This window comes from Ictalurus furcatus, chromosome 7 (assembly GCF_023375685.1).
Source record: "Ictalurus furcatus strain D&B chromosome 7, Billie_1.0, whole genome shotgun sequence".
Classification (NCBI taxonomy): Eukaryota; Metazoa; Chordata; class Actinopteri; order Siluriformes; family Ictaluridae; genus Ictalurus; species Ictalurus furcatus.
In genome coordinates, this window is record NC_071261.1 from 5,452,775 (window position 1) to 5,524,863 (window position 72,089).

At 38.1% G+C, this 72,089-nt stretch overlaps 4 protein-coding genes across 4 annotated transcripts in view; 3 read left to right on the forward strand and 1 right to left on the reverse strand.

Annotated features, from left to right (window-relative positions):
• Positions 1-1,063: 1,063 nt before the first annotated feature.
• On the forward strand, positions 1,064-6,109 carry LOC128609504 (uncharacterized protein KIAA0040). The gene is made up of 2 exons (XM_053627985.1): positions 1,064-1,277; positions 3,353-6,109. The coding sequence occupies exon 2, from the start codon at positions 3,800-3,802 to the stop codon at positions 4,133-4,135; it is 336 nt and encodes a 111-aa protein (XP_053483960.1). The 5' UTR covers positions 1,064-1,277; positions 3,353-3,799; the 3' UTR covers positions 4,136-6,109.
• Positions 6,110-7,728: 1,619 nt separating this feature from the next.
• Positions 7,729-34,712, reverse strand: tnn (tenascin N). The gene is made up of 16 exons (XM_053627986.1): positions 34,457-34,712; positions 28,970-29,342; positions 28,253-28,627; positions 22,922-23,185; positions 21,432-21,614; positions 21,029-21,118; positions 16,256-16,519; positions 13,848-14,111; positions 13,261-13,524; positions 11,434-11,564; positions 11,152-11,290; positions 10,875-11,026; positions 10,569-10,665; positions 10,081-10,245; positions 9,819-9,982; positions 7,729-8,517 (listed from the first exon to the last, which is right to left on the reverse strand). The coding sequence occupies exons 2-16, from the start codon at positions 29,337-29,339 to the stop codon at positions 8,395-8,397; spliced, it is 3,045 nt and encodes a 1,014-aa protein (XP_053483961.1). The 5' UTR covers positions 29,340-29,342; positions 34,457-34,712; the 3' UTR covers positions 7,729-8,394.
• Positions 34,713-61,378: 26,666 nt separating this feature from the next.
• On the forward strand, positions 61,379-66,913 carry mrps14 (mitochondrial ribosomal protein S14). The gene is made up of 3 exons (XM_053627987.1): positions 61,379-61,609; positions 64,576-64,740; positions 66,520-66,913. Exons 1-3 carry the CDS (start codon positions 61,556-61,558, stop codon positions 66,700-66,702), a joined length of 402 nt encoding a protein of 133 aa, XP_053483962.1. The 5' UTR covers positions 61,379-61,555; the 3' UTR covers positions 66,703-66,913.
• A 1,505-nt stretch (positions 66,914-68,418) lies between these two features.
• Positions 68,419-72,089, forward strand: part of cacybp (calcyclin binding protein) — a 9,670-nt gene continuing 5,999 nt past the window's right edge. The window contains exons 1-3 of the mRNA XM_053627988.1: positions 68,419-68,597; positions 71,746-71,959; positions 72,063-72,089. The exon at positions 72,063-72,089 is cut by the window's right edge and continues 70 nt beyond it. Of these exons, the coding sequence (XP_053483963.1) occupies positions 68,580-68,597; positions 71,746-71,959; positions 72,063-72,089 (259 nt within the window). The 5' untranslated portion in view covers positions 68,419-68,579. The remainder of the gene's footprint in view (positions 68,598-71,745; positions 71,960-72,062) is intronic.

The window sequence follows — 72,089 nt, forward strand, 5'->3', positions numbered from 1 at the left end:
AGAACAGCTCAGGGCATGGTTCCTGGAGGTCTGCTCACTTCATTTTGCTGTAACAACGTAGTCTTTTGTATGTACCACATGGCTTTGTGAGATCTAACATCGGGTTGGTCTTAAATTCAGGGCTTTGAGAAATATTGGAGAAGTTGTCATCTGCATACATGTCTAACTTCCTCTGAAGTCAACAAATTTACTGTGGTGCACATTTAGTTCATCACAATATTTCTATTAGGATTTCACATCCCCTAGGCTGTGGTCAAGGGATTGAAAATATGAAGTATTTTATGTAATACATTTATAATCATTCACAATGATAGTTATTGGGGTGACGCTTCAACAGCAAAGAGAGGTTTTTTTGTTTTGTTTTGGGTTTTTTTGCAGCTCTTTGCTTCATTTGGCCAGAGACACACCCTAAAACATACTTTCAGTTCCGCATCCTGTACAGACATGCTGACGTCTTTATGATGAGTGTAGAAAATAGGTTTAGGGGTTTTTTTTTTGGTTTTATGGTGTTACGATTTTAGCACAAACAGACCACTGAGCAGTGTTTTAGAAAATATATTAAAACATCAGCTTTTCATCTACTAAAATATCATGTGAACTTTCTTCAGCTGTGATAGCTTTTATTTTTTATTTACGTAATCAAATTGAAAACTGACTAAAACAGAAACTGGCATGACAGAATTCATTTGTTCTTATTAAAGTCAAAGGTCATGTTTTTTGTAATCGTACTATAAGATTAAAATTATGTGTGGTCAAATGTATGTATCATGTCTGAAGCATACAAATGGTTTTAGCACATTACTAGAGTGGGTAAGAGTAGTAATTTGCCTATCAAAAATGTTTATCCTTAGGGGTTCATGGCAGTTATATGAAACATATATGAGATCAAACTCAAGAGCCTTTCTATTTCAGTATCTTTTTATCCCCTCTATTGTACAAACATGTACGCTGGCTATTGTACTTTCCCTAAAAGGTGCTTCATGTTAATGAGCATATACTGTGACGGTTTTACCCCTTCAGCCCTCCCTCTCTGCTTCAGTGACATCACAGAGTAGTTGAGTGTATAACCTACCCACAAGAATGCAAGCATGTGAGACACAGGAGTCTTTCTTCCACTCTAGGCCTCCTCATAGCAAAAGGGAGGCACAAGACTTAACTTATGCAGTGTTCAGGTGAACATGTGAATAAAGGATCAACCTTGCATGGTTTCAGCATCAGGATCTGAGAAGGGTTTTATGATGGAGAGAAAACATCTTGACCTTTTGTGAACAAAGACGGTAAGGTCAGAGCATTGATGGTGTTGTTGACTTCCTGAGAAATAGGATGTTTCTGTTGTGGTGTACAGCTTTTAGTCACATGCATAACACTTACATGGAGTCAAGAATAGCTTTCTCAGCATATGCTGTTTCCATTCAACTATCTCTACTACTGCACCGATGTAACAATGATTTTCTGTGTGTGAATGTGGTGAAAAACTTGTTTTCTAAATAATGTAGCAAATAACAGATGGTTAGCAAACATATGTATGTATCTAAGGACTATGATGTGTATGTAAAGCATATGCCTTGTTGTTAAATATTCATCTCTTCAGATTTATTTGTCAACATTTAAGAGGCTTAAGTTGTTTACAGAACGTTATACTCTATTTGTATAATTTACATCAATGTAAGTACCAAAGTAGGATATTAGGAGTAGAAAATGATCAGAATTGTAAACTGGCCACTTCTAAATTGAGGGCAGTTAGTGTTTTAATATAACTCAAAGGCCTTTTCCCTTTGTGTAAACATTGCCTTAATTGGTTTAAGAGCAGCAAATGATGTAATTGTTTCAGAATAAAGCTAGCCATTTATGTACATGGCTCCAAACAGCTGTGTGCAGATGGGGTTGAAGCTAAATGATGGTAAGGAGCACAGAGAGTTTCCTTAAGGAAACAATACCCTTTCTTCTACATTAATGATCATCCTTCTGCGAGTCAGTAAAAATAATTTGTAAATCTGTCAAAAGGCAAGAACACAACAGGTAAACAATTAACTGACGTTAATTTAATTGGGGGAAAACTCACATATTACATATGTGTATTTGTACACTCTGCTTTCAGAGCTGACCTGACGGAACTTGTGCGAAACAGTCTGTTTAACTACACTGAACTTTTGCCATCACTTCCATATATATATATATATATATATGTATGTATGTATGTATGTGTGTGTGTGTGTGTGTGTGTGTGTGTGTGTGTGTGTGTGTGACTAAGACATTTAGTTCAATTTGTAAGCCCCATCCTCGATTTATGTGTGGTTTAGACATGTTTCCTGTTTACAATACTGAAGAAGCTCGAATGATCGAGGTGTGAAATGGAACAATTATGAAGGTGTTGTGCTGTTGGGGTAAAATTATCACAGAGCTGGTTATTTTTCTTAGATCATTTCCTAGGAGAAGGTAAAGTACCCCTTGGTTGTCATATGAAAATAAGACTTGTATATGATGCAACTTATGACACAAATTACACAGCCAGACAAATGAATAATTTGTTGATAGGATGCGAAGGGTGAACTTTGACCTAGAAAATCTACCAACTGGGATTGGGGGAAAATAATTCATTACACCTTATTAAAATATCACTGACTTTTCCTATAAATATGACGACACAATCTCATCCTTTGAAACAAAAGCAAGAGAGTCCATCATCCCTTCTATCCCTTTAAGGGAATAAACTAGATCAGTACTTGTCCTTATTAATATTCATGGATCCTTTTTAATTTGTTATTTCCGAGGCGTCCAGAGTGGTTAACCTCCTTGAGCAGAGCTGTCAGACAGACACTTTCTTGTAAGTTTAGGCTAAATGTGAGATTTAACAGAGGGATGAAGACTTGGGGAAGTGTGGTTCACTGAGTGCACTGCTATCTGGTTGTGTGATGTGGTATAAATTTCCATGATTTCTCAATACTTCTGTTTTGAGTTTACAAAAATGTTTTACAACCTTACACAATCATAAGCTTGACTCAAATTATTTCATAGACAATAATGACCATCTTTAAACATCATATTCATAGTACAGGGATTTTACGATGTTGCATATGTATTATCATAGATGTGTATTGTTAGTATACATATTGAAATGAATTATATAATGCTCAAAAATAGTTATATATACAATATACTTATGTGCTGTTTCATGCTATAAAATCAAAAGAAAATAAATAGGATTGCTAAGTAGCTCCAACTGTAGCTTCCTGATTTGTGCACATTAGCCACTTTACACCATTCCCTTCTTTTTTGTTGTTTTTTGGTTGTTGTTTTTTTTCAACCATGGGCCCTAAATTTTAATCAACTACCCCTCTATCTCTCACTGCAGAAAAGTCAGCATTCTATCACTTCTTTGGAGAGTCAAAGTGGAAAGGACTAAGCTGCAGGTGGAAGCTTGATTCTGCATGTTTCTGAGCTGGACACAACGCAACCACTGTCTCTACTGGCCTTCCCATCAGAATCCTTTGTGATCTCAAAGGCAGACTTCATATAAAAATGCTCTGATATTCGAAACAGCCAGAGATAAATGTGCATTCGGTTTAGGACTGAGCAGCACTAATTCTACTGCTGGCTATTCCTCACTCAATAATGCTGAAATGAACTAAGTAGAAGAGCCTACAAGAAAGAAAAAAAGATTGCCGTTTCTATGGTGAACAAAGCTGAGATCTTATAGAAAGCTGGAAGAAGTGGTATAAACATCTGGCCGTTTACTACAAAGGATATTTCAGGTTTGAGCTGCATATGACCTCCTGAGAGCCAAGGCTCTTGTTGAACCATGAAGGAGCAGATTCCTGAATTCTTCAATGATTTGTGGACACTTTTGGTCACCAAACACAACGAGGGCATTTACAACACAGTGTGTATTGTTGTGCTCCTTATGCTGCCTCTACTTGTTTTCTGCACTTCTCTGGTTGTTTGCTGTCACTGCTGCTCATCCTTTTGCAGAGGACGTGATTGTTGCTGTTGTAGAGATTCTGCCACACTGACAGAGACACAGGTTGAAAAGAAAAAGAAAAAGAAGAAGAACGCTGGCCAGAATGAGGAGAACTTGTGGATTTCAGTCAAAATGGACCCCATGACTCCAGACAGACTGGCCCTTACCGTTGTGTAACTGGGCCATGATCTGTTTCAAAGTACAGGTTGGATATTCATATATGCCTAGCTCTTATATAAATTCCATTGCTTAATAGTAAGACAAGCCAACTGGATGTATTATAATATGGAAGACAGTTTTCCACTCATTCAAGGGATGAGTTCGAAATTATAAGATAAGATTAATCATCCTGACTAAGAACTACTAGATATTTAGAATGATTTTCCTAGATGAACTTAATTTTATGAAACTTTATATGAAATTAAGCAAGCATGAACTATGTAAATGGGGTCATAAAAGATACAAAGCTTATTCTTCCCCTAACCCTGAACTTTGCAACAAATTTAGTTAATTATTTTGTGCAATAGTGGTGAACATCCCTTTCTAAATACAACACTGCTGACAGAGCAGAGAGAAAAGAGCTTCCTGAACATTCAAAGCCCTCGTGTACAGCAATAGCAGCTCTGTAAGAAATAAATGAAAAGATGCCAAACCTTTTAAATAACTTTTGCTGAATTCATTTTCATGAATGAAAAATAAGAATACTGATTTTACCGCTCAAATATTTTTTGCTCTGCCATTCAGTGTAGCCTATAATCAAATCGACGTGTCTTCCAATGAGACAGACTGAGAGTTGAAAACATGACACATGTGAACACTGGCAGAGAAGGTACACTACCAGTCAAAAGTTTAGACACACTCGTTAGTTATTTTTATTTTTCTTCCCACACATTTTAGAATAATAATAAAGTCATCGAAACTCTGGAGTAACACAAATGGAACTATGGGAATTACGTCATGATAAAAAAATCCAAAATGAATCAAAATGATTTGATATACAATTTCTCAACCCTGAGATGCTTTTTAAACAGTATTAAAGGAGTTCCCACCTACGCTGGACTCTTATCGGCTGCTTTTCAGAATATTTCACTCCAAGTTATCCGTTTAAAAGAATTTTTTTTTTGGAAATACAATGTTAGTTTTCTAATGAAAGAAATGAACATTTTGGCACAGTTAACACAGATTTCAAACATTTAATCACACGCCTTCAGATCAAAAGGTTTTTTAGATCACGAGAAACATTTGAGTCAAGTGTCTCCAAACTTTTGACTAGTACAGTAGTGTAGGTTTTGATGAATAAATACATATGGGCGAATAATGAGCGAAAGCAGTTGAATTAGCGTGAGCAAGTTAATTTCAGGTTCGTGTGTGATTATGAAGGTTATTTTGTTTGTTTGTTTTGTTTGGATTTTTCTTTGTTTGTATTTTTTTTTTTGCATTCTCTATGCTGTTGATGTATGCAAATGATGAGAGTCCAGTGTCTTGTGTATAACACAATTAAAATAAAGGTGCTGTATTTTTCTATTTTCTGTTTGCATAAGATTTCCTCTTTCTAACAGAGCAACTCTTCTTGTAAATGCAGCTGTGCAATTTGGACAGGATGTTCTCATATAACTTCTCAGACTTCTCGGCACATCAGGTTTCTCGAATTAATCCTATTGCCCTAGTAACCGCGTGTGCATCTATTTTATTCATTGACATTTAATCTGAACAACAGCTCTACACATAAACATGTCTGTTCCTCTAGATGCAGAGGCTGTAAGTGAGTGAGTAACTATTTCCAAAAATGGAAACACCCTAAAACTAAAGTCTTTTTTTTTTCCCAAAGCACCAGACAGTGTGTGATGGAATAACCTGGTTTGTGAAAGTCACTCTAATCCAACCATGATTTGGCTTCCTCCACTAAAACAAGCACTCCTTGTTTTGCCTCAGCTCTTGCTCCTGCTACTACAGGAGGAGTGGAAAAACACAGTGTCATTCTGGTGAGAGAAGAGTGAGACTGGCCTAATGCTTTCTGAACTGAATTATATACACTAAAATATGCACCTGGCAATTTTTGCTTTGTAAGCATCTAGGAAGCTTTAGGAAGCCTAGCCTATTCCCTGTATTACTCTTTGTGTTTACAAAAAGAGGAAGATATGCATGTCATTTCTTTGCAGAAAACTTTAACCTATTCAGATATGTTATCAATTGATATGTAAATTATAACAGACTTTAGTTCTTATACTTAGTTTTAATATGGGGAACTATATATATATATATATATATATATATATATATATATATATATATATATATATATATATATATATATATATATATATATATATTCATTTATTTATTTATTTTAAGTTAATTAAATAATAATAATAATAAAAAAGCTAATTGATTGTGATAAGTTGTTTAGTACTTCAGCTCTGCTAGTGTTTCATTATAATTTTATTATTCAGAATGACATGAGGATTTATAATCAGCTATAGCAATGAATAAAGATTTGATACCAAAATAAGATAGCTGCTCAATACCAAAAGGCACTTTACTGTAAATATAATGAAGTACATGTGGATTGGTCTGGATACCAATACATAGTTCACACACATAGTACACACAATACACAGTCTGGATGGTTAAGTAGCTGCATAAATCATACATTTCCATTCAGTCCAGATTCCTTACTAGAACCAGAAAGTTTGAACACATCACCCCTCTCTTATCCACAATGTATTGGCTCCCAGAAAAATATTGCATTGATTATAACACACTACTAATGACCTCTAAAGTACTGAATGGGCTTGCACCACATTTCCTGACTGAACACTAGCATTGCCAGTTTGGGTTAGTGGGTAGATTTAGTGATTGTATGATTAATTCTTGACATGGTTACATCACATAATTGCTACAGATTTGTTAGATGCATATTCATGCTGCAGATCTCCCCTTCTACCACATTCCAAAAATGTAGCCCTTATATAAGCCCATAGTTGTTGTTCCAATATATTATGCTTCTCCCTGTCATGGTGGCCTCTGGGTTTACATCATGTTGCAATAAGAGCTAAGCAAGGAGAAGCTGCCTTATATAAAATATGATTTGTCACAGATTCTGTCCCAAATGGGACCCTGTGGTGCTCCTCCGAGTCTGTACTTTGGTGATGTCATTCTGTACTATGGAAACTGTTTACATGAGGGTACACTGGCTTAAATCTAAAACTGAGCACTGTGTTATTGTTCAATAGCTTAACAGGATCATTGTTACATATCGCACACCGACACAAGCAATTGCATAATTAAACCAGCAACAGCAGAAGAGTGGTCGTCACTATTAGGTTTACAGGATAAATGAAAGGACTTCAGCTGAAATTGACAGCAAAAAAAAAATAATAATAAACACTTCACTGCACTCATACCACCAGCCATGAGTAGAGAGCTCTAAAAGACTGTTATATTGCACTGTTTCATAACTTTAAGAACAAAATCACCTTTAATATCTGCAGTCCATTCGTTCATCAAGACTATGCCGTACTGTCTCTAAAGGTGAAAAATGGTGAAGGATAGCAGTAACAGTCATTTGGAAAGCAGTTCAATGCTACAGGACTAAACCGTAAAAATTTCCCTGTGCTGTTTCAATTACACTTCACTTAGCCTGAAATATTTTCAGAATGCAAGTAAATACAGATACTCAAACTATGTTACCTGCATATTACCAATAACATAAACCATGAAAACTGTTTCAGAGAACTTTCACATCATTATAATAATGACAAACACCCAAATAGGTTTATTTCAAGAATTTTTATTTCTGTGAGATCCCTTTATAGAACTGTCCTACAGTTCACACTGTAAACATTACAAGCCTAATACTATACAGCATTTAGGATTTTTAGCATTGAAAAATAATAATTGCTATACATACTTGTTTTTTTTTTTTATCTAAACAAAAAATAACCCTCAAATTGATAGTATAAGACATTATTCCACAAGTTCTGGAATGATGAACACTAGAATAATTGTAAACTGAGGAAATGTTGATAAAAGAACTTATAAAGTGTGAGTTGAAATTATTTATTTCATTTACAGTTTATATTCCCCTTGTATTATGAATGAATCATTGGGATTATATCACTTAACACTTGGTAAATTGGCCAACTATACCACAGCTGTTTAAGGAATGATCCCATAGCCTTATCCTGTACAAATTGCTAAATCAGACAAATAAGTATAATAAAAAATATATATATTTGTCTTTTGATATTTTTGTAATATAAAGCTATAAAGTTGTACAATATCTGTAATTAAATATAATATGTATCAATATCTGTAATCTGTAAAGGCCAGTTATCACCCACATATTTATTTTTTTTTAATGAGATAATATGATATTTTGATTCATCTCAATTTTCACTTCCTTTGTGTCATTTCACTTTGCAGTGTAATGATCATTAGGCAGCTGCTCTTCGCTTGAGCGATCTCTTCTTTCGGCTAGCTGTGTTCACCGGACGGATCTTAATCTCTGTATAGTCCAGGGACATGAGGTGGCCCTTCCACGGCTCCCAGTTCACCCCCTAGTGGTAAAGATTCAGGAGAAATTCAGATTTAGCCTCCTAATGACATTCAGCAGGAAGTGAAAATCATGGTCACATTCTTACTTATTTCTCAACTAAATGATGCTTCTATTGTGAATGGCTAGTTGTACCAAGTAAAGAGAGTTAAATGTGTGTTATATCCTGGAAGATGAGCTGTTAGTATCTCCAAATACTAATTGTGACGATGCAAATAATTTTTAAACCAAAGTTTTCAGAAAAAAAATTACCACTCAAGAAAACATTTTTTGTAAAGTCCTGAAATAGAACTATATTGCTCAAAATTAATATATTTATTTCACATATTTTCATAAAGTCAGTATATATCAAGAAATACACAAGTATATTTAGTTAGATAGTTTAAATATATGTGTGCATTTGCAACAAACATGCATGCAAGATTGAATTTGACTTTTCTGAGGGCTCTTGATCACATTTGAGAATATCTGAGAATTCCATACACACACACACACACATATATATATATATATATATATATATATATATATATATATATATATATATATATATATATATATATATAATTAACACGTTGGTTCATATTGCAGCAATACCTGTATCTGATTTTCAGCTACAAGTAAGTTTTAAATTTAAACTTTACGTTTACATTTTGATTTTGTTAACGAAATGCCATCTCATATTTTAACATGACTCTAAAAACACCAATCAGGATTCACCGATACGGAAATTTTCTACTGTCATGCCAGGTGAATCGCATAACAACAAATCCACTATATTTTCTGTTGTCTCGCCTTAAGATAAATTTTCATTTTACGCTGTATGAAAGGATTGTAGAACACAGTTTCTCATGTGAGGGTTTTTAAATATGGACAGATTCAGGGCACTGATGTTCCTCTCCCTCTATCAGGGATGCTCAACTCCAGGTCTTGGTAATCCAGGGGATTACTCTGCTTAAAAAACACCTCAGTCAACTCACCAGCTTCAGGGATAGAGATAATTACCTAACTGGACTACAGCCCTGCAGTTCTGGATTTGTGCACTCCTGCTCCATTTTATCACGTTCTACATTTATCCCTTACAGTTTTGGAGGCAATACTTTGGAAGCAGAGATGGTGCCCTCTGCTGGCCATCAACCTACATGTGTATTTAAATGCTGAGCATCTTATGAGATGAGCACCAAATGGATCTTCACCACATTCTCATTACACCAGAGACTACACAAAGTAAACCACAAACTGCACAATTCCTCAACATATAACATGCCTCTTCCTTTGAAAATCTATTATCTAACTAAAGCTTACCATGCTGTGTCTGTTGTCCTCAAATTTGCCATTTAAGTTGGCTAAGTGGCAATTTTTGTACCACCAGGCACCATGGTGTGTGAAAGCACAATTACCCAGGGCAATGTCATTGTCTGAGTCTATAGTAGTGAAAGGTCTGCCCTGGTGGTAAGCCATAGCATCACCTATGGCAAAAAGAGGTTATTAGCAAGTAACATCGTATATAATTTACACCAGATATAAGAAAAGCTTGGTGTGTATATATTTTCTGCCTCCATTTTACCTGCATTTCCTCTGTAATTGCCAATAGTGAGCTTAAATTTCTGCTTGGCTGATCCTACTTTAAAGTCGTCATAGACAGCGTAAGCACGCTCACTTCCCAGACCCAGATCGAATCGCACTTCATATTTTGTGCTCGTGTTGGTCAGCGCATGAATGTTCTCCAGGCCTAGATAATACAACACAACACAACACAACACAGTTACAGTACCTGATAATAAATTGCAGTCATTTTTTGTTTGTTTGTTTTTCTTGTTTCTTCCCAAGCACAACCTCCAAAAATATTACAGTGTATGATATCATACCGTATGTACAACACTTTGCATACTGAGAACAAATAGTGTGTCATCAGTATATCACTGTAGGATATGACAGTATTTTTTTGGTTCCTAGCTCTCCCCAAACAGGTATGATAGAAATTTTGAATTTGACTTTCATATCAATACAAAATGCAGAGTTGTAGATTCTCATTGTAGATTAATTTTTCAGTACCAAGCCAGAATTCATCAGTCAGTTCCCCAAAGCCTTGCATGTATTGTCTCCAGCGCTTCATGAAGTCTAACTTGCCTGTGTTGCGTCTCTGAAAGACCTTGGTTAAGAAAGAGAGAGGAGACGAGAGGGGGAGAGAGAGAACGGCATGTCGAGAAACACATTTTTATCTAATGTCACTTTATGTATTAAGATCACACATAATGGGAGTGGGTTTATTATAAAAGATGTATGAATTATAATGAGATTCAACTGTCCTCTTCTTACCAGATATGGGCTTTTTATATTTGTATCTCTACATTAACTTACAAGCCAGCCACCGCCATCTGTGGTCATGTCGCAATACACCTGCATTGGCTTATTGCGATCATTGGCCACATAGATTGTGTAAACTCCACTCTTCATCTTTCCATTCTTCATGATCTGTGCACAGTCCATAGGAAAATGATAGGCTGCTTCTACTGCAAAGATGAAAAACAGGATACAGGATGTTGTTACAGGTTAATGACATAATAGAAGCGAGTCACATATTCAAAACATCTTCACACATTACTACTCTAAAACAGGTATAACTGTGTTGTTTTACCAGTGATAAATATGGTCTCCACCACTTTACTCCTCTTTGAGCCTCTGTAAGCAATCAGAGTGACGACGTATTTCTTCCCTGTGGCCAGACCAGAGAGGCTAATTGTGGTATCTCCTGCGACAAAGTTCTTCTCAACAGTCTAAGAAAGAAAAAAATAACTTTCTACACAGAATATTAAATGTATCATTGCATATGGATGTCTTACTGTTTACATTCTGGTTGCAATAAAATGCTGCTCAGTACAGAAGATGTGAGATATATAAAAATTAGCAGTCCAGATACCTGCATACTACCGTCTTCAGGCCTGTAACTAAGAATGTAGCCATCAATTTGCGCCTGAGGAGGGGTCCAGGTTAGAGCTGCAGAATCACTCTTAACATCAACAGCTTTCAGATTCTTTGGAGCATCAATTTCTGAAAATACAAAGTTGAAGTTTGCTAATATTTTTCAAAGGAGACTAAGTGATGTAAGGAACTGGGCATGACAAGAGAAGAGTATGTCCAAGACTACAAATTTGAACTCACAGGTCTCCACATTTGCATTGTACAGCTTGTTTCTAGGTTATTTCACAACTCTGTCAGTTTGTTGGATTCACCTGCTGTTACCATGTTCCAATTTAACTAATGAAAATAACATTATAATCCTGTCCACAATACTTTTTATGTGACTCCTGTGTTTCAAGATTTGTGAAAAATATCCATTTGGGAAACAGAAGTATAACTGTTCATTGTTTTCAGTGCAGCCAGTAGGTGTCAACTGTCTTTTTTTGGTTCTCATTATTTTCCATGAAATATCTCTGGTACATTTTGGAATGGAGTATGCATTATGCATATGCTGTATGCCACCACAGCCAAGAGAAACTGAAATTGTAGAATTGTTTGTTGAAACAATCATTTTATTAACACCAACTGCTTATGAAAGCATATTACTACTTGAAAAATACATTACAGTATAATTGGGTGACCTCAGAGACCTCTGCTGGCTCTGCATTAATCCAAGACAATGTCATGGTCTATGAGTTGCACTGTGGCATGGTGAGTGGGTTAAGAATAATATTTAAAAAAAAATAATAAAATAATAATAATAATAATAATAATAATAATAATAATAATACAGAGGGGGTATATATATAAATGTATATATATATATATCCGGTGCACCCTGGTGTCATTGTTTCTGTAGTAACCACCCAAGCTAGCTGTTGTGAACATTTCAGGCTGTGGAGAGACTCTGTGTCTGCTTTCACATAAATGTAACCATTTGAAGTAATTATGAGGAGCGCTCTATCTATGAAGGTACTGGTACGCTACAGTGACTGTTAGGTTAGACAACATAGAGACTCCAGGTTTCAGACCAATGAACTGGTGGAAGGTGCTATCTGTTCCCATTTACACCTCCTCACTGGAGCAGTTAGCAAAACTGCAGCTCACCATGTAACCATCATTCACTGACTGCTTGGACTTTTTCTCATGACACTCAGACAAGCGATTAGTATGTCCATTCACTTCTAAATACCAATTTACTGTATAAAACCAAATGAGCTTTTGACAGCCTTTCTGTGGAAGTGAAAATCCTGCTGTTTAAGTAAAGGGCTGTAACTATGGATCATAAGATGATTATATATTTTCTGCACCTTAGATTTATATCTTTGTGTGATATAAAAGTATATGGTATATAAAGTAATGATCAGTTTGTTAAAATGGCATGACAATGTATGCTTTAACAAATTATAAATAATTTAAGAAAGAGCAAACTGATTGTCCAAATTAACCAAATTATTTAAATGTCAAATACTCAAATACCAACTTCCAGTGACATAAAATTAATCGTAACCATTTTATATGAAAATGAATGTTTCATAAATCCACAGAAGGAGAATCATGTCTGAAAACAACAATGTGGATTAGAGAGATTCTGAGTATTGGAACCAATTTAGAACCAATTATAACTATGGATAGAGTCAGTGTTGTTAGTTGATGTTTATATATTAAGTCTGGTCATTCATAATTTACCTTAAAAATAGTATACTGTCCTTTTTATATAAACTGTTACAATTTGAGACAAAAACCCTGAGAATGTTTTTGAGGATACAAGAGAAATTTCCGAAACCTGTCTCAGTTTCTGTTGTAGTTTTTCTGCTGGAGCGAGAGCCCTTGATGGCCCAGACGTAGACTGTATATGTAACTCCTGGCCTCAGACCAGTGAACTGGTAGGAAGTGCTGTCTGCTCCCACTTGCACTTCATCACTGGAGCCATCAGCAGAGCTATATCTCAATATGTAGCCATCTATTTCTGCTTGGACTCTGTCCCATGACACCATCGCTGAGTCCTCCGTCACTTCTCTGACCAAGAGGTTAGTAGGTGCATCTAGTTCTGAAAAAGCGTTTATAGCATGTTAAAGGTGATGCAAAATCTGGCAGCATTTCTTTTTACTTTTATGTTGCTTTTCACTATTCGTAGTGATATAGTCCATTTTCCAAACTATTATGATGGGACAGAGCCTTAATTAGAAGCATTTGCTTTGTAATACAGATAAGTCCAGGGTAATTTTAGGGGTGGTATACCAAAATTTTCACATTTCATTTGGAGACTGAATGTTTCAGAAACCCATGGAATCAGTAGCATGAACCAGAATTTCACTCATATTAGCTGATGAATCAGAAGATAAAGAAAATTATGTAAGACGCTTAATAAACCTGTCTCAGTTTCTGTTGTAGTTTTTCTGCTGGAGCGAGTGCCCTTGAAGGCCCAGACGTAGACTGTATATGTAACTCCTGGCCTCAGACCAGTGAACTGGTAGGAAGTGCTGTCTGCTCCCACTTGCACTTCATCACTGGAGCCATCAGCAGAGCTATAGCTCAATATGTAGCCATCTATTTCTGCTTGGACTCTGTCCCATGACACCATCGCTGAGTCCTCCGTCACTTCTCTGACCAAGAGGTTAGTAGGTGCATCTAGTTCTGAAAAAGCGTTTATAGCATGTTAAAGGTAGCATTTCTTAACTTTCTTTTAGTATTATAAGAATTATACATATAACTATTATGATGGGACAGAGCCTTAACTGGAAGGATTTGCTTTGTAATACAGATAAGCAATATAAACAGTTTACAATAAAAAGTATATACAGCATCTTTTTAGCAATCTTTTTGTACATTAGGTTAAATGGTAAATGATCTGCACTTATATAGCACTTTTTTAATCTTCTACAAAGCGCTTTACACTGTTTCACATTCGCCTATTCACACACACACACACACACAGACACACACACACACACACACTCACACACCAATGGTAGCAGAGCTGCCATGCAAGGCGCTAGCTTGCCATCGGGAGCAACTTGGGGTTCAGTGTCTTGCCCAAGGACACTTCGGCATGTGGAGTCACGTGGGCCAGGAATCGAACCGCCAGCCACACGATTAGTGTACAACCCGCTCTACCACCTGATTATGGCTCTAGCCACCCATTATGGGCACTGTACAACATTTTTTATTATATTGAAATTAATCCTACTCACAAGAATAGAGCACAAAACATTTTTCGAAAATAATAAAAGGAGCATTAATCACTACAAGTACAACTTTTAAAAAACTTGCTTGTAGTGCAGATGGGAAAAAGTTCCATCTAAACTGCAGTCAAGCTTTTTAAAAGTTGTTTTTAATGCTACATTTATTAATAATCCAATCACACTACATTAAAATTAAAAGATGTCAACACTTTACAGTATTTTTTTTTTGGGGGGGGGCGGGGGCTGTGCTTCATCATAAAGTTTATTATGAATATGTATCTGCTGTAAGTCACCTCAGGATGGGGGGGAGTACATTTGCAATATATATTTTAGCTAGTGTGATTTGAACTAAAATCTTAATTGAATTTGAATTTTCAGTGTTTGTTTTAATTTCAAAATACCTTACATAACATACAATTACAAAAATATGACATAGAAACAATATGCAGTAGCTAAGTATTAAATTATTTTCCCTCAGTCTTGTGTGAGGGTCAAATGTGCACCCACACGCGCGCGCGCGCGTGTGTGCGTGTGTGTGAGTGTCATGTGGAAGCAAAAGGAAAGATAAACACCAGAACTTATGCACCTCAAGGGCGTCTATTCCCTGTTCACAGATCCGTGAGGCATCCTACCATTTGAGTTATGAGACCAGTCAACGTCTGTTTCACTCATGTTCTTTCCAAACATAGAATAAAGCCCACAGGAAGACCTACCACTGATTGAATCTGTACCATCTGGCCACTGTAACTTATTGCTCATATAATATCACAGCAGCTGATTTGAACAAACTTACTGAATTCTTAAAGCTTAACACTACTGGCAATTACAAGAAGGTAACCACAATATTATCACAATATAATACATTCAGGCTACATTTTACACAGCGTCCCAAATTTTTTGGAATTGGGGTGTATCTCTCTCTCTCTCTCTCTCTCTCTCTCTCTCTCTCTCTCTCTCTATATATATATATATATATATATATATATATATATATATATATATATATATATATATATATACATATACATATACATACACATACAACGGGTTTGTTGTTTTGGGTATTAAACTACATAACCTGCACTTGCTTCTGTCTTCGCCTCCATTTCGTGACAAAATCTCATAAACCCATATGTCATTCACAATAGAACAGAGAAAATATATCAAATGTTTAAACTGAGTAAATGTAGCATTTTAAGAAAAAATAGGGTAATTTTGAATTTGATAGCCACAACACGACTCAAAGAAGTTGTTATGGGGCAACAAAAGGCTGGAAATGTAAGTATTATTAAAAAGAAACAGCTGGAGGAACATTTTGCAACTAATTTGGTTAACTGGCAACAGGTCAGTAACATGACTGGGTATAAAAAAAAAAAACACAACAAAACAACAGGATAAGGCAGGAAATAACAAGGAGGAAAAGTGAAATCTATTAAAAGAGTAAACCTATGACGATTAAAAGCCATAGCTGAAAAAAAAAAAAAAACCTGCACAAACGATTCCTGTTCACTTAGAGTGTGTGAAAATGAAGGAACTTTAAGGAGTTCCCCCAACATAGGAGACCAGCAAAGAATAACTGAGAGAGGAAGAGTTTACCCGTCTCAGCCTCAGTAGAGCTGTTCCTGCTCAAACGAGAACCCTTGTAGGCCCTGATGAAGATGGTGTACAGAACCCCAGGTTTCAGTGATGTGAGCTGGTAGGAAGTGGCATCTGCCCCAACTTGGATCTCCTGGCTGGAGCCTTCAGCAGAGCTATAGGTCAGTATGTAGCCATCAACCTCAGCACGGACCTTCTCCCATATCACAGTCACTGTGGTCTCGGTTACGTTCCTAGTGACCAGGTAATTCGTAGAATCAATGTCTAGATGAGAAAGGGTGTGTTAGTTTTGAGACAATGGTGTAAGTAAAATTCAGTCTATATCACATCGCTAAACACCTGAACACATCCTGCCACATTTCTGTCCTTCGCTATCAAAGTTTTGGCAGAAGTTTTAAAAAATGATTTGTTTTGTAGGAACTTTTGGAACTGTAGGAACTTGATTTCCTACAGTTATGGATACACTGAATAAGCTTTTTGTGTGTACATTAGTTTAGTCAGCTCAAATATTGGGTTTAGACTTCATCAAAAGAAGCAAACATTAGCTTATGTATTACATGGTTGCCTTAGACAAAAGAAGAATTATTTTATTCAGATGTTGTTCACATTTAAAGATGCATTTTGACAGTCAAATACATGAAGGCATTCAAGTTTTTAATGTTGAAACCGACAAGTTCCCGTATCTTAAAAGAAAAACAATTTAAAATATAGAAACTGAGTGGATTGTGTGAGTAGCTAGGTTTACCAGAGCTATGTGAGCACTGGTATGAGCCACAAGAGGAAGTGAAAAAGTATGCAAAAGCTATCATCATTTGGGAAATTCCTTTGTGACTGCAAGAAGGTCGATGCCATGCTATGGTGATATAAACGCGATAAATTGTGCATTCCAAAAACAGTGAGCTCAACAACACTCCAAGCTTTTTGTTATTATACCCATCTTTTTTGAGTTGCCTTGATTTGAGGTATGGTGAGGAATACAAAAGACCCAATGGAATGCCAGTGCAAATACTCTTGGTAAGTTCTAACCTCAAGTGCTAACCTTTTTGCTGAAACTTCACCATCAAAACCACAAGCAGACAGTGCTACACTTTTTCTTCCAATTCAGTGTTTGGGTTAATGCTACTGCTGTGTCCCGTAGCTGCTGTTGTATTTGCAAAGGACGTGCCAAAACCTGCACTATATAAGAAAAAAGCCAGCAGCATAATAAGCTATTGTATTGTGAAATAAGCAGCATGATTTTTTTTTTTTTTTTTTTTTTTTGCTGGACAAATCTCTCAAGGTCTAGCCAGGTTTCAGCAGGGGCAGGGGATGGGGGATGGAGGAGAACTCAAAGGTCTGCCTGGTTTTGTGAGGCAGAAAAGTGCAACAGGGCTTGTGGCTTTCACTATATGGGAAACACATGTACCTCATTTAAGAGCAGTTTACACTGGGTTATGAGTTGGTATGTTGCAAATGTACAGTGTTAAATTAAATCTAGAATGCACAGTCTCAGGAGGTTTGGATTTCATTAAATTACTTTGTATGTTAAGGAACTCAACCCTAATTCATTTAGGGATATCTTAATTTATGCATGAATCTAGAGCCACTTTTATTTTGCTTTTTATGTTATGGCCATCCAGATTACTCAAGAGCTAACTATCAATCCATCCTTCAGTTGGACGAGGGTGGTGTGAGGAGAACCATGCTGTAGACCATGCTGTAGACACTTCAGACTTGAAACTGAGAACCTCTGCACTGGTATCCTCACAGTTCCATCCACAAAACCTTTATAAAGTCAAAGACATGAGAATGTCTCTCTGCCTAATTTTTTTTAGGATTTTAAGAAGGGAAATATTTTCATATCCTGTAATGTTTTGTGCCTCTCTGGCCACAGATGTGACCATAAATTCATCAGATATAATAATGCTATTGTATACTGTATGTCAGTAGTAATAGGTTGAGTAAAAATTGTAGGTTTCATGAGCTGTATCATATTGAGGCTGAACTTTGACAAACCATTTTGTCAGATGTACAGTAGAAGACTACTAACTATATTGAGAGCAGTAGAAAGGGACATTATTTCAGCACTCAGTTGAGGAAATGAAAAAATGCAGCCTAACTTAAGCCTTAAGCCTTGAGCTGGAGCCATCAGTAGCAGGAAGTGGTCCAGTCTGAGATTTAAAGTTTTACACAGTAACTCACTGTGACATTTACAAGTGGAAAAAAAACACATATAATTTCTTCATGTTATATAATTTACCATTATCTACATTCGAGAGAGAAAAAAAAAAAAAAAAACCTTTCAGAGGCTCAGAGGTGTTTGGTAATGATGTTCCTTACACACAGATTTTCAGACTTTTGAACACATTTACCTCAAAATGATAGGACCTGTCTACTCACCATGTAGGTACAGTATGTGAGAGAGAGGGACACAGGAATATTTCCTGATCAAAAATGTAGGGGTGTGGTTAAAATCAGTCTCAGCCAATGGTCTAAGACATACACTGTTTCGGTAGTGACATGAAAATGCGGGACACATTTTTTTACATAAAGTTTACAAAGAAAAATTTTTTTTTTTTTTACTTCACTTTTTTTTTTTTAAATCAAAAAGATATTTTTAAAAACAACGATGGAATAAAATGCAAAAAAAAAAAATTCTATTTAATTTTCACAAGTTCAAATTTAGGGGTCAGGGTTTGGGACAGCCACCTCCCAATTGAAAATACCCAATAAATTATGATTTTATATATGTTAAGCTTACTGTTTATTTTGGGATTCAATAGATAATAGAAGAATCTTAGTAAACATCTAAGATTTGAATACTTAAATTCTTAAGGGTGCAGTTGTGGCTGAGGTGGTAGAGTGGGTTGTCCGCTAATTGTAGCGTTGGCGGTTCGATTCCTGGCCTGCATGACTCCACATGTCGAAGCATCCTTGGGCAAGACGCTGAAGCCCAAGTTGCTCCCGAAGGTAAGTTAGCGCCTTGCATGGCAGCTCTGCTACCATTGGTGTGTGAGTGTGTGTGTGTGAATGAGACACAGTGTAAAGTGCTTTGTATATAAGTGTGCCATTTACCATTTTTAAATGTCGGGGGTTTTTTTTGTTGGGGGAACACAGTTTGTACCAATTCTGTAGAATGTCCCATATAGTAGCTTTACAATGAGCCTAGAGAAGTATTTGTTTGCTCCTATATTTTAAGTAAAATATTTCATAAAATGCTTAATTTTGTGTCAGTGATTGAAATACAATATGACAATATGCCTTAAGTGTCATCAATATTTTTAAGTTTTAATTTAATTAATTAATCAATGAAGTTCACTCTTTGATGCATCTCTGCTATTTAGTTAAGACTACCAATACATTTTCTCCAACTTCTGTCATATATGGATGGAGAAACGGTTAATTTCCAATAGATGAAGTGAGTTGTAGGTGTTTTCCATATTACCATCGCATTACCAGGAAATTTAAACATTCTTGTGATTACTAGCTACTACTAAAAATACATCACTATTGTTTTATTTATATATTATCATAAGTCAAACATGCCAGTAATCTATTTATATTACTAGAAATGACAGTCAGCGCTCCAAGTGTAAATTTGCTTGTTTCAAAGCACAACACCATTCCTTTATCACTGTAGAAATGTATGTGTTCAAATGAGCACATTGTTGTGACTACATGCTTGACCACCATACACACATCGCCCATAACTGCCCAGAAAGTCACCCCTAAGGTTACTCAGTTATATGTTGCTCTTAGACTTGTGTTGGTCTAAAGACCATGTTAGAACAGCACATATTTGAATAGCCTTGGGTAAAGTGGCTGGGTTTCCTCAGTCAAGAAAATTATTTAATTGATTTAAGGAAACAAGAAAAATACTAGTAATAAACTGTGCTGCGAAGGATAATGAACTAATGAACATTAAGCTTGGTGAAAAGGGAGCATTGGGAGGTAATTTCTGTAAAATACAAACAAACCGCTATTATATATAAAGAAAAAAAAAAACCCTGATCTGTTAGAAGTGCTTTAACTAAGAATGGTTTCATGGTGTATATGTTTAAAGTGTCAATATGTGAATATGTTCCACTAGTGTAGTACACTTGAAAATGGAAAGGTGTTGTCGGAGGGGAATGTTAACCTGGAGCTATACTGAGTATACCGTATTCAGGCTATGATGCATAATCCAGAATAAAGTTGGTATAGAATTTTTTTATTTTTTTATTTTTTTTAATGCATGGTATACTGTGCATGGTATAGGGGAGAGCTGGTACAACTTTGGTTTGAGTTTAATTACTGAACAATGAATTACTTAACAAATTATCCCAATATCCGAGCTGTCACCTTTTGAGCCTTTGAAGCAGTATTGTGTATAATTAGAGCAAGTGTTTAGAATTATACTTCAGGCCAAACCCATGGTGTCTCACAGTCTTACAAACAAAAAAAAACATGCAACTCTAAAAACTGCACTTAGTGTACAGTTAGTGTAGAGATAGGTGTACACAGAACAAACATACTTTTCCTTGTTTAAACGTATATAGCAGAAATTTGTTCAATCAGATCTATATACCCTGTTTTAAAAATTACAATAGCTCAATGCTCCATACCTGGAAGTCATTTTCTGTGATATCATCATACCTTTCAGATTTCCACTTCATGGTGTTGTCACCCTGGTATATCACTTCATTCTATAATTCTAGATATAATGCTTGGCTACGTCCTTAACATTTCCGGGTTTTGTGTGTTTGCTTGTAAGATATAACACCCCTCCAGTTGAATATTATGTAACCAATTAACCTGTGACTCCTGTAGTATGGGATGGTTTTCCCTCATTGCTTCCTTTGATGGCTTGCACTGTTATCTGGTACTCAGTGCCTGGGTTAAGACCTGCAAACAACAATTCAGTTCATTTGCAAATATAAAAACACACCATTGCCACTCACTCAATGCCATCACATGCAATGTTTACTCAGTATCCCATGCAGCTCAGCAAGTACTGTGATCTTTTTTTTCTTTCTTTCTTTCTTTTTTTTTTAAAGATCAAATTCTTCTTAAAGTCTTTTAAAATATGAAAACACAGCTATAATTCTAACTCCAAGTTCACCAACACAGAAAATGGTAACAGTTCAGGTCAGGGATGAGTCAGGGTAATTTTATAAGAGTCAGGGTGTGTGTGTGTGTCCTTCTAAAAGAAGTTTACCTATAATGGTGTGCACAGTCCTAGCTTCCTGGCTCCTGGCTACGTTTTCCAGCTGCTCATGGCCGTCTGGACTGGCATGACGTAGTTTAAAGTAATCCACCTCTGTTTCTGGGTTCTTCCAGTCCACCTGGATAGAGTCCTCTGTCTGTCCAAGCACACGGACACCTTCTACACCAGATAAATCTGCACCAAAACACAATATAAGGACTGCTACTTTCAGAAATTATATTCAGAACACTGCAAATAGTCTCAAATTTCCAATACGCTGCCTTATTATTTGATGTCCTTTATTGTTGTGAATATTTCATTATTTGCTCTTGGGTTTTCCAGTTAACTTTCTACAGTGAATTCTGGATCTCATTTGAGACAATAAGATATACAATAGTTATTCTCTTAAAAACCCCACAGTAAGATCATTTTAATCTATTGGCACATCCTTGTTGACACTGAAACTCTTTGCAGAGCACAGTAACTGACAGTATCCCATATGGACAGTTCATGCCATTCATCACAACCAGATCAGCATATTTTTAAATGTCTTATACCACTGGGGTATAAACATCCATTATATAAAATTAATATGATACAATTTGTTTATATAATAGCTGGAGGTTAGTGTTCAAGATCTGTTTTTGTTGTCATTGCATCCATTATATACAGATACAGTGAAATGACATAGCCTGTGATGTTACACCATCATTAATAGTATACAACAGTGTAACCGTCACAGCATACTGTATAAGGTTATGTAACAGTGTATACATATTCTATTGATTTTTGCACTGTAAAGAAGTAAAAACAACCTCTGCAGCAAACTATTTAAAAATATATATATTGTTCTGCAAACATTACTACACAGTTAATTTAAAAAAAATTGCACAATATGTTTAACCTACATATTTTCTCTGATTTTCAGGTCAGCTTACTGTAAGGGCCTCTTCTCAGCTTCAGATTTTTATTTATTTTTCTTATTGTGTCACATTTACTTCCTGATATTTACTGGAACCCAGTATTCCATCTACCTGTGCAATGTTTCCTGTGCCACCGGCTGTCACACATATAACCATAATAAAAAACATAATATATTCATGCTTAACAGTTGTTCTTTTCTTCAACTGCTGCTCCTTTTTTTCTCCAAACATACAGTACCTTTTGTTTTTGTGGCTAGAAAAGGTTACATTTTTACTTCATCAGTGCACAGTATTTGTTTTCTAAATGCTTATCTGGATATTTTGCATATATTAGACGTTCACTTTTGTGATGAGGTTGTAGGTAAGGTTTCCTTATGATGATTCTTCCATGCAGATCATGACTGTGCAAGCAACACTGCAGTATAGAACAGTGCGCCCCACTCCTGTGTCAGCTAATCCTTCATGCACTTCACTTCAAATCAATAAATTATTTAATTTGCACTAATTTTTGCATACAACTGTATGTCATTCAATGCAAAAACTGCATAGTGAAAAAGTCTTACTGTAAGTGCTCTTTACCTGTTGTGGCTGTGATGCGGTCCGATTCGCTGCTGATGCCCTTGATGACAGCCTGCACTTGCACGATATAGGTAACTCCAGGTTTGAGGCCTGTGATCAAGTAGGAATTTTCAGTGTTGGGAACACGGATCTCCTGGATGGCTCCCTCATTTCCATGAGGATAGTAGTAGAGCAGGTAGTACTCTGCTTTCTTTACACGTTCCCACTCCACCAGCAGGGAAACATCAGTCACCCTGATCACATGCAGGCCTTTTGGACCCAGTACTGTAGAAACACAGTTTTTCATGTTAAAAATCAATTTTACTAGTATGTTAAATCCATGATGCAAAACTAATCTCCCATAGAGAATAAATAATTCAATAAAAAAGCTCCACCAAAGTACAATAATTAATTACTTCATGAGTTATCAGCATGACTGGGGGTTTTGATCTTTTAATTTGTGTAAACTCTGTGGTAGTTCATTTAACACTTCCAATTTCATACATTTCATACTTACCATTAATTGAAATTTCTGGTGTGTGTATATGTGATGGAAGGCTAAAATACATTTCAATTTCTTTTGCCTTTCATATTTGTGCCTCTCCAAGACACCTCTCCGTTTTCTTCCCTCTTTCCCTCTTTTTCTTCCCTATCTTACCTTATGTAAATACATGTCTGAACTTGCAGTTCTTCAAGAATCTTGACCAGCAGCTGGTCATGTTATTAAGTTTTTCTCTAGTTACAGTGTAGTCACTAACCAAGATATGTCCATCGGTAATAACGGAATACAAGCCACATCTCATCAGAAAGGATAAATGTGATGGTAGTGGTTGCCTGTTGACAGATATATACACATACTATATACACCCATACAGGCAGACACACATAGTTTACAACAAGGTTTCCACATTCCGATTACTAATTTACTGGAGTAAAAAAAAGTGAAGAGGTGGTTAATTCCAGGAAATGAAAAAAAAATGCTTAGGGAATAGATGCAGAGGGAAAGAGAGAGGCCAAATAGATGCTCAGAAGACCACATTAACCAGGAAAGAATTCACAGCAGGTTTGGACATTGTTCCACATGGTGAAAGGTCAGGAAGTCAGTGTTTTTCTTTGGTTTTGCAGGAGCCTTTTCATTTAGTGGCGGTTAATACTCCTGCCTCATTCCAGTGTCTGCCAGTTACAATTTCACCTTTAAATAATAACCCACAAAAGGCCTCTGGGATAAATAAATTACCATCTAATGACTTTGGAGAAAGCATAGTGCAAGAAAATGTGCAGCACATTCTGACAAATGATTAACAAAAGACAGCAAAATTGCACTTTAGCTTTATAAAATTATATTTCTGATCAGTGCAAAATATTGACCTTTGTACTTTGATTTAGATCATGCATTTTTGGACTAAAGACATATCATTCTCATTATGGTACCCTCAGTTCTCTTAAGTACAAGTTAGGTCTTGTAGGTATTTATAGTAAGTAATCTAAAGTCTACACATACTACACATCTGGAACAATGAAATCCAGCATGACCTTAGAAAAAAGCGCCCACCTGATTCCCCTTTTGATGATTAATCCTCATGCCCAGGGCCTTTAAACACTAGTCATCTTTGCATGATTCAAATTCCCTGCTGACATGAAATTGGTTCAGTGCCTTTAGGCTCCCACAGTGCTTCCACGAATATTTACCAATTTTGTAAATATTAATTTTGAAAACAGCTACAATATAAATCATCATATGACAACAGGTTTCAGAGGTCAAGTGAACAACTGCTTGGCTGTATTGTTAGTAATGCGAACACTGAAATGATAACATCGATTAGTACCGTTCATATGGTGTGCTACAATGCTGCAGTAGTACAAGAAGAAATCACCGGCAAATAATTGACAGGTTAAACCATCGCATAGCATTCTAGCCCCATTAGTGTCATGTGCTTGAAATTATAATTCAGCTAGTAATTTAGCTGGTGCCGCACTGCTTCAGGGTATGATTGCTCTTCACTCATATGGACTCAGTTATAATGTCTTACCCAAAAGTGTTAACATGGACGAATATCCTTCTCTAAGATTCATGCCATTCCCAATATTATTTTTTGAGGATCACATATCAGTGCATTCCTTCCCTGAGTCACTCCATCCTTATGAAGGGAAAATGTAACAATAGAGCTAACTGTGGGAGGACATTTGAGTTCTGCTATTGAAAACTGCTGCTTTTGATATTCATGAAGGTACCAGGAAGTAATTATACTGTACAATTACCTCAAATTGTATGTGTGTTTACAATTGCAGTATGTTTAACTTAAAAGAATGCTACACTTCTCTAGCATGTGCTGGAATTCCTCATACACTCTAATACGATAGAGGTCCTAATTAAATAGTAACATATTGTGGTGTAGCATGATCAGGCATTTTATCACTGATTCCACAACCAAATGAGCCATGAAACTATGCACCCATGCTGAATTTGGTTACCTATATTGCCCATGTGTAGAGAGATTTGATCCAGATTTCTTTCCAGCTGCTTTGTGACAATGTCTATTATTTAAAATGCTATATACAGTGGTGCTTGAAAGTTTGTGAATATAGAATTTTCTATATTTCTGCATAAATATGATCTAAAACATAATAAGATTTTCACACAAGTCCTAAAATTAGATAAAGACAATCCAATTAAACAAATGATAAATATTATATTTGTTCATTTATTTATTGAGGAAAATGATCCAATATTACATATCTGTGAGTGGAAAAAGTATGTGAAGCTTTGCTTTCAGTATCTGGTGTGACCCCCTTGTGCGGCAATAACTGTAACTAAACGTTTGGGGTAACTGTTGCTCAGTCCTGCACATCGACTTGGAGGAATTTTATCCCGTTCCTCAGTACAGAACAGCTTCAACTCTGGGATGTTGGTGAGTTTCCTCACATGAACTGCTTGCAGCAGGACTTTTCACAACATTTCTGTTGGATTAAGTTCAGGACTTTGACTCGGCCATTCCAGAACATTCACTTTATTCTTCTTTAAGCGTTCTTTGGGAGAACGACCTGTGTGTTTAGGATCATTGTTTATGGACAGATGTCCTGACATTATCCTTTAGAATTTGCTGGTTTAATTCAGAATTCATTTTTCCTTCAATGATGGCAGGTCGTCCTGGGCCAGATGCAGCAAAACAGGCCCAAACCATGATACTACCACCAGCATGTTTCACAGATGTGATAAAGTTGTTATGCTTTAATGCAGTGTTTTCCTTTCTCCAAACATAACTCTTCTCATTTAAAACAAAAATTCTATTTTGGTTTCATCCGTCCACAAAACATTTTTCCATTAGCCTTCTGGCTTGTCCACATGATCTTTAACAAACTGCACTGGGGCAGAAATGTTCTTTTTGGAGAGCAGTGTCTTTCTCCTTACAACCCTGCCATGCACACCATTGTTGTTCAGTGTTCTCCCGATGGTGGACTCATGAACATTAACATTAGCCAATGTGAGAGAGGCCTTTAGTTGCTTAGATGTTACCCTGGCTCCTTTATGACCAGACTATTACACATCTAGCAAGAGAGATCTTTGCTGGTCCACACTCCTGGGGAGGGTAATAATGGCCTTGAATTTCCTCTATTTGTGCACAATCTGTCTGACTGTGGATTGGTGGAGTCCAAACTCTTTAGAGATGGTTTTGTAACCTTTTCCAGCCTGATGAGCATCAGCAACTCTTTTTCTCAAGTCCTCAGAAATCTCCTTTGTTCATGCCATGATACACTTCCACAAACATGTGGAATGTTCAGACTTTGATAGATCCCTGTTCTTTTAAATAAAACAGGGTGCTCACTCACACCTGATCATCATCCCATTGATTGAAATTGAAACCTTACTCTAATTTCACCTTCAAATTAAACTATTACTCCTAGAGGTTCACATGTTTTGTTTTGCCACTCACAGATATGCAATATTGGATCATTTTCATCAATAAATAAATGACCAAGTATAATACTTTTGTCTCGTTTGTTTAATTTGGATCTCTTGGTTTACTTTTGGGACTTGTGTGAAAATCTGATGATGTGTTTATATTTATATCTTCAGTAACTGCTTTACCCTGATCAGGGTCATGGTGAATTCTGTGTCAATCCTGGGAACACTGAGTGCAAGGCTGGAGAATTCATCCTGGATGGGACACCAGTCTATCGCAGGATACCATACATACACACATTCAGGAAAATTCAGGAAACCCGGGAACTTGGTGGAAACCTATGTGAATACTGGGAGAACATTTGAAACTCCACACAAACAGTAACCTGAGCTCAGGATCGAGCTGGGGACACTGGAGCTGTGAGATGACAATGATATCCACTATGCATCTATAATAAAATTTTAAAAACTGAATTGAGCGAAATTGAACTTAATTAAATCATCCCAGTAATGTCTCTGCACAGCATTACTCTAGTTTCTACTAGTAGAAAAATAGTTTTTTTATTGCCAATATTGCCAATGTTATAGTTCAAATTGTTTTTTTCTTTTATCAGTAGTTTTTCTACCACTGATATTTATGATATTTAGATTGATTTTTGCTTTTCAACCATGATCCACTTCAAATCTGCCATCTTACAGTTGAATCACAAATTATTAACTATTAAGTGTATTTGTTCACCATGTAATAAAATACCTACCAAGTGCTCTAAATGTACAATAGAGAGAGTCATCTGACTTTTAGCCATAAATTTAGCTTTTCCTTGCATTTTTATTCTGCTTTAGAATCATTTGTACTAGGCACTGCGATGCATTAGCACCCTGTCCAGGGTGTACCCCGCCTTGTGCCCCATGCCTCCTAGGATAGGCTCCAGGTTCACCGCGACCCTGAAGGATAAGTGGTATAGAAAATGGCTCAACTGTCCTTCCCGCAGTTAGCTCTATTCTTACAATTTTTTCCCTTCATAATGATAGAATGCCTCTGTGTAGGAATGCAGTGATATGCAATCCTCAAAAAATAATATTGGGAATTCATTTCAACTGTTTGTTTGTTTTTTTTTTTTTGGTTTTTTTTTTAATTCAGCCATCAGTCATCTTTCCAAACACAAGTGACCCCCACAACCTCAAATGAAGTATTGTTGGCGGTATGGGAAACTGACACATGAATCTGACTACGATACAGATCATCCTGGGTTTGGATTTGTTACCAAGGCATACCATGCTGTCTGGTGAAAATGCTCTATTAGACACTGATACAGTAAATAGTTTCATATAGAGCCAACAACCTTTAAATGTGAAACAGGAATACTCCCAATAACAAATCCAATAATCTTAAGTAAGGATTATCAGATATCTGAAATCACCACCTGAAAACGTTCCTGAAAAAACCTTACCCATAGAGCAGTCATTTCCGAAAAATCCCTCGTCACAATGACACTTTCCGTCGATGCAGCGGCCGTTCTCTTTGCAGTCACTTGGGCATTTCTGCATGCTGCAGGTGTCTCCAGAGAAGCCCTCAAAACACACACACTTGCCATCCACGCAGTGGCCCTTGTCATTGCAGTCATCAGGACATGTGAGCAGGCCACAGTCATGGCCCGTGTAACCAGCATGGCAAACGCATCGTCCATCTACACAGTAGCCATTATTATTACAATTATCCGGACAGATGGAGATGGAGCAGTCTGGACCCTCCCAGCCTGCATCACATTTGCAGCTGCATGTGTTGTGTTGGTATACACCATGGCCACTACAGCTTGTGTCCACACCTAGTAGAAGGCAGGTCAGTTGCACGAAATCTCAAGATTAACTTGCAGAACATCAACTTACAGTGTAGAGAGATGATATTAGATCACGGTGTGATACTTACTTGAGTTACTCCTTTTACAGCAATGATCAACTCTTTCATTTAATAGCAGTAAATATGTATTATATATGGCTAAATTTGAATCAGACAATATAAATTCCACTATTCTCAATAAGTGGATTAGAGGTATGTGTGGCTAAACACTTCATAAAAAGAGGGACACATCAATTTAGTTTTTTTCAAGTGTGCTAGTTGAGAACATGGTCTCCTTAGTTAGCTGCACTGTTGGCATGTGAACTAATACCTGAGCTTCCTCTGCAGCAGCCCTGAGCACACTGGGTCTTCAGGTAGGTAACCTCCTCCTCCAAACCATTGACACGGTACAGCAGGTCTTTGAATTCCTCTGAATCAGCGCAGTTGCAACTAGACGAGGGAAACTTAATTTTGTGCTTGAAAACAATGTCCTTCTCCCCATCCACCATCATGACCTGACCCTCTGATGCTTGGTCCTGGGAAGGCAAAACTGCCTGCAAGTCCTGATTACAACCAGAGTTAAACCTGTACACATGGCTAAATGTGACTGCTTTCTCAGACTCTTCTGCTTGTGTAACAAGCAAGACTACACCCAGCATCCCAAACAGGGGCAACCAGAACCAATTTAGCCTGGGAAGCATGGCCTGCGAAAGAAACACACAAACAATTTCCCATGGACATTCAAGTGGAAATTCAGACATGGACCAAACATTGGACTTTATGCTCACTAGAATGCTTTTGGTTTTGGTCTCTTTCTACCAGGGACCATGCTATTCTATGTTTCATGCACAATAAAGTTGGCTGGTTGATCCAGACATTTCATTATGTTTCATGTGGTTAAGGTTATTTTAATTGAGAAATGCCTCATCCTGCAATAAGAACTGAGCAACCTTTTTGCTTGGCTGGCATATTCCATCCTAACCTTTAATTATACAACCACAGCCACAAGGGCTTAAAGAAGCATGGAACCCTTTCTAACTGAATGATGTCATTTCTAATAACAGTGATGTCAGCCAAAATCATTTTTAACCTCACACAAAAGTGGAATATATAGTATTTAAAGGATAGTTTATTTTAAAAGATAAGAACGTTGTTGGTTTTTTTGCTAGAGGAAAAATAGTGCCCCAGCATATTAATATTTTTTGTGAAATGAAGTGAACTAGCAGGTGACTTGTAATATGTGCAGCATTTAATAAACGTTTTTCCCCTAGCAGCATACTGATCCTACTTAAAAAGGCAAAATGCAAAGATTATTTGAATATAGAATATACAACCCCAATTCCGAAAAAGATGGGACAGTATGGAAAATGCATTTGTCATTTGAAAATTAAATTCACCCTGTACTATATTGAAAACACATTATTAACACATTATTTGATGTTTTACTTTTGTGAATTTAACGTTTTTTTTTTTTTTAACATACACTCATTTCAAATCTGATGACTGCAACACACTCCAGAAAGGTTGGGACAGTCGACTGTTAACTACTGTAACATCACCTTTTCTTTTAATAAGACTTATGAAGTTTAGCAAGTGGAATTTCCCCCTATTCATTCGTTATGCATTTTTTCACCTGCACAACTGTACAGGGCCATTATTGCCTTATTTTGGCTGCAGGACTGCAGGCAGGCCATGCTAGCACCCGCTCTCTCTTCTTACACAACCATGCACTTGAAATCTGGGCAGAATGTGATTTGGTGTTTTCCTGCTGGAAAATGCAGGGAAGTCCCTTACTCCAAAATGTGTACATGTCTTTCTGCATTAATGGTGCCTTCACAGATCCACAAGTTACCCATGCCATGGGCACTGACACACCCACTTACTATACTTATGGACCTGAAGCTGATAACAGCTTGGATGGTCCTTTTCCTCTTTGGCCTGGAGAACATGACTGCTGTTTTGTCCAAAAACTATTTGAAATGTTTATTCATCGGATCACAAAACACAATTCCACTGTGCTACTGTCCATCTCAGATGAGACCGAGCCCAGAGAAGTGGGCGGAGCTTCTAGATACTTTTGATGTATGGTTTCTGCTTTGCAGAGTAAAGCCTTAAATTGCATCTCTGGATGCAGCGGCGAATGGTGTCTACTGACAAATGTTTACCAAAGTATTCCCGAGCCCATGTCAGGATCTCCATTACAGACTCATGATGGTTTTTAAGACAGAGACGTCTGAGGTATCGGAGATCACGCGCATTCAGAAGTGGTTTTCGGCCTTGCCCTTTACACACAGAGATTTGACCGTATTCCTTGACTCTTTTAATTACATTGTACACTGTAGAAGGTGAAATGCTCAAAATACTACCGATTTGTCTTTGGGGAATGTTGTTCTCAAAGTGTTGGATTATTCACTGATGCATCTGTTATCAGATTGGCGAGCCTCGACCCGTCCTTGCTCTTGAACGTCTAGGCCTTTTTTTGGAGGCTCCTTATATACTATGATTAGATGATTGCCTCACCTGTTTCACATCACCTTCTTATTTCAAATTGTCACATTACTATTACTCCTAAATCGCCCCTGTCCCAACTTTTTTGGAACGTGTTGCATGCATCAATTTCAATTAAATACAAGTCCAAGTACATTTACAAATCACTCATCTTTATTTTTATTGGCAGTTGTCCATACTGTCCCAACTGTTTATATATATATATATATATATATATATATATATATATATATATATATATATATGTGTGTGTGTATGTATGTATGTATGTATAGCACATAAGCACATAAACATATTTAACTCTATAAAACAAAAGGCACAGTGAAAGGTTAAAAAAAAAAAAAATACTCTTACAACCTACATGTGCATTAACTGCTCATGACAGAATGATATTCTGTAACTATGAGCAGAAGTAGCCCAGTTTGCCACTGAAACTACATAAGAGAACATGTCCTTGTGAGCCTATGGGACCCAAAGGTGAGGGTCTATAGGCCTTTTGAGTAACTCCTTTGACCAGTATGATAATAAATAAAGACCCATGTGGTTCTTATAACGGCTTCATTACTATACAGCTAACTTATAATATGTGGTTAAAATATACTAACTATGTATTGCATATATTATTTAATACTTGCAACATGCATAATTCAAGAGTCTTTCACTAAATCACTAATTTATTGCACTATTTGTTTTGATCATTGAAGACATTTTAGGAGCACAGAACAAATATATTGCACAATGTGCATCAAAGTGATGTACAGCTGTGAAATGGCAAAAAACTCAAAAAGTGTGGTCTTAGCATTCCCTATGAACAGAAGATGAAGTGTGAGCATACATATTCGGAAATCGAAAAACCGCCCAAGTAAATACAAAACATAAGCATTGGCTGATCATTTAAAATAAGGCTTTCTTTCTCAAATATGGAGATAGAGTTTCATGTTAAAGGAAATGAAGATACAATAAGATTCCACTTCTTTTTCTTTTAGATTTCTCATCTAGTCACATAATAAGGATGGTTTTCCAGTAGATCCCAACTTCACTGTAATTTATAGTAGATTTTTCCTGAATTTCATCATATAATTAATGTTCTAACTAACTGGAGACATGGTATTTCATAAATGTAACAATTCTATAATGAAACAGTTAAAGTCTGTACTGCATCTAAAGTTAAGAAAAGTATTACTGTGTCAAATTACTGCAGCTGGAATTGGTACTGGGGATTGGAGTGGAGGAGTATACAGTTGAGTACATTGCATCTCTGAAGTCCACATCACATTCTCAGCTACAGTACCACCTGCACATCAGACCTTAAAATGACCAATCAGAAGGACTGTTTATTGCTCCCTCTCAGTAGGTTTTATTTTATGCTCCCAATCCACTATCTTTTATTTATCCTACAGAAGGATCACTTGAGACCTGCCCGTTTTTCTCAGTCCCCACTGATCGGCAAAAGACTAGCTTGCCAGTATGAAAGCTTTTCACTGGACCTCTGTCCTAAAATGCTTCACACAAATATGATCATAATAGCAACAGTTGCCTGTGCTCAGTGGGTCAGGTCACTATATTGGCACCGTCAATTGTAATTTACTTAATTTATCTTCCATGGTGACTGAGTGCACTAAGGACACAACGCATGAGTTCAGCAAAGCTGGACACATTTCTTTTGAGAGAGGTTGCCTTGGTGTCTTGTAATTTGCCCACAATGGTTCAGGCTCCCTCCAGGGTCAGTGAGCCACTGGAGAGAGGCAATATAGACCACATTCCAGCCCTGAATAATTACACTTCAGTCTCACACATATGTCAACAAGCTGAGAAATACAAAACCCTATGTAAGGTAATGGCAGTGTGGAGGTTAACACCTACAGGACAAGGTCAGTGGAGATACAGACAGTATAATAGAACCAGAGACGCTATTTTGATGTATCTCCACACCGCAGCAAACCATAGACTCTCATACAAGGCAATAAAGGAAAAGAGTACATTCACCACCAGCACTGTATACACCTCGTATTTCTAGAATAGGCCCAAAGGAGGATCAAGGGCAACATAATTCTCTAAGACAAAGGAATTGGCAGAAGAGAGATGAGAAGGAACAATCCACACTGTGTGTCCCCCCCCCCCTTATCTCTTCAGATATATGAAGCATCAAACCAAACATAGTCTGTACTTCTGCTTTGCCAGATGAGGGTCTTGATGATCTGGGAAAATGCCGCTAGGCAGTTTAATAGCAGCTACAAAGATTTTACACTGGTGCATTTCCTCTCTGGTCTTCAAGTGGCAAGAGCTGAAAGTAATTATGCTAGTGTATGGGATGCTGCATTATACTCCCTGCTAAGCCTTTAACACTGGGGATCTAACCACGATAAAGTTGATCCTTGATAAAGTTACCGAACCCCAAAATCACCCAGTTAGCCATTTTACATACCGCTTATCCTACAGGTTCACAGGGAGCCTGAAGCCTATCCCAGAGAGCATAGGGCACAATGCAGGGTTCACCCTGGAGAGAGTGCCAATCCGAGGAAATGTGCTGGTGTAAAATCTGATTTAGTACAAGTTAAACCAGCAAGCTAATATTCTGTATCTAGCATTCTACAGAGTAAAAAAGATTAGGGCACTGGCGGAGAGCGTCAGAAGATTTTAGTGCATGTTTCCTTGTTCAGTGCTTAAACAAAGTTTAAATAATGGCATAGCTCAAAAATGCTTTTGGTCAAGCTGTCCACTCTGACATGAAGGAGCAAAGAAGTGATTTTGCTTCATGTTTGAATTCCAGCGTGTAAATCTCTCCACATTCTCCATTTTCATGCCCACATGTTTATAGTGAGGTGACAATAAAAACAGAGTAGACGATGATCCGAGGAAGATTCGCTTTAGAGCACTTTGAAAACATTGCAGTGGATTCTGCTGCTTCCCTTTACAATGATTAAATGATAGGATCAATAATTTATTAATGACGTTTAATGATGTTGCCTTCTAATCTATGGGATACAGTGGTAAAAATGAGCAAGACTTTAGGAACATAGTGCAACATATGGACAACAGAAGCACTAATGAACCCAGGGCTCCATAAAGTACAAATAATGTCACAAACGTAAGATACTTTAAATGTGCAGAAGAGAAAATAATTCTTCTCATTATATAAGCAGTCAGCTTTAGACAAATCAGACTGTCATATACATTTTGTTTAAGATAATAAATAGCATGTAAACTGTATAAACAGTATAGAAAGCATAAAGCATATTGTTCATGCATTACATTAATTAGCAGTCTCCTCATACCCAGTACCAAAAAACGGAATTGAAAATTGCCATACCGCTGTTATTTCTCTGATTCTGAAGCTCCCTCGTCAGTCTGCCTGAGTACAAGAATCTCTTACTGTCACTGAAGGTGCCTTGCACTGAGCACCTGTTGAGCAGCTCTGACTTAGCCCTCCTGAGCAGTGTTGCAGTGAGTCCTCCAGCTCCGAAAAACCCTCACACGGTTTAAATGAGCAGCCCTGAGCCAAAAGGCTCCCTGGACGTTTCTTTCTCAGTAATTCAGGGATCCCAGAGGGAGACAATGTGAGGCATTCCACAACTCAACATTGTCTGGAACGAATCGTTTCTTCAAACATTACTTTAACACCCGCCCCCACCACCCACCTCCCATGCCACCCCCCTGCAGGTCATTTTTCATACACATCATTTTTCTGGTTTGCTTATGTGTAGTAGCCGCAAATATTAGTGTATCTCTATTCCAGGTAATGCAATAAGGAAGGAACACAGCCAAAATCAACAAAACCCTGAGGCGGAGGTTTGAACACACCACTGAGCTAAGCATTTATGAGAAAGTGCCCATATTTCCACACAGTCCTTTGTCAAAAAGTGTTAATGTGCAGCGGTAACACTGAATTCAGTGGTCTTTAAGGTGTTCACTTCAAAGGGATGCTGAAATTGGATGGCTGAAATGCCATCTCATAATAAATGAAAAATCACAAAGCACAACGAAACACTGAAATAAAATCATGAGTCTCACAAAGGTAGAGGAACAACAATAATCCAAAATCACTCATTACTAATGCATGTCTGTCCATGCTGTACAACATGACAGCATTAAAAGACCAGTCTAGAAGTCATTAAATCTAAATCAATTAAATGCACACATTGAAAACACATTATGAAAAGTTATTTGATAGTTATTGCATTTAAAAATCTGGCAAAAAAAAAAGAAAAAAAAACAATTAAAGACTGTTGTATCTGTTGTGCCCATGTATTGTCTTTATGTTCCTATATGTTGTTTGTCTCTAAATACCCTGCGTGTTGAGTTACACAGGCCAAGGTTACAGACGGAATTGTTGTAACTGGAGACCAGACCACAGTGGTTCTTTTTTTTGTTTTGTTTTTTAAGAGGAATACGGTCTCATTCCCAGACTGAGAAATTTTTTCCTGATATTGATGGACAGAATGTGATATGCGACCAACTATAGGTGTATAATAATTTCCTTCCCGACATCACCAACTTTTTTTTTTTCTTCAATGTCTCATTTGTAAGACTAAATTGAAGCACATACCCTGTTAAATGCTTGGTGCATGAATTTCCCTTTAAATGTTTGGATATTTTCACATGTGGCATGAAAACGCAATAAATAAGAACAAAAGAAAGAGGAAAATTACCGTGTGGTGGAAATGGCGCTTACCAAACTTTCAAGAAAAGCATACTTTTTTGCTAGATTATTCTATCAGAAAAGAAATTAAATACAACCTTACAGTAACTGCTGAAACTCAGTTTAGGTCTTCAAGGCTCTTGCTAGTTGTAATGCTACTTACTCTGTCAATCCACAGTCAGGCGTTGTTCCTTTCACACTTAACATCTGACTAACAGCTGACACCGCACAAAAATATTGTGTTAAACAGCACTCTAAAAAAAAAAGTGTTTGTTTGTTTTTTTAACACTCAACTAATGTTTAATTATTTTTAATGAACTCTTTTTGTATACAACTGGGTAGCCTATACATACTTGTATATGTTATCTATTATTCAGGTCAAATCTATTAAAAATATATGTGTTCAAAAACCTTCTGACTTTCTTGTACTAAACTGTGTTTGAATTTGAATGGGAAGATGCACATTTGCTTGTAATTGTAAAAGTAGTATTTTACAGCATTCCTCTTGAATGCTGTTACTTGCTGTAAATTTACAGTATATAATATTTTCTCTCAGTAAGGATCTGCACTCTGAATGTGCATGTGTGGGGATCCCAAAGCTGTGTAGCAGAAATGTAGCATGGCATAAACCAGACGTATGACTGGCTTACACATTTCCTATAGGTCAAAGGCTCAGCAAGAGCTTGTGCATGAGAAAGGAGTATACTGCAATAACAAACCTGCAGGAGATACTGACACGAGGGGTGTTAGGCATTTTATATATATATATATATATATATATATATATATATATATATATATATATATATATATATATATATATGCAGAATTGATACCATCTTTAAAATATTTCTTTGAGCTGCACTATACCAGAAACTTCAAAGTGCTGGTTCCAGCCTGGTGATAATAAAGCACAGAAACTCTACTTCTAAAGCCCTCTTTCATGGAAAAGTGAAGAACAAATACACAGTATACTGGTAGCATGGAGTAAGACTTTCCATCAGCAGCCTTTAATTTTGATTGCATCCCAAAGTAAACATATTAAAGAAAGTGATATGGAAAGATACTGGACATGATTATTCCTGTATCAGCAGTCAAGCCCTCAACAGGGAACAAAGAGAGGCATTTCTGTTGCCTAAACCCATGCTTTCTATCAACGATTCTGCTAAGTTATCCATGTAGACTATTCCTGAAGCATGAACTGCAGAGGAATGTGAAATGGGTATAAAAATATGCTTCTAGTAAGGGTTTTTAAAAACAAATCCAATCTGACCGATATAAAAGGGCAAAGGGTAGGGTTAGCAGTAATAGGTTTTCTTATAACTTCATTTGTATAAAATCCAATTTAACTTTTTTATACAATTCCTAAACATTTTATTTGCCATCATAAAACACCAAAGCACCTACTGTTCTCTTGCCACCATCTACATAGAATTTATTTAGAAACCTGTCTACTGATTGTGTCCCAGGGACTATTGTCGTCTTGTTAATCTTGCTAATGCTCAGCTTTGGGCAGGTCAAACCCTGTTTGTTTGTTTGTTTGTTTGGTTGGTTGGTTGGTTTGGTTTTTTAATGATTGCTTGTTAAGATGTGGTCTTTATCCAAAAGAAAAGGTTAATAGAGCTATGTAAAAGGGCAGAAACAGCATGGAACATAGCTACAATTACACAGAGATTTATAGTCATTTTAATTTATGGATAAAACTATGCAAATTCAAGCTGTGACAACTGGTATTCTCGATGTTTTAACTAGTAACTCAAAGAAGTACCTAGAGAGAAATTGAGTACCAGTTCATTTAGTTGAAGATAAGTCGCGAACTGACATGTAGAGACATGCATTTTAGCATAATGGTTTAAAGCAGGAAAATGTGCTGCAACAACCATGTCAGTATGGGGTAACTATTAAATTCAGAACAAAAAACATTCTTCACATTCATGCCATCCCCGCCACTCAGGTTTCTGTGGCTTGGATGTCTATTAAACTACATCTGGGACAGGGACTATGTGTTCTGTTTGGTTTGGCTATGCATTTGTCTGCATTTTAATTATATATTCTAATCATTCAATTCAGAAGCATCCACATACTGTTTGTTATGGACATTATATTTTCTGTCATTGATAGATTATTTATTTTGCTTTTGAATCAATATTATAGTGGTTATATTCTATGGCAGTTTTCTCCTAATACTGATGTACAGTATATTATATTCCACAGGAATTATTTGCTTCTTATAGCATTGACTCCTCTTCCAAAAAATAAACTTCTGTATAAGTCTAAACTTTGGTCGTAGACTGTTGAGGAAAAGGAAGGAAAATTTGCAAGGAGAATTTAACAAAGGTCCTTGAATTAATAACTATCTACAGTATCTCACAAAAGTGAGTACACCCCTCACATTTTTGTAAATATTTGATTATATCTTTTCATGTGACAACACTGAAGAAATGACACTTTGCTACAATGTAAAGTAGTGAGTGTACAGCTTGTGTAACAGTGTAAATTTCTGTCCCCTCAAAATAACTCAACACACAGCCATTAGTGTCTAAGGACATGGATTACTGGAACCATCTCCTGTGGTCTGACGAGACCAAGATAAACTTATTTGGTTCAGATGGTGTCAAGTGTGTGTGGTGGCAACCAGGTGAGGAGTACAAAGACAAGTGTGTCTTGCCTACAGTCAAGCATGGTGGTGGGAGTGTCATGGTCTGGGGCTGCATGAAAAGTGTCTCTTTGTACTTCACATAGCATTAACATTAGCATTAACGTGTCTCTTTGCACTTCACGTAGCATAATATAGATTCTGCAAGGGGTATGTAAATTTCCAACCGCAACTGTATACCCACCCAGCTACCAACACACACACACACACACACACACACACACACAAATTCAACCACTTAAAAACAGCATGGATTTTTATAAATAATTAAAAATAGACTATAATATGAACATTTTAACAAATAGATTTAAAAAAAAAAAAACAACACACACTCTAAATACCTTCCTTTTGCAGAAGTCTTTTCTTGAGCCCACACTCTCGAATTGATGCCAGCTGGAGCCACCTCTTCATGGTCCCCTCCACCTCCATCTCAGCCGTGAAGAGGTTTCTTTGAACTGCAGCTTTGGAATAAAGCAATACATACTGTAATGTAAGTTTCTCATTTGTAAGTCGCTTTGGATAAAAGCGTCTGCTAAGTGAATGAATGTAAATGTAATGTAAGGTCATTATGAATCTTAAGCATTAATTATGCTTATATCATGGTCAGTGTGAATACTGGATTCTTATTGGCTGGAATTATAACTGTTTATTGCACAAGTAGTTCCAGTCAGTTTAATCACCGTTATAATTTCTAAATCAATGCACAGCCTACATGCACACACACACACAAACACACACACACTTAAGCAAACAGAGACATTCGTTAACACACAGTCATAAGCACAGACACTTCTTGCCAGCACTGTCTGCAACTTTAACAATAAAAATAGCTTTGCTACTGAAAAGCTACATTATATTTCTCAGCAACGAGGTGGAACCATTACGTTTATGAAGTAATTCAACTGTCAGTTTTACTACACTACTGCTGCAAAACACTGACTGCTGAGAGTCACACATAACAAAGGTAATTCATACACGCTTAATCACTCTCTCTCTGATAGATTTGTCAATTCATTCAAATAAATGGAATCTTATCACACTACTTTATCTCTGTGTCTGATTTATATCAGGCAAAATTCCAGATCTAACCACCTAACTAATGGAAATTAACGGTTATTTTAAACCAACGTTTAAATCAAAGTTTAAATGAAAGTTTACATTTAAATCAAAGTTTGCGTTTCTAAAATCAATGACAGCTGTAACTTTTATTAATTGTGGAAAGACCATGGTATAAGCGGGGTAATCCATGGCTAGGTGTGCATTAAGTGATTTGAACAAGTGGTTCTTTGCCTCCACATCATGCATTAAAATCGTTTAATGCACATCTAGTCGTGGATTACCCCTTACATATCATCTGAGAGAGACAGCTAATTCTGTATGTAAACAGATATACATACCAATCACGACCTCTCCGTGTTGGAGAGCGGCCAGTGAAGTCTTTCCATTGACTCCCCTCCAATTGAAGTTCTTTGCCAGGACGTTGGCAATCACCCTCTTCAATATACACCAGGTGCAATTGCGCACATCTGCCCCATCAATACGCGCCAACCAGTTTACCTGAAACCGATTTTTTTTTAAACAATAATATAAAATAAAATGATCTAAAAATAAATGATTCAAACATGTATTGCCTCGTCAACTGTGTCAGTGCTCCTCACTACTCCTGCAGTTACCCTGCCCTGTGTGTTTTCTATGTTTTCCTCCTCTACCAAATATTAGGTCATAACTGTTTCCTCATATCAAAGTGGTGTTGAATGTTGTGCTTTGAATACGAGTGTGTCATTTTGAGAAAAAAAGAAATGCTCTCAGTAGCTGTGTAATTGTGCAAGCAATTGTTAACAAAAAAGAAAGAAAATTCTCACCAGTTTTTGCTTGTAATCTGGGCTCTGTTGCATCCTTTGCTCCAGACTACGCAGTTGAGGAAGGACGCAGGGGCAGTAAATCTTCATCAACATCCAAAGGCTGCTCCTGGACCTCCCTGTAATTGAAGCAATCTCAGTGGTTTGTTGGTCCAGCACCATCTCTAATTTAGTCAACACCTCCCTCAGCATGTGATAAAGAAGTTAACAATATTTAAAAATGATACACACTACAAAACTACACAACTCCATCCTCAGTCTTATTCCTTACCTATACAAATTCCGGTAAGATGGCGTTTTTATATCACGCAACGCGCTTAATTGCCACATCACCTGATCACGACAGGCCTATAAATAGGCATGATTTTACACAAGCTTCAGATACCAGTCACGCACGAGGGCGCTTCCCACAGCGTGAAGCTCACACAACGTCTCATTCCCTTCTCATGCGTAACCCAGACGTTCTTCTTAGTCTAAAAAGTTCAGTCTGTTTTCTAGGTTTTCAGAAAATATTGTTTATGTTTTTACATTTTTAAACATTACTACAGTGTTAGCATGAACACTATAATGTTGGGTCTTGGGAACATTGCAGGAACATTCATTTTAGAATGTTACAGCCTATCCTAGAACCCATTTATTTATTTATTTTTGTTTTTATGTTTTCTGTTAGCTTGGTGAATTGCTGGAACATAAAATTCTTATAATGACATCCCTGTTTTCTCACTGATTTGTTTGCCTGCTCTAAAAGACAGAAAGAACACAAAAAAAATAGGATTAGAGTCCCAATGCTTGGGCTATTTCTGTACCACTTTTCTCATTTGCTGATGCCAAAGTTTATTTAGAGAATTGCTAGAGGAGAACCTGCAGTGAATGTGTTTTTAATGTATCGCTTCAGCTTTAACATACCATTAAAATTACAAAAAATTAGGTTGTAAAAACACAGATATAAAGACACAACATGAATATAATAATATCTTTTATATATATATATATATATGTGCGTGTGTGTGTGTGTGTGTGTGTATGTATATATATGTGTGTGTTGTGTATATATATATATTATTATTATATTGTTATATATATATATATATATATATATATATATATATATATATATATATATATATATATATATATATATGAAACAATATAAAATAAACCTAGTAGAGTACAAACATCCTATTATAAGAAATAATAATTATATAAATGTCCTAATATTACTTCCTTGTGGGCAAATGTTTACAGTGCCTTAAACGTGCACTTCCTTCCAACCTTGGTGGTCCCACTGAATGATTTCACAGATGTTGTTTTGAAAATGCACAGAAACCCAATGTCACCCTTATCATACTGTTTTGTTCATTTTTGATCTGATGTCTGTTCCTCGGTTTTGATGGGATTAACAGTTATGGCTGGAAAATACAATTGTCTGAGATGCATGACTGTGAGAAGCTCACTTCCTCAGATATTTCTTAATTTAACAGAAAAAAAAATGTCTATGAATGGCACAATCCATTAATCAACTGGAAAAGCTTCTTGGCCACTTTTTGTTCTGTAGTGTTAATAATGTGATCTAAAAAAAAAATAGATCAAACCATCTATAGCATGTGAAAGAGTTACATATTTATTCATTCCATCAAAGAAGACTATCTGCTCAATTATTGTTGTCAGTCTGAAAAGATGTAATGTAAAGGACACGTATCCTAGGTGTCTCTTGTTATACTGACCCATACAGGGTGCATATCCTGGGAAAGCTAAGAGAAGAACAGTTCATGTCCAAGAAGGGATGCTTCATGTTGTTCCAAAAAATTCTACTGATTTACTCCCTCCAGCTTTCATATTAATCTTTCAGCTGTCAAACTCAGCGGTCAGTGGGGACTGACAGAAGGTCTCTGTGTCATTAGTGCCATAGTTTGGCAGGGGGGCCAGGTGAGATCTTTGGCTATGTGAAGTCAATAACCAGCTCCTTGGTTTTGCTGACATTGAAGGAGAGGTTGTTGTCACTGCACCACTCCTTGAGGAGTTTCACTTCTTCCCTATAAGGTTTCTCATCATTGTCAGTGATGATTGTTGTGTCATCAACAAACTTTATGATGGTGTTGGAGCTTTGTTTGGTGATGCTGTCGTAGATGTAAAGTGTGTAGAGCATGGGTGACAGGACGCAGCCCTGTGGACAACTTGTGCTGAGTGTGAGGGAGGGTAGGTGTGGTCACCCAACTGAGGTCTGCTCGTGAGGAAGTCCATATTCCAGTTGTACAGTGTATGACTGATTCCCAGAGTGTTGATTTTGGAGACCAGTCTGGAGGGGATGGTGGTGTTGTGCATCGCTAGGGAGACTGCATCTTCAATAGGTCTGTTTGCACAGTAGACAAATTGATGGGGGACTAGAGTGCTAGGAAGGCTGTTCTAAATTTGAACTAAGATCAGTCTCTCCAAGCATTTTATCACCATTAGTCATTCAGACAAGTGATGGTGGGTTTCTTTGGGACAGTAAGGATAGGTGTAGCTTTAAAGCAGGTTGGGACAATAGTCTGTACTAGGGAGGCGTTGATGATGTCCGTGAAGATGGTAGCCAGCTGGCTGGAACACACTTTTAGGACCCATCCTTGAATGCTATCAGGGTTCAAAGATCTTTACGTGTTAAAACTCTCATCAGTGCATTCCTCAACTCATTTGTAGGCAGTATCAGTGCTAGCTCCAAATTATATTATTATTATTATTATTATTATTATTATTATTATCCTTTCCTGTGACATAGTTCCTGTTTTCGAATCGTTTGCCAGGAGCTTCTTGTCGAAGTTTAAACTATACCATTTTTTTTTATCAATAATTTTGTGATATTATTTTCATTTGTTGCATTCTCACTTGCCCTTCTGCCCTATAATTATTTTTTTTTTTTGAAGAACACTTTTTTTTTTATATAGTTTTTTGACTATAGACAGTAAGATCATCCACGTCAGATCTGTCTAAAATAATATCAGCTAATCTTCGACTAAGGTGTGTTAAACACAATATGGCAAACGTTCAGCTTGTTCAGTTTGTTACGTGCAAGATGCTTAGTCATTCTTCCTCCGTTGTTAGTAATAGCTTTATTTGTGCTAAGTTTATAGTGTTAGCTCTCTGACGGAGAAGATTGCAGCATTAGAGGTGCGCACTCAGACTCTAGAGAGGGTAAGTGAGAGGCAAAGTGAGAGTGAGAGCAGTGTAGTTTCTGTAGAGGAAATTCTGGTGCCTTAGGTGGAGATAGCAATCCCCCAACTCCAGCATTAGAGCCCTCACAGCGGGTCGAATGGGTGATGACTCAGCTGCATAATCACAAATCCAAAGCTTGGGAAATCCTAAGGCTTGCCCAATCCCAAGGCAAGGAAATCCTAAGGCTTGCCCAATCCCAAGGCTTGCCCATGGGGGCACCACTTCATGTGTCTAACAGGTTTGCTCTCTTTGATGAAGCACCAGCTAAGAAATACGGAAGAGCGCTGGTTATAGGAGACATGTGAAATTAGCTAGGTCTTTCGGGGCACCAACAGCTTTAGTTAGGTGTATACTGGGAGCCAGGGTGCCAGACATAGCACGTAATCTTAGGGTATTAGGCAAGCATAGGTTTTCAAAGATAGTTTTTCATATAGGAGCTAATGATATACGCCTTTGTCAATCAGAGGTTACAAAGGTTAAGAGTGATATTGTAGAGGTGTGTAAATTAGCAAAGGCAATGTCCAATGCAGTAATATGGAGTTAATTTTGAGTTAATAGCCTATGTCAAATTTGGCATTTCTTTCAAAAACTCTTGAAAAAAAATTGTATTGACTCAGCTGCAGTCTCATCTGAATTCAAATTATATTTTTGAAACATTTCAATCAAGTTTTAAGTCTCACCACTGCACTGAAACTGCTCTTTTAAAAGTTTTAAATGACATTTTATTAGAAACTGACAAGGGCAATGCTGTGGCTTTGGTGCTTTTAGATTTAAGTTCTGCGTTTGACATGGTTGACCACAATACTCTGATTTCCAGGTTGGAGTGTTGTCTTGGACTATGGGGCACAGTTTTAAATTGGTTTTCTTCTTTTTTAACAAACAGAACATTCAATGTTTCTATTGGTCAACATAATTCTTCCGTACGCCAAATCGCATGTGGAGTACCATAGGGGTCAATTCTTGCTCCAATTTTATCTTCTTGATATATGCTACCTATGGGTCTTATCTTTGAGAATCATGGAGTGTCGTTTCATCTTTAGGCTGATGACACTCAGTTACACTTTCCTTTGCAGCATAAAAAGAAAGGATCCTTAGGACCACTGCTGGCCTGTCTAAACAAATAATAAATATGGTTAAAACAGAGTCTTTTGGTGTTACATGATAACAAAACAGAAATCAGTCTGGTTTAAGGTCACACGAGGACTGTACCCCTTATTTTAGTCATCGCTCTTCTTACATTACTCCTTGTGCAAAAAAAACTTGGTGTTCTCTTTGACTGTAGCCTGAGTTTTGAGAAGTAAATTCGTGCTGTGCTCAAATCGAGTTTTTTCCATCTACGATGTCTAGTGAAAATCAAGCCTTTTCTCTCTGCAAAACATTTTGAACAGATCATTCATAATTTTTTTTATCTCATTTAGACTACTGTAACTCTTTATGCTATGGCGTGAGCCAGTCCTCCTTAATACGTCTACAGATGGGTTCAAAACTCTGCTGCCATGTTGTTGACAGGTAGACGAAGGTTCGATCACATTACGCCCATTTCCATCTCGCTAAACTGGCTACCGATTAAATTCAGAATTGTTTTTAAAATTCTAATCTTTGTTTTTAAATTGCTACATAATCAGTCACCGTATTATCTTTCAGAAGCAATTTCCATCCATAAACCAAATAGCTCCTTGAAATCCTGTAATCTTGGTCTCCTTTCCATTCCTAGAACTAGGCTGCACTGCAGAAGTGATTGAGCCTTCGCTGTTGTTGGTCCTAATCTATGGGATAACTTACCAATTTCGGTTAGAACTGCTTCCTCTTTACCAATTTTAAGTATCTGCTTAAAAAACACTTATTATCAATAGCCTTCACACAGGTATAATTTTCAATTGTATTGTTTGTGTTTTTTTGTATTATTTTTTCTATTTTCTTATAATTTAGTTGTATTGTATATCACTTTGGATCAACCATGAATTGTGTTAAATGTGCTTTATAATTAAAGGAAAGAAAGAAGAAAGTAATATGCTCTTGCCCCATCCCAATACAGTGTGGCAATGTAGCTTATGGTCACTGAACTGTTGGATGTCCAGGTGGTGCTCCAAAAACAATGTGGGCTTTATAGATAATTGGACTAATTTTGAGGGCAAGGCTGGCCTGTTAAGGTGGGACGGTAGCGATCCAGGAAGGTGCTGCTCTCATTTCTTGCAGCATAGCACATAGTCTCAGTGTCACGTAATGTACGTAATGGAGACTAGGAAGGATGCAATTGCAGATAAGAGCTTTTAATAAAGTGAGGCAGACAGACAAATCCAAATTGGTAATCAAAAGCGTGGTACAAAAACAGGCAAAAGGTCAGGCGATCGGCAAACGGGCTTAAACAAGGCAAGGCAAAACACAAAATGAGAAACTAGACGCAAGATCAAAAACCAGGAAACGAAACATGAAGAAAGGCTTGGCACGGTGAATACACTCGATACTACGCAAAGAGTGAATGCATAGAAAGTCCTTATAAACTGTGGTGTGATTGTGTGGGAGATTGGATGCAGGTGTGCGTCATTAGAATGAATGAGTGTTCTGGGAATTGCAGTCAATGGTGGCCATGTTTGTAGGCCACAGTGCAGGATGGGAAATGTAGTCACTGGTTTGCTGTGATATGACAGAACCCCCATCCCAAGCGCGCTTCTCCAGAAGTGCCAAAATACACTCCCTCCCCCGGCGGTCCTGGCCCCCTGGGCAAAATGTCTTCACATGAACTGGGAGACTAAGCGGCGTCTTCAGCTGAGCAAGAAGGCAGAGCGACATCCTCAGCGGAGCAGGAAAGCGGAGAGTCGTCCTCCTTCGACTCTGCAGGCTGAACTTGGTTGTCTGTGTCAACACACTTGGGCATGAGCAGAACTTGGTTATTTGTGTCAGCAGACTCGGGCGTGAGCAGTACTTGGTTGTCCATGTCAGCAGACTAGGGCATGAGCAGAACTTGGTTGTCTGTGTCAGCAGACTCGGGCATGAGCAGAACTTGGTTGTCCGTGTCAGCAGACTCGGGCTTGAGCAGAACTTGGTTGTCCGTGTCAGCAGATTCGGGCCTGAGAAGAACTTGTTTGTCCACGACAGCAGACTCGGGCATGAGCAGAACCTGGTTGTTACTGACATCAGATTCAGGTGTGAGCAGAACCTGGGTGGTCGTGATGTTGGCTTCAGGCATGAGTAGAACCTGGTTGGTCGTGACGTCGATTTCATGCATGAGGAGATCTTGGTTGGTCGTGACGTTGGTTTCAAGCATGAGGAGATCTTGGTTGGTCATATCAACAGACTCTGGCGTGAGCATAACTTGGTTGTTTGTGATGTCGATTTCAAGCGTGAGCAGAACCTGGTTGGTCGTGACGTTGGTATCAGGCATGAGCATAACTTGGTTAACTTGGCATAATTTGGTTACTTGGTTGGTCGTGACATCAGTTTCAGGTGTGAGCAGAACTTGGTTAGTCATGACGTCGGTTTCAGGCATGAGAACTTGATTGGTCGTGTCAACAGACTCTGGCATGAACCTAACTTGGTTGGTTGTATCAACAGACTCTGGTGTGAGCATAACTTGGTTGGTCGTGATGTCAGCTTCAGGCGTGAGCAAAAACTGGTTGGTCATGACGTCGGCTTCAGGCATGAAGAGAAATTGGTTGGTCGTGTTAATTGACTCAGGAGTGGGCATAACTTGGTTGTCCATGTCAGCGACCTTGGACTGGAACTTGGTGTGGATGGTCGCCTTGTCGATCTCAGACTGGAACATGGCATGGAAGGTCACATCCTCGATCTCAGACTGTAACATGGTGTGGAAGGTCACATTGTCCATCTCAGACTAGAAGGTGATGTGGAAGGTCACCTCGTCAATCTCAGACTGGAACGTGGTGTGGGAGGTCACCTCATCGACCTTTAGCTGGAACTTGGCGTGGGAGGTCGCCTCGTCGACCTTGGACAGGAACTTGGCGTGGGAGATCGCCTCGCCACCTCGGACAGGAACTTGGCATGGGAGGTTGCCTCGTCGACCTCAGACAGGAACTTGACTTGAGAGGTCGTCTCTTCGACCTCTGACAGGAACTTAATTTGAGAGGTCGTCTCTTCGACCGCGGACAGGAACTTGACTTGGGAGCCCGCCTCTTCAACCTCAGACAGAAACTTGACTTGGGAGGCCCTTTTTTCGACCTCAGACAGAAACATGGCTTGAGCAGTCGTCTCTTCGACCTGCACAAGAACTTGGTTTGAGAGGTCGTCTCTTCAAGCTTACAGCAGTGGGAAAAATTATGAGCTCCTGCACCGCACAATACCTTCAGTTCCCAGGATTTGAAACTCCCAACATTTTCGATGAACACACTGGATGGTGTGAAATCTACCAAGCAAAACCCAAGAGCGAACTTCTCTCCCGCATTTCTCACAGAGCATTGCATAATGTGTGTGTTTGTGTGTGTGTGTGTGTGTGCGCGTGCCTAGCCTCTTCACTTGTACTTCAACATCGCTACTTATTGAAACCTCCTGGACAACTTAGGCAATCACAGCTTTTCTAACTTAGGCAATAATCAGACCATTTACCACTTGGTTACATATTATAATATAATTAGCTAGTTAAGTTTTTAACAGACATAGTATAATCAAATATTTAACATTTTTAACTAAAGTTGAATATGGTAATCCTAGGTAATAGTATGTGTAATTATTGAAACTAGTTCTGCAGTGTTTCATTACCAGATTAGAGTTAGAGGCACAAAAGTGCTGGATCCTGCCTGTACCAGGTCTGTATCAACAAAAAGGATGTGCAGTTCCCTGATGATCCTGCGGCAAGGGCCCCACATCTTGTGATCAGACGTTTAAATGTGGCTTTGAAATGTGCAGCAGTGGGATTGCCTCCTAGAAATTATGACTCAGGTTACAGGTACATGTATTATATGTATGTTAAATATATATATGTATTTCTCTACATTTTTAAAATTGAAAATCATTATGTATGATGTACATAACCAATTATCACCAGTGGATTATAAAACTTAAATTTACTGTTAAAACTTAAAAAGTACTGTTAATAAATTAGACTATACCACCTCTTATAACAGTGTCTCTCCTTTGTAAATGTTTATTGTTATCAATGACACTTATCATTACAGTTTTAGTATCTTATGGCTATACTTACGTTATTATACTGCAGATATCTTCCTTTGTGTGTATATATGTATATATACCATTCATCAATATAGCAACTTAAATCAAAGATCAAATGTTAAAATAACAACAATTGAAATTATAAATCTAAGTTCCAAATTCAACATTAAACAAATAAACTTGGAATATATGAAGTTATAATAATTTGCTTACCACAACGTCGTACCGCATTGAAAAATAATTCAATGTGATCTTGGCAAAAAGTGGGTGCTTTCTGCAAATGTAATTTCTCACATTTACAAAGTCAGGTGACTATGTTCATCCATCATTGCAGATGTCTTTTTATGTATAGAGACAAAAGAAAGTTACTACAGAATGATCACCCTGCATGGAAGCAAAGCGATGTAAATGTCTCTATATATAAAGACAAAAGGATGAAGTTAAATCACTGTCTGACCGCGTGGTGTAGTGACTGTGTATATTTGTGAAAACACTGATGAATGAAAACATGGTACACCCCCCAAAAAAACCTTCAGCTTTGGCTTTATTCTTGCAACAGTATGTACAAACCAAATCGAAATCACTACTTTTAAAAACCTATGCATATTAATTCTTAGTGTAACAAACTTTGCACACATAACATTTAAAAAGTACTTTAGTTAAATAGGGTTGGAGAAAAAGTCTATTGTTGGTCCTCTTTCCAAGCTTCAAAAAGCACCTGATGCAGTGATGCCTGTACAATCGTACCTGTTCGGCAAGAATCGCCTTGATGTGATTCATCTTCGGATGTGGAGCCGCACGGAAATTTACAAAAAATGCTGTGCACACTGCGGTCTTGTGCATTAAATGCACTCGACCACCCACTCTGCGATGACGTTATTTTTGCCGCACGCTCCCTTATGCTATTGTGGACACAGCGAGTATAAACAAGGCTTACAGCAGGGAGAAGAGCTTTCTTTTACAATGCCCCACAGATATGGAACCCCCCCTACCCTCCACTCCCCACCCCCATTTTCACGCAGTGTTGATGGTGGAGTGGCTGGCTGCCTGATGTCCCATGGCACCCTCATATCTGTGGTACCTTCTGGCTTTCCCTTTTAGTTATGCTGTCATAGCTAGTCTTGCCGGAGTCCCTTCTTGCACTCACGCAAAAGTACATTGTCCTTAATCCTTATGGTACAATAAGGGTACCTTATCATCACTCCCTGTGTCTTCCTTTCTCTCTCTCTGTCGAACTACACATGCTACTCCTGAGATACCAGTGATCCTGACCCCTTCTGCTCTCTGGACCTGCCCGATCCATCCTGATTCCCTACTTCTGGTTGGAGTTCTCATCAATTGGAAGTCACATGCTGCTGCTGATGCTGGCCCCACATGGTGCAGCCTACAGATCATTGAGATTACTGAGGATGGTACCACTTAAAAACCATAAAGATGGCTTTGGACCTTAATTCATATGAGCAGTTTTGCTATGATGGCTAGGACTAACATTTCTATGATAGCTTTAGGACTGCATTTGCCACAAACAGTTTTGCACTCAAGTCTCCATCAGTGAACAGTGGAGAAGTTCAACAAAACAGACTTCATGTAAAAACTGTAATGAAATTCCTGGTTACACAACTGCACTATTTGAGCATGTAGTATTAGTACAATTATAGAAGGATTTATTTATAATCTGGTGTAACCCAGATGAGGACAGGTTCCCTTCTGAGTCTGGTTCCTCTCAAAGTTTCTTCCTCATATCATCTCAGGGAGTTTTTCCTCACCACCGTCGCCTCTGGCTGCTCATTAGGGATATATTCATACATTTAAAATCTATATCCTGAATTTATATATTTCTGTAAAGCTGCTTTGGAACAATGTCCATTGAGGATCTTAGAGAGGCAGAGTCTTTCAGAAGTAAAGATGGGAAGAGGTTCACCAATCTGCGAAAAACTGCATCTACAATTTATGGAACAATTTCAGAATAATGTTCCTCAACGTAAAATTGCAAGATTATGAATATCTCATCAGCTACAGTACATCATCATCAAAAGATTCAGAGAATCTGGAGAAATTTCTGTGTGCAAGGGACAAGGGTGAAAATCAATACTGCATGCCCGTGATCTTCAGGACCTCAGGCGGCACTGCATTAAAAACAGGCCTGATTCTGTAATGGAACTCACTGCATGGGCTCAGAAACACCTCTAGAACTCATTGTCTGTGGACACAGTTCACCGTGCCATCCACAACAGCTGGTTAAAGCTCTATCATGCAAAGAAGAAGCCATGTGTGAACATGATCCAGAAACGCCGCTATCTTCTCTGGGCCAAAGCTCATTTAAAATGGACTGAGGCAAAGTGGAAAACTGTTCTGTGGTCAGACAAATAGAAATTTGAAATTCTTTTTGGAAACCATGCATGCCGCGTCCTCTAAACTAAATAGGACTAAAGAGGAGAGGGACCATCCGGCTTTTTATCAGCACTCACTTCAAAAGCCTGCATGTCTGTTGGTATGGGGTGCATTAGTGCCTATGGAATGAGCAGCTTCCACATCTGGAAAGGCACCATCAATGCTGAAAGGTATATACAGGTTTTAGAGTAACAAATGCTTCCATCCAGATTCCATCCCATCTTTACTTCTGAGAGACTCCGCCTCTCTAAGATACTCTTTTTATACCCAATCATGTTACTGACCTGTTGCCAGTTAACCTAATTAGTTGCAAAAGGTTCCTCCAGCTTCCTTTTAGTAACACTTTTACAGCCTTTTATTGCCCCCGTCCCAACCCTTTTGAGACGTGTTGCGGCCATCAAATTCAAAATTACCTTCTTTTTTCCCAGTTCCCCCAGTTTAAACATTTAATATGTTTTCTATGTTCTATTGTGAATAACATATAGGATTATAAGATTTGCAAATCATCGAATTCTGTTTTTATTTACATTTATTTACATTTTATAAAGCGTCCCAACTTTTTTGGAATTAGGGTTGAATTATTATAATATTATTATTACTGAATAATTTAAATATTATTATTATTATTATTATTATTGTTGTTGTTGTTGTTGTTGTTTTGTTGTTGTTGTTATTGTTATTATTATTATTATTGTTATTATTATTATTATTATTATTATTGTCACATTAAGCATGTAATGGAGGTTAAGGATGGATGCAAATGCTGATACGCACTTTATTAGGGAAAGGCAGACAAATCAAAATCGTGAAACAAAAGCATGCGCAGAAACAGGCAATGGGTCAGGTGATCTGCAAATGGGAATTAAACAGGCATGGCAAAGCACGTAACAAGAAATGAGATAAGATAAAAAACTATTAAACAAAGCACGAGGAACAAGGTACAAAGGTTTGGTACGGTGGTAACACTCACGCTATACTTCACCCCGAACAATGAGACATGAGGGGCTTAAATACTAAACATAACTAGGGGTGAAACACAAAACAGCTGAGAACATTGCTGACACATACGGAAAACAACCAATGACAATACAGGGGCGGAGACAAGACAAAAATCATAACAAAACACACGTGTCAAAAGAAAACAAACTCAATGTCACTGGAAACACCCCCCGCACTCTCTTCGAGGATTCGCCGGGATCCCTAGGCAGCACCCAGGCAGGGGAAGCTAGATCGTCAGCTTCAGCAGAACAGGAAGGCAGAGCTACATCCTCAGAGTAGCAGGAAGGCAGAGCGACATCCTCAGTGGAACCAGGTGGCAGAACTTGGTTGGCCATGTCAGCAGACTCAGGTGCGAGCATAACATTGTTGGTCGTGACTTCGACCTCAGACAAGAGTTTGGGAGGTCATCTCTTCGAGCTCAGACTGGAACTGGGCGTCGGAGGTCACCTCGTCGTCCTCTAGCAGGTACTTGACTTGGGAGGCCGTCTCATCGCCCTAGCACAGGAATATGGCTGGAGAGGCCATCTCTTCGACCTCGGACAGGAACTTGGTGTGCTCTCTAAGATTCTGGTGTGGGGTGGTCTCTTCCGCACCACAGAGAGATGATATGATATCCCCGGCCTCTCTTGAATGTTTAATTATTTAATGTCAAACAGACATTATGTGAAATATTTCTACTGAAAAGATCAACTGGAATTGGATATTGTAACATTTCCATTTTATAAATAAAAAGGGTGTATTTCCTTCCATTTCAAGAATAACACAGAACGTTAGTAAGGATACAGGACAAGTATGTCTGATACAGTAGGGCCCATAAGGACAGTGACACATTTTTTGCCAATGGAACTGGGTCACTGGTGTTTATTGATGATGTGACTGCTGATAGAAGTAGCAGGATGAATACTGAAGTGTGTAGAGCTATGCATTCTGCTCAGATTCAATCAAATGCTGTAAAACTGATAGGATGGCACGTCACAACTGATAAGTTTTATGACATGATCTGTGTCTCAATTCTGAAGGTCTCAATTCTGTGTCAGGATGCCTTTGTACGTTTTTTTCTCTCCTTTGAAAGAGTTGTTTTGTGAATACCTAATCCGCTCCGGTTCCTATTCTCCTATCTGTTAGAACAGACACCTTAGTTTCAATGGAGCCTACACAACAGATGTTTTGACTCGTTATCACTGTGTTGTGTGTATATACTGTATGTCATGTCTTTGTGAGCGTTAAACCAAGAAGCTTTCACTGAACTTTGTGTCAGTGTGACTTCTTCCCGAGCTAGGACGAGAGGAATCAGCCATTGCAGGGTCCAAATTCTGGTTCTGTGACTGGTATAGAACAAGAACAAGAACTTAACAACAGTACACAAGGATACTGACCCAAAACATACTGCAAAAGCAACCCAAGAGCTTCTTAAGGCAAATAATTGAAATGTCAGTCACCTGACCTAAACCAAATTGAGCTGCTTTTCACTTACTGATCACAAAACTGAAGGCAGAAAGACACACAAATAAGCAGCAACTGAAGGCTGCTGCAGTGAAGGCCTGGCAAGCATCTCAAAAGAGGAAACTGGATTCCAGAAAATGGGTTCCAGACAGGATTTGCATCCAAATAATAATCCTAATATTTTTAGTTAGGTTAGTTTGTCCAATTACTTTTGAACTTGTGAAAATGGAGGGATTATATAAAAATGGCTGTAATTCCTAAACTGTTATTATAATATTTTTGTTAAACCCCCTTGAATTAAAGCTGAAAGTCACATCTTGATTGCTTCACTTTAAATCCATTGTGGTGATGTACAAAGGCAAAATTATGGAAATTGGGCCACTGTCCAAGTACTTATGGACCCATCTGTATTTTAAATAATAATTAATTTTCCTTTGAATTATATTCCTAGCAGGGCGTATGGTGGCTTAGTGGGTAGCACATTCACCTCACACCTCCAGGGTCGGGGGTTCGATTCCCACCCTGTGTGTGTGGAGTTTGCATGTTCTCCCCGTGCTGCGGGGGTTCCCTCCGGGTACTCCGGTTTCCTCCCCCAGTCCAAAGACATGCATGGTAGGCTGATTGGCGTGTCCAAAGTGTCCGTAGTGTATGAATGGGTGTGTGAGTGTGTATGTGATTGTGCCCTGTGATGGATTGGCATCCTGTCCAGGGTGTACCCCGCCTTGTGCCCGATGCTCCCTGGGATAGACTCCAGGTTCCCCGTGACCCTGAAGGAAGGATAAGCGGTATAGAAGATGGATGGATGGAGGGATGGATATTCCTAGCACACACACAACAGTTCAAGTCGGGTAATTAGATAAAGTACTCCATTACAATAGCACACCTATTTCCATAATCACATAATAACTAGAAATCCATTTATAAATGTCATTGAGATATTTAATAGTCCATGTGATGTCTATATCTATTTAAAAATATTTTCTTCAATGCAAGCAGTATGTGATAATGAAATTAATTCAATAGTGATGAGAGATACAGAGAGCTGTGGTTTGAAAAGCTTGAGATTAACAAAAAAAAAAAGTGCATTATTAAAAAATAATTTTCTAAAGACCAATAGAGCACTGAACACTTGAGAGTGTAACTTGAGAGTCTAGAGTACGACAATAACAGAAACTATAAAAATCAGATGATAATAATAATAATAATAAAATGTCTCTTTGTTTCTATTATATAACATTTGGTTACATATGGCTTGTTGGCAGTTTACCCAGCCTGTGCAACAAAGTGGCCCTTGTCTGGAGTTAAACATACCTCTCTGGTGACTTCACACTGTTTAAATGGTGATTTCCTGAACTTTATGTGGCATTATTGTATACGGTGACGTACACGTAGACATGCAGACATATTTAAGGCCAGGTTGAAGCTCAGTGTGTGAATAAGCAGCTTGGTGGTCAAAACTGAGTCACAGCACTTAACTGTAACCTGACTACCTAAAATCTTAAATAAACCAATCAATGACTCCCTAAAAAGCTTTTAGTAAAAGTTTGGGGCAAAAATCTAAAATGACAAACAAAATCTAAAATGTAAATATTATGTTACAAATGTTACTACAGATAAAGTTTGCCACAGCTCTGCCACATCTCCAAACAGACCAGCATAAGGTTGAAATAAATCTAAATTCAATAAGGACTTAGAAACTACTTTGTAGTGTGCCTGCTGTGGATTTGAAGCTGTTGTGATGTGAGTTTCTTTAGATTTTTACAGATTAAATTTGTATGGCATTGATGATAAATGGCTCTTGGCACATGCCTACATGTCATGTAATGGAGTTGGAGACGAATGCAAGTGCAGTAAAGGTTTTAATGAGGTAGGCAGACACATCCAAATCGATAGGGCAAAATCACAGTCATAAATCAGGCGAGGGGTCAGGCGATCTGCAAATGGGCATAAACAGGACGAAGTAGCAGAACGAGAAACCAGGAACAGGATCAAAAACCATGAGATGAGAACAATGAACAAGGCGTGGAAACGCACTGGCGGCAAAACACAGAAACATTACTTTGCCTAGAACAAAGACACACATAGGTTTAAATATGCAAAGGAAGCAAAGAGGGATGACACAAAACAGCTGATATATCAGGAAAGAACTAATAACATAACAGGGACAGAACCCAAAACAAAACACGTGTAACAGTAAACACAGTTTAACAAACCTGGAAGCGTGGACTGTTCGCGCCGCTGCTCAGCATGAGGGGAAATTCCTGACCGATCCCCCCACCAAGGGTGCTTCTCCCAAACATGAGGCTGGGGCAGACTCACCAGGGTCGTGATGGAGGTTTGGTAGATCGTTTTGTCAACCTCTGGCTTGAACATGTCATGATAAGCCATGACTTTATTCTCTGGCGTGAGCATGGCTTGGGATGTTGCGTTGTCAGCCTCAGGTGTTAGCTGGTCTTGGGAGGCTTTGCCATCAGTCTCAGACAGGAGCTTGACTTGGTAGGCTGTCTCATTGGTGTCTAGCAGGAACATTTCTTGGGATGAGGGCCTCCAACGTCGGCCTCCGACGTAAATAGGACTTTGTGCGCCGTGTCGTTGGCCTCAGATGTGAGCAGGGCTCGGTGGGCCATGTCGTCGGCCTTAGGCGTGAGCAGAGCTCGGTGGGCCATGTCGTCGGCCTTAGGCGTGAGCAGAGCTCGGTGGGCCGTTTCATCGGCCTCAGGCGTGAGCAGAGCTCGGTGGGCCGTTTCATCGGCCTCAGGAGTGAGCAGGGCTCGGTGGGCCGTTTCATCGGCCTCAGGTGTGAGCAGAGCTCGGTGGGCCGTGTCATTGGCCTCAGGCATAAGCAGAGCTCGGTCAGCCATGTCATCAGCCTCAGGCGTGTGCAGTTTGGTGGGCCGTGTCGTGTGTCTGAGGTGTGAGCAGAGCTTGGCGGGCTTTCTCGTCGGCCTCTGACTGGAACATGGCTTGGAAGGCCACCTCGTCGGCATCAAGCATGAGCATGACTTGGTAGGCCATCTCGTCGGCCTCTGGCATGAACAGGACTTGGTAGGCTGTTCCTCTAACTGGATCTGAATCTGGGAGATCACCTCGTTAACCTCTATCTGGACCATAGCTGGATAGACCACTTCATCAGTCTCACACTGGGGCTCAGGTTATGAGGTCGCCACGTTGCTGTCTGACTGAAGCTCTGCATGGGAGACTACCTCATGAGTCTCAAGCTGGAGCTCTGAAGATGAGGTCGCCACGTTGCCCTCCAGTTGGATCTCGGCTGTGGAGGCCGCCCTGTCAGATAGCTCATAGTAGTTGGTGAATGTTGGGACAGCTTTATCTGATTGCTCGCTCTGGGGCGCAGCGCAAGGGGAAATCTCTGACACTATATGTTACAATATTGTACCACATTAAACGGGTAAAGAATTACTAAATGTTAAGACGTCTGTGGCAAAATATTTTTAGACACTTGTATACACAGCAATTTACTATTGATGTACAGTGCTTTAAGTAGAGACCAACCTTAAACATCAACTCATTTGGCTGATGTTTTCATTCAAATCAACTTACTGAGACAAGACACAAATGAGCACATGAGTGCTAAGATTCTTGCTCAATGGTCCACAGTGGCAGCTTGGCAGTGCTGGTATTGAACTCCCGACCAACACCTTAACCACTGAGCTACCACTGCCAATGAGTTGTTGTTTTTTGTTTGTGAACTTTTTCGTTTTTGTCCACACTTTGTAGTGTTACAATTTAGAATTTTATAGTCTTAATTTGGATTATCTGTCATGAATCTAAACAAAATAAAACTACAGTGCAGGAGGAAATTAAGTGGAGTGGTTAAAAAAGACCCTGAACATGTTAGAATAGGCCATTTCAAGCTTGGAGTGGAAGAACTCAAGGTGTTCAGATGGGGTTGAGCTCAGGGACAGCCCTGACCCCATCTGAACACCTTTGGGATGAACTTGAACACAGAGTGCACCCCAGGCCTCCCCACCCAACATCGCTGCCTGACAATACTAATGCTCTTGTGGCTGAATGAGCACCAATCCCCATAGCCACGCTCTAATATCCAGTGGGAAGCCTTCCCAGAAGTGTGGAGATTAATATAACTGCAAAGGGGGGGACTAAATCTGGAATGGGATGTTTAAAAGACACACATGGGTGTGATGGTCAGGTGAATACAAACTTTTGGTCATATAGTGTATAGTTGTAGGAGGATCAGAGAATCATAACTAAATACAAGAGCTGGAGCAAGTGCTATATGCAGAACTGACACACAACAGTCAGTTGTGTGGCATTTACTAGCAGACCATAGTGATAAAGAGAGCATTTAAACTCTTAAAACTACCAAGTATCTACCAAGTACTTCCTAAGATTGCCTCATGCTGCCACCGTCTGGATGCATATGTCTCACCTGAGACTATTTTTATGTTGCCAAAAATACTTCACAGGCTCAGCAGGCTATAATATGATTTTTGTCTTGTCTCAACATACCTGATAAAATGGATAGTTTCTAATGCCTAATTAGCATCTTTCTTAAAGTCTAGACTTAAACAAAAGTTGTAAGGTTTTGTAGTAACAGTCTACATAGGGAGTAGGAAACTATGCTATAAAGTCAGAAAACCTGCACATAGCACCTTCTGTCTTAAATTGTTTTATAAAATAATTTTTACCCATGCATTTTCTATACCTCTTATCCTGCTGGGTCATGGGGAACACTGGGCACAAGGGAGGGTACACCCTGGACAGGGCGGGAATTGAACCTGCGACCTTGGTGGTGTGAGGCAAACATGCTAAGGAGTAAATTTTGGGGGGAACTATTATAACAGGGGTCTGAGATGATGTGTATGACTCTGCTTCTCTGACTCTGCTCCTGGCAGCTTTAACCAAACCTCTCTGATGCAAAGTATGTAAGTCGTGTTTAAAAGTCTGCATGAGCTGTATAAGTATCAAATGTAATTTCCAAACATTTGTTTATTACCACAATGAGCATAACTACAAGTCACGTCTGGGTGGTCCCTCCCCCACATTTTGGAGCATACTGCTTCTGACTGGCTCAAATTGGCTCCCATAGTCTTACTTCTCCTCATCACTTCTAGCTGTTCCTTATTTATGGACTCATTAAAACTCTGGTATATAGGAGAGAGCTGGAGAAGTGAAGCCAGTGGGTAAAATGAGTTGCTCTTTGTATATAGGCAACCAAACACAGATTTAAGCACATGATTACAGATTAAGAAACAATGGATCCTTTCAGGGGCTGCTCAAAATTGCTTGCAGACCCAAAGCCAGGTGAATTCATCTTAGTTAAGAGGTCAAGATTCTTATTTCTTAATATCTTATTGATATAACAGTTTGGAAAACTGTTCCATTTTGCAAAGAAAGTAAAACATGTGGTCAGCATGTTATTATAACTGAGGGTCTGAGTTGCCGAGGCATTTTTCTGAAATTGGGGCTTTTTTTTTAATGTACCTAGCCTTGGGGCAAGCTACACCACTGAAATGAATATGAATATGAAAATAACATTCACATTGGTTTAAATGTGGTATTAATACATACAGTGTTAAATACATACAGTGCTCCTTTGTCTTGAAGACTTTCTTGTGGTAAAAAAAAAAAAAACATGTTATAATTATTAAAATATAATATAATGTTTATTAATGGACATAGTGCTATTGTTATTAGACGTACTGTTACCTGGACCATAGGCCAGACAGGTCTCTGTGAATTAGCCCTGCTGAAACAAAAACAATAGAAACCATCACAGAACTTCTAATGGTTTCCACTACAAACCATCTGTTAACATTATTTGTAATTATTGGTCATTATTGGTCCTTAATGGTACCGACTAGTCATAACATGTCACAAATTGAAGGCGACAGATTAATAGTAGAGACCCACACGGACCATTACAGTTTCCATTAAAACTTATACAATTCCCATTATAACCACTAAAACCATTACAAATTCTGTGAGGGTTTCTATTGTTGCTTTTTCAGCAGGGAGTTTTTACTATAGAAAGGATATTGTATTAAACAAGTGCATTAATATAAACGTGTGATTTGCAACCAACATGACTGTCAGAGCTGCTGTTATGGGAAAATTAAAATGTAGGATACATTAAAAACCTATTTAAATCTGATTAAACTATTTCAGGTCATTCAAGACGCATGACGGACACCCTAAAAACTGCAACTGCTAAGAACAGCTTACACTCAAGTTTCCATCACTGAACAGTTAATATCTTCAGTTTGATATGATAGACTTAAAGTTAAAACTCCAAAATTGTTAACACAATTAGCACGGTTTGACTGTTTAGTATAGAGTTATAGAAGAGAAATAATTTCTAATCTCACTATTGGGTGTCACCCAGAAGAAGATGGGTTTCCTTATGAGTCAGGTTCCTCTCAAGGTTTCTCTTGTGGTCTCAGGGAGTTTTTGATTCCCACCTCTGCCTTTTAAATGTAACATTTTAATTGAGAATTTGAACAATGGGAGCAGCAACACACTCTGTACAAAGACAGCATTCAAATATTTACAGATGGCTCAAAGGATTGGGCGGCTGTGGATCAGGTGGTAGAGCGGTTTGTCCACTAATCGTAGGGTTGGCGGTTCGATTCCCGGCCCACGTGACTCCACATGCCGAAGTGTCCTTGAGTGAGACACTGAACCCCAAGTTGCCCCCAATGGCAAGTTAGCACCTTGCATGGCAGCTCTGCTACCATTGGTGTGTGTGTGTGTGTGTGAATGGGTGAATGAGACACAGTGTAAAGTGCTTGTAAAGCGCTAGGGTTAAAAAAGCACTATATAAGTGCAGACCACTTACAAACAGATGAAACAGGATCTGCTGTATTCGTCCCTTGTTATGAAATGGAAGTCAACTAAAGAACATCTGCCAGCTTAAATGTATATACAGTTGACCTATATTCCATATTACTAGCATTAGATAATTACATTTTAACAACATTTTAACATGTAGCGACTCTGTATCAGCCCTTATGAGTATTAAGTATGATAAATAACTCAAAATCATCAAGAATATGCAGATGAGTGAGCAGTATTACATTCATGTGGGTCCCAGTGCATGTGGGAACACAGGGAAATGAGAAAGCTGATAGAATGGCATAAGAGGCATCAAAAAAAGAGACATGTTGATGTCAAAATTAAGTTATCAAAGTCAGAAGGAAAGAATCTAGTGTGGAAAAAGATCATGGAAAAATGACAACATCAGTGGGATCATGAAAATAAATGGAGACATCTGTACAGGGTTCAAAATAAAATAGATATGGTAAGAGAGAGGGGAAATAATTTAATTATACATCATTTTGACAACATAACATCTTTAGCTACATCCAGCTACCAAAAAAGAAACCTAAAGATTAGTCCTCCTGACTCAGAAACACGTGTAACTGAGCCATAGTTATACAGGGGGGGTCTTTCTCTTCTCCTCAGGAAGAGAAGTTTCGCCAAAACCAAAACTAGGCAGATGGAGTACATTTTACGGTTTACAGGTTTACTTCAAGAGTCAGCATGAGGAATTAAATTAAACTCTATCAATTCAAATAAAACTCAAAATACTTTTCTACTTTTTTTTTTTAAATAAACAAATAAAATAAACGCAGTCGTGTTTTTATTCTTTTTTTTTATTATTTTTAAATATGATAAATATACATATTAAATATAATAAATAAGCATAATAGTAAATAGAAATAACAAGCAGTTGTTTCTGATCTCTTTATTATCAACTAATACATGTGATTACAATAAACGTGACAAATGAACAGTGAGAAAATGAACTTTACTGCATTACAATACAATCCATAAAGCCACACAGATGTTAAGACAGGGTAGGCGTCATGTTTGTGACGAGTGTTGTGACATTGTATTTACGAATTTGTTCACTCACTTTCCTTCACTTCTTCCCCATATAGTGGACTCATTAGGGAATAGTGAGTGAGTGAATGCAGACACAGCTTATGTCTATGCTGTAAAACACCAAGGAAGAAGATGAAGTAGTAGAAGCTACACGTTGCATCATAACCACTAGATGGCGGTAACGGCGTTGATGTTGATCCGGGCCGCGTCTACACGAGGAAATGTAACGTGTCCGCTAGCAAAATGCTACGTTCAGGTTTGGGGTTACTTCAGTCATCATTCCAGTTCACTAAACAGGTACTGTCGACTTATGTATGTTTTGCAGCTGTTGTGTATTCTTCAGTACAAAACTATGTAGATTACTTTACAAAAGACCCAGCTAGATAAGCTCTGTAGTACGTGCCCTATAAAGCTAACCTTAGCTAACTGGCAGTACTTCAGACCGAATCCTAAATGGCAGTGAAGGGCACACACAGTGTACTAGATAGGGTGTAGAGTCCCGTGTTTCGCTCATTAGGTAGTGCGCTTGTAAAAGGGAGTAAGGTGCTATATGGGATTCAGCCTTAGTACTGCTCAATGTCAATAGGCAACTAAACAAAGCTCGGGATAGTGTGTGCATTTAGTTATTAAGAGTAAGATATTTGGAGGGAAAAACATATCAGCTGAACACCCGAGCACGGTATTCTTTAATAAATTAACTCTTGTAGGTTTAATGATAATGAGTCTTTATTAATCACATATACATATACACAGTGAAATTGTTTTCTCAGCATACCCCAGCATGTTAGGAAGTTGGGGTCAGAGTGCAGGGTCAGCCATAATACAGCGCCCCCTGGAGTAGAGAGGGTTAAGGGCCTTGCTCAAGGGCCCAACAGTGGCAGCTTGTCAGCGCTGGGGCTTGAACCCCGACCTTACGATCGGTAACCCAGAGCCTCAACCGCCACCACACCACTGCCCAGGTTTAATGTTTTAGCATTGTTTTAGACACTTTAAGACTAAAGGGATGCATTATGACTATCAGTATAGTGATTAAACTGTCACAATACACTTTCCTGAGATAGTGCGGGTATCACAATCAATATTTCAAAAAATCTTTATAAAAGTTACATACCTGGGAGCAGCTTTTTTTTTTATCTTCTTTTCAGTGTTGTTATTTTTAATAAATAAAATTTATTAAAAATAAATGCAACTGCAACACTGTTGTTTTGCTGATAATTGTAATATATATTTTGGTATCATAGAAATATTGTCAAATATCATGATAGGACATTTTTGTACACCCTAGGATGAAAATATATTTTCTATTTTATGTATATTTTATCTTTATTTAAATACAGTGGGGGAAATAAGTATTGAACGCGTCAACATTTTTTTTCGGTAAATATATTTCCAATGAGGATATTCACATTAAATTTTCACCAGACTTTGGTATTAACTCAAGAAATCGTAACATTAAAGTCCATAAATGAAGTTACGTGTAATAAAGTGGAATGACACAGGAAAAAAAGTATTGAACACACTAACTGAAATGTATTTAATACTTAGTGGAGAAGTCTTTGTTTGTAATGGCAGCTTCAAGACACTTCCTGTATGAAGAAATTAATGGGCCGCAGTATTCAGGTGTGATTTTGGTCCTTTCTTCTAAACATCCTGTCTTTAAATCTTGTTCAGTTAGATTCAAGTCAGGTGATTGACTGGGCCATTCTAATACCTTGATTTATTTTCTCTGAAACCAATTGAGAGTTTCCTTTGCTGTATGCTTTGGATTGTTGTCCTGCTAGAAGTCCACCCACGTCTCATCTTCATCATCCTGGTGGATGGCAGCAGATTCTTCTCAAGAATCTCCCGGTAAAGGGCTCCATTCATCGTTCCTTCAATTACATGAAGTCTGCCAGTACCATGTGATGAAAAACAGCCCCACACCATGATGCTTCATCTCCAAACTTCACTGTTGGTGTAGTGTTTTTAGGGTGAGATACAGTGCCATTTCTTCCCCAAACATGGTGTGTAGTACGACAACCAAAAAGTTCAATTTTGCTCTCGTCTGACCAGACTACACTCTCCCAGTATTTCATAGGCTTGTCCAAATGATTTGTAGCAAACTTTAAACGAGCTTCGACATGCCTTTTCTTTAGTAATGGAGTCTTGCGAGGTGAGCATGAGCAGTGGAGTGCATTGCCTATTGTTTTCTCTGTGACAATGGCACCTGCTGCCTCCAAGTGTTTCTGGAGCTCTTTCCGAGTGGTCCTTGGCTCTTGGGCTACTCTTCTGACTATTCTACTGACTCCCTGCTCAGAAATCTTGTGAGGAGCTCCTGTGCGTGGCCGGTTGATGACGGAGTGATGTTGCTTCCACTTGTGGATAATGGCCCCAATGGTGCTTACTGGAAGATTCAGAAGTTTTGAAATACGTCTGTAACTGATTCCATCAATATGTTTCACAACAATAAGGTTGTGAAGGTCTTGAGAGAGCTCTTTGCTTTTACCCATCATGAGATGTTTCTTGTGTGACACCTTGGTAACGAAAAGCCTTTTTATAGACCATCAATTTACTAACCCAGCTGATATTAATTTGCACAGATAGGGGGAATAATTACTTACAGATTTCAGCTGGTTCCTTGCCTTGGAGAACTGCTTTTTTCTTAGCGTGTTCAATACTTTTTCCCCGTGTCATTCCACTTTATTACACATAACTTTCTTTATGGACTTTAATGTTGTCTTTATATGTGCAGATTTCTTGAGTTAATACTGATGTCTGGGGAAAATTTCATGTGAATAACCTCATTGGAAATATATTTACTGAAAAAAATATATTTACTGAAAAAGATGTTCATTCAGTAATTATTTCCATGGATACCACTCCATACCAAGGGTGGCTTAAACATGGATTTGACCATACATTGCCTGGAACTATTTCCTTCCAGATAAATGATAACTTTTCAGAAGCTTGTATCAGTGTTCTATCTATAAGGCTATACTGTGTTCATTAACTACTTTGTCTTTTTTCCTTGTATATGTGAATATACTTTGTGTCATCATTTGTGGACAACACGGAGGATATTTGTAATCGCGTCTTGCAGTCATAACCACTATTGTGTACCTGTATTTATAATCCTAATGATGTCGTCATTTTATTTCAAGCAAAACATTGACAACAGCAATCTCCACACGTTTTGGATACACAGCCCTAAAATGATTTTGTACTTGATTCTGTTCTTGTGTTCTCCGGCCTCAATGTTCTTCTGATTGTGTTTGTATTTTCAGGCATGCAGAAGTTCACTGGGAATCATGGAGCACGTACGAGGTTATTACGTCGACTGGAGGATGCTGCGAGATGTGAAAAGAAGACAGATGGCGTATGAGTACGCAGACACAAGACTGCGGATCAACGCCATCAGAAAGAACACACTTTTACCTAAAGAGTTACAGGTGCTTATCTGATTCAAATGGTGCTAATTCTGCTTGCCAAATTCTGTCCTGTGTGTACAACTACTGGCAAAAATTATGGAATCATCACACTTCACCCTGGATTTTTACTCCGTATCAAATTATAAACAAAGCAATTTTTTGTTTAATAGCTGAACATTCTGGCTTCATGAAACATACCTCAAACAAACAAATTAAATTAAATTGTTTTAATTAATGGTGTATTTTTTCCAGATCAAGTAGAGGACAAAATATGGAATCACTCAATGTTTTTGCCAAGGGTTGCAGGTGAAATGCAGTTAAAACAATCCACTGTATATTCTGACCTCACAGGTAGCATATTGCTCTTGGAACACAATTTCCAAAATCATTTTATAGATTATAGACGATGTATAGAATGTCACCTGCTGTGTTGTTGCCCAGCAACCAGTTGCAAAATTTAAAAACATGTATATGCAACCTGGTGGTGAGATCATGAAGGTGTTTCATATCTTCCAGCTTTCTATATGTTAATATTACTGAATATTAAGAGTACAAGCTGTATATGAAAATAATGTTTTACAAGTCAATATAAAAGTTTACATTTATTTCATAAAATATTTTCAAAAACAATCTACTCACAGAAAGGGCATAACAACTTTACCAAATATATATATATATATATATATATATATATATATATATATATATACACACACATATAATGTGTTTTGTTTTGGTTTTTTTTTACCATATACAACCCCAATTCCAAAAAAAGTTGGGACAGTATGGAAAATGCTAATAAAAACAAAGAGGAGTGGTTTGTAAATGCACTTTGACTTGTATTTAAACAAAAAACGTATAAAGTCAAGGTACGTTATGTTTTACCTAATCAACTGCATAGTTTTTTGAAGGTAAACATTTATTTTGAAATTGATGCATGTAACACATTCCAAAAAAGTTGGGACAGGGGCAATTTAAGACTAATAGTGATGGGGCATGTTGAAATAAGAAGGTGATGTGAAACAGGTGAGACAATCGTCTAATCATAGTATATAAGGAGCCTCCAAAAAAGGCAGAGTCCTTCAAGCGCAAAGATGGGTCGAGGTTCGCCGATCTGCCAACAGATGCGTCAGTGAATAATCCAACACTTTGAGAACAACATTCTCCAAAGACAAATCTGTAGGATTTTGGGCATTTCACCTTCTACAGTGCACGATATAATTAAAAGATTCAAGGAATCCGATCAAATCTCTGTGCGTAAAGGGCGAGGCCAAAAACCACTTCTGAATGTGCGTGATCTCAGACGTCACGGTCTTAGAAACCGTCATGAGTTTGTAGTGGAGGTCCTGACATGAGCTCGGGAATACTTTGGTAATCCTTTGTCAGAAAACACCATTCGCCGTGTTAAGTTAAGGCTTTCCTATGCAAAGCAGAAAGCATTCATAAACATTGTCCAGAAGCAACAGTCGACTGTCCCAACTTTTTTGGAATGGGGTTGTACATGTGAATTTACTGTCATATCCTCTGGAAAATTAGAAAACATTAGCTCTTCTCCAATTATTCTATAGCATTTGTACTTAAAATGGCCATATCATACTTATGTTATTTACATAAGATACATAATAAATATTTCACTAAGTTTAATTTTATTTATTAACCTTACTAGTGGCCCCTTCAGGAATTTTTTTACATTTGTCATGAAATTCACTAGTCATAAACTCTTAAACTGTTTGTTTTGTGAGACTCCTGGATTTCTGCTTTAGGCCAGAAATTGACATGGACCCCACTTTGTTCCTGCAGGAAGTAGCTGATAAAGAAATCGCGGCATTGCCCCGAGACAGCTGCCCGGTGCGTATCCGCAACCGATGTGTGGTTACGTCGCGACCCCGTGGAGTGAAACGCAGGTGGCGTCTGAGCCGCATCGTCTTCAGACACCTAGCAGACCATAGCCAGATGTCAGGCATACAGAGAGCGATGTGGTGAAAATGTCACAGTGAACAATTCAGTGTCGATGACTTGTGGCTTCAGTATGGAGAAGCCAGAGATCAAAGTGTTCACAATCCCAGCAGAAACGTATCATCCACGTGTGCACATGAATTGCTGTTTTTGAAGATATTGTCCTGTAAAGTGTGTTAATAATCTGGGAAATATTTTGTTGCTCTGAGCATAATAAAACTTATTCTGTATGATGCTATTGCGTGTCTGTCCTGACCATCATTTAGGTTTTACATTTATTTAAATAAATAAATAAAGTAAGAATAAAGACAATAACACTGGCACTCTCCATATAGACATACCTAATGTTACTATAACAAGTGACATGAAGATTTAACTGCAAATTTATTCTTCCTCCATCTGCTTTAATTGGTCACTAAATGGTGAATGAAGGGGTAACAAAGTACTTTTCAGCTTGCCTGTCCATCCGTATCTGCTTCCGTCTGAAATTCCCGTTAAGTGCAACACTTCAAGAACAAGTGGTTGAATGATTACGGGATTCATATGGAGTTGTCACTGTAACCAGCAGATAAACTGATTAGATTTTAAAATTTATCCAAACAGGGTCAAGGTCACTGTGAGGTCAAGTGTTTTACTTCAAGGGACCATCTTGTTTATAGTATATTTAAGGACATTTCAGGCACACAGATTTGTAAGAAGGACTAGACTTGTTGGCAGCAGAGGCATCCCTGTCCCTTCATCAGTTTCTACTTGTGTATTATAAATGTTAATAGAAGAAAGTAATATAAAATCTAGCTAAATATCAAATAATAAAAATTTGTGTCATGATTATGACTTGTTTCCTCCTCCCCTTGTGCTTCTTTGCTTAAGAAAGTAAATTTCAGCTTTATGTTGTTTATGCAGGGGCATGGTGGCTTAGCACGTTTGCCTCACACCTCCAGGGTCGGGGGGGTCGATTCCCACCTCCACCCTGTGTGCGTGAAGCTTGCATGTTCTCCCTGTGTTTCGGGGTTTCTTCCGGGTACTCCGGTTTCCTTCCCTGGTCCAAAGACATGCATTGTAGGCTAGTCTGGCATCTCTAAATTGTCCGTGGTGCATGCGATTGTGACCTGTGATGGGTTGGTACCCCGTCTAGAGTGTCCCCGCCTTGTGCCCTGGGATAAGCTTCAGGCTTCCTGCAACCCCGTGTAGAATAAGAGGTACAGAAAAAGTTATAGCCTCATTAATATGCATTACAAAATTAAGTAGGTAATAAAAATTTTAATGCAACTTTTAAAAAATGACAGCTGTAGTGTATAGAGGTTTCAGTAATGAGCTTAACTAAAAGAACTCCATTTAATTTTCATTTTGCTCTTTATAAACAGGGGACAGTAACACTTCTAACACATTTTAAATCAAGGGGAACCTGATAAATGAAGCTTGTTATTCTTATTGTAACTGTAGCTATAATTATACAGTTGGCCAACAAGCGTTTAGTATTGCTGAAATCTTTATTTTCAGTTTATTTATTAACTGCAAACATTTTATTATATTTTATGCAGTAGTAAGAACTCGGTGCCTTTATTTTGAAATTGTGTGTGCGCGCGTGTGTGTGATATTGATTTTTAAAAATATTGTTTTAAAGTATTTATTAAAATATGAATGTGAAAATAAATATTTATGTTGTATATAAAAAGTGAGCCATCTGCTGTTTTAATCAGCGCAGGGAATAAAAATATTGAAGCGACTTTTACATTGCTGTGGAACCGGAAGTGCAGCGGTGCGGAATCTTTCTAGAAAAGCGCTTATGGTGTGGAGTCTGATGCATATGAAACTGCTTGTTGTAGTTTGAATATTTGCACCTTATTTGTGTTTGTCCAATAAAATACATTTAAGGAAATACTTATTTTAAAGCAGACTCAGTCATGGACCTTAGCGAACAGGTATGATTATTATTTTAGCCATGGACGGTTGCAATGATTGATTATAGCTGTGTGTGATGGTTATCGTTGTGTGTGATGGTGATAGTTGTGAGTGATGGTGATAGTTGTGTGTGATGGTTATCGTTGTGTGTGATGGTTATAGCTGTGTGTGATGGTTATAGCTGTGTGTGGTAGGTGTGTGTGATGGTTATAGTTGTGTGTGATGATTATAGCTGTGTGTGATGGTTATAACTGTGTGTGATGTTATAACTGTGTGTGGTAGGTGTGTGTGATGGTTATAGTTGTGTGTGATGATTATAGCTGTGTGTGATGGTTATAACTGTGTGTGATGTTATAACTGTGTGTGGTAGGTGTGTGTGATGGTTATAGTTGTGTGTGATGGTTATCGTTGTGTGTGATGGTTATAGTTGTGTGTGTGATGGTTATAGCTGTGTGTGATGGTTATAGCTGTGTGTGATGGTTATAGTTGTGTGTGATGGTTATAGCTGTGTGTGATGGTTATAGTTCTGTGTGATGGTTATAGCTGTGTGTGATGGTTATAGCTGTGTGTGATGGTTATAGTTGTGTGTGATGGGTATAGCTGTGTGTGGTGGTTATAGCTGTGTGTGATGGTTATAGTTGTGTGATGGTTATAGCTGTGTGTGATGGTTATAGCTGTGTGTGATGGTTATAGCTGTGTGTGATGGTTTTAGCTGTGTGTGATGGTTATAGTTGTGTGTGATGGGTATAGCTGTGTGTGGTGGTTATAGCTGTGTGTGATGGTTATAGTTGTGTGATGGTTATAGCTGTGTGTGATGGTTATAGCTGTGTGTGATGGTTTTAGCTGTGTGTGATGGTTTTAGCTGTGTGTGATGGTTATAGTTGTGTGTGTGATGGTTATAGCTGTGTGTGATGGTTATAGTTGTGTGTGATGGTTATCGCTGTGTGTGATGGTTTTCGTTGTGTGTGATGGTTATCGTTGTGTGTGATGGTTATAGCTGTGTGTGATGGTTATAGCTGTGTGTGATGGTTATAGCTGTGTGTGATGGTTTTAGCTGTGTGTGATAGCTGTGTGTGATGGTTATAGTTGTGTGTGTGATGGTTATAGCTGTGTGTGATGGTTATAGTTGTGTGTGATGGTTATAGTTGTGTGTGATGGTTATCGCTGTGTGTGATGGTTTTCGTTGTGTGTGATGGTTATCGTTGTGTGTGATGGTTATAGCTGTGTGTGATGGTTATAGCTGTGTGTGATGGTTTTAGCTGTGTGTGATAGTTGTGTGTGATGGTTATCGTTGTGTGTGATGAATATAGCTGTGTGTGATGGCTTTCGTTGTGTGTGATGGCTTTCATTGTGTGTGATGGCTTTCGTTGTGTGTGATGGTTATAGCTGTGTGTGATGGTTATCGTGTGTGATGGTTATCGTTGTGTGTGATGGCTATAGCTGTGTGTAATAGCTGTGTGTGATGGTTATAGTTGTGTGTGATGGGTATAGCTGTGTGTGGTGGGTATAGCTGTGTGTGGTGGTTATAGCTGTGTGTGATGGTTATAGCTGTGTGTGATAGCTGTGTGTGATGGTTATAGCTGTGTGTGATGGTTATAGTTGTGTGTTATGGTTATAGCTGTGTGTGATGGTTATAGCTGTGTGTGATAGTTGTGTGTGATGGTTTTCATTGTGTGTGATGGTTATAGTTTGTGTTATAGTTGTTTACAGTGTTGGGGGGTAAAATTAACAGGCTAACTTATTTCAGGTGCCAATTCTTTTGTTTGTGCTATACACACAAGACATTTGGGTTTGAGATCAAAAGATGAATATACGACGATATATCAGAATTTCCACTTTAATCTCCTCATATTTACATCTAGATGTGTTACAACCTAGAATATGGCACCTTTTTGTTTGAACCCACCCATTTTTTCTCTCCAAGTGATCAAAAATATTGGAACATGTGACTGCCCGGTTTTTTTCTTTTACACATTCCTCAACTTTACTAAGCTCCTGTCTGTCCTCTGGCTTTGCTGAAACATACAGCTGTGTATCATCAGCGTAACAGCGGAAGATAATTCCATGTTTACGAATAATTTGACCGAGAGGTAGCATATATAAAGAAAAAAGCAGTGGGCCTAAAGCAGAACCTTGTGGAACACCAAACTTTACCTCGGTATGCATGGAGAAGTCTCCATTTATATCTATGAACTGACAGTAATCGATCAAATAAGTATGGGGCTTGGGGAGGACCATTCCCTTAATGCCAACAACGTTCAAACTTCAAGACTTATCTGTTCATGTACGTTTGCTCACCTAAATCTTGGGTGGTCTGATAAAAAAGGTTCTATGTTTTATGTTGTTTAACACATCTAGATGTAAATACCAGGAAATCAAAGTCTCATCTCAAATCCATCTTGTGATCTCAAACTTAAATGTCTTTGGTGTATAGCACAAACAAATGAATTGGCCTCGCCGCTTCAATAGTTTCGGAGGGACTGTAGATAACTACAAAAAAAAACATGTTTAGTCAATTCTCTTTTTCATTTTCAATTCTAGGAAAATTGTGCCAAATATATATGACTCATTCTGCAGTTTGGAGCATTTGTAATTAGTGTCCAGATGCTCCCTAAAACACATGTCCAGTGTAAAAAAACAACATGAATATCTCTGGGTATCAGAGAGTCTCTCTTATACACTTTCAGGGGTTGATGTTTGGTTAATCTAACTCAAATGCAGTTCTGTTTTGATTAGGAATTAAGCCAAAATCACCGAAATCCAGTCTGCTTTTCACTGCACCTGGTATTTAAATGTCTTTTCGTAAATGACATAAATTGCATTCCAGACAGCAAAGTATTGTCGATCTGAACAGATCAAATCTAACAATGCAAAAGTTGAATGTCAATCTTATCCTTGAGTCATCTCAGCCTCGACTTCTGTCTTCCATGAACAACTTGGATGCAACTCAGACGTGATTTATGTAAATAAAATATTAATTATAATTTAACCAACAACATTTGGAAATATTTATTACACTTAGATTTTTTTGTGTTAAACGTGTAATCCAACACTCTGTGGGACATACAATAAACTAAATCGGAGGTTGTTCTTTAAAGGTGTGGAATTTGTGCCATACAGCAGTTGACACAACAGTACTTGATTAACTTTTATTAACGTGTCATTCAGATCACAGGACTTGAGAGCGACTTGAAAGAAGTGACGCGGCTCCTGGAGATGTGTGAAAGGCAGCGTGTACAGGATCTCCTCTCACAGGAGCAGAAAAAGATCGAGAAAGAACTGGCTCAGAAACAGCAACAAAGGGAAAATCAAGCAAAAAGAGATTCTGAAGACAAAGCAGACACGACAGTCAAGGGATACATGGTCAAAATAAACAATTATGGTGTGTATACTTTAATTGAGCTGTTTCTTGGCGTCCTATGCCTTCATTACACCAGTCTGAATGCCTCTGTTAATCACAGTGGGGTTTTTTTTTTCTATTATAGGTTGGGACCAGTCTGAAAAATTTGTAA

Coding starts and splice junctions, on each gene's coding strand:
- LOC128609504 (XM_053627985.1), top strand. CDS start 3,800: ATGAAGGAGCAGATTCCTGAATTCTTCAATGATTTGTGGACACTTTTG.
- tnn (XM_053627986.1), bottom strand. CDS start 29,339: ATGCTTCCCAGGCTAAATTGGTTCTGGTTGCCCCTGTTTGGGATGCTG. Junction 28,628..28,969: donor CTGCTGCAGAGGAAGCTCAG/GTATTAGTTCAC, acceptor GCCTTCTACTAG/GTGTGGACACAAGCTGTAGT. Junction 11,565..13,260: donor TACAACAGAAACTGAGACAG/GTTTCGGAAATT, acceptor TTGTATTTTCAG/AAATTGATGCTCCAAAGAAT.
- mrps14 (XM_053627987.1), top strand. CDS start 61,556: ATGCTACGTTCAGGTTTGGGGTTACTTCAGTCATCATTCCAGTTCACT. Junction 61,610..64,575: donor CATTCCAGTTCACTAAACAG/GTACTGTCGACT, acceptor TTGTATTTTCAG/GCATGCAGAAGTTCACTGGG. Junction 64,741..66,519: donor TTTTACCTAAAGAGTTACAG/GTGCTTATCTGA, acceptor TTGTTCCTGCAG/GAAGTAGCTGATAAAGAAAT.